Source organism: Diadema antillarum, unplaced genomic scaffold, assembly GCF_040938485.1.
Source record: "Diadema antillarum isolate AM-2024a unplaced genomic scaffold, OU_Dant_1.0 scf00000151, whole genome shotgun sequence".
Taxonomy (NCBI): domain Eukaryota; kingdom Metazoa; phylum Echinodermata; class Echinoidea; order Diadematoida; family Diadematidae; genus Diadema; species Diadema antillarum.
This window is the reverse complement of record NW_027271040.1, coordinates 2,558,750-2,610,562: the sequence shown is the minus strand read 5'-3', so window position 1 is coordinate 2,610,562 and position 51,813 is coordinate 2,558,750. Positions and strand designations below refer to the sequence as shown.

Below are 51,813 nucleotides of genomic sequence, written 5' to 3'. Positions count from 1 at the left end.
AGGCTCGATCATATGATACTTATTCCTTAAAAAAAAACCCTCTTATTTTTGATATGCTAACGCGTTCAGACACGATGTCTCTAACCCATTAGACCCAAACTCATATCCACATTTTTTAGAAGTTTACGTTGTAGAAATCACTACCTTGTTGTATATGAAAATGTCATTGATTGTGTTGTATATTTGTTGTCGGAAATGAAATAAAATGAAATGACATGAATATAAGTCACTGTGCGCAAACATCACACATGAAAGTTTGATTCTTACTTCAACTATTAATCTTTTAAAATGTAGAAAGGCAATGAAGTAACAGACCATTTGTTCCACTTTCGACCGGTCGGCAAGACAGAACTGACGTGTTCCAAACCGGGAAGTACGTCGACCATCTGGGTAGTTCCACACACTGCAACGTACCGTTGCCATTGATAGTGTACCCTTTGGCACAAGTAAGAGTTATCTTCGACCCATACCTCGTGATATTTGAGTCCCACTGACCATTCATCACATGTCCGGGGAGATTACAGAACCCTACCGAAACTATTAAAAGAAGAGGAAAAGATGAATGCCTTGTAAAGTATGTATCAATGTAGATATCAAAAGAAAGCACAAAGAAACGCAACGATTTGGATTTTAAACCCCATTGTGTCGATGAATAATGCTGAATGTACATTTATATCAGAAATTTGCACCGAAGGTCCAGTATACAACGCATTGCCAAATTGCATCATTTTCAGCCGTGTTTGCGTTTCTTTACACAACTGGACAATAGCTGGCATGGAAGCGGGACAAATACTGAATATTTTCATGTACTGAACATTTTCATGGATGGTATCAGTCATTATCAGTGTCAAGAATTGCAAGCATAATTATGTGAAATGATTTAATGATCTTTAGTAAACATGAAACCATGCAGCAAGCACAGCCACACAAATACATTTTATTAAATCGACTGCTTATTTACATTTTTTTTTTAAAATGTTGAAGAACTTACCCTAATTTTGTATAAATTCGAGGTTTGAAAGCACAGTTCAGTGATATCGTGTGATATCAACAGGCCCTACTTTTTTTAGCAAGTGCATTTATGTATTTCATTTCCTGCAGAGAAATGTGAAGACCGGAGATTAAAACATTTTTGCAGTGTCCGTACTAGTATTGTCTTACTGGTTGTCATCGAGTTTTAAAAGTCTTTTTTTTTCCAATACGACATGAAAGGGTAAACCATAGTGCGTTTGAATAAGATCATAACCCGAAAGCATTTATCTTAAAAAAGTCTTAATTCTGCATGTTTGTATCGTTTATTTCTTGTACGTTGCAAACATCCGTGAAGATTAATGGGTTATCATTTCAGAACTGGAAACAGAATCGCTAATGATAGTTTGGAAAAATAATTTTCATGACCATTTGTGAGTTTATATTGGGTCATTTATGTATGGCATTTGTTCACATCGACAACGATTTTTTTTTCTTGATATTGAAACTTACTGTTATATAAATAGTAGACAAAATGGCCGGGTTCAAGCTCTTCCTGGATGGGACATGTCCAGTTGTGTGAGTAACTTCTGTCAGAAAGTACGTCGGTAGTCGCTTCGTACTGGGAACATACACACATTTCTTGGTGCATGATGGCAATCTCGTTATGTCCTGATTCCCTTCTACAGATAGATAAACACTCTTCATCGGAATGAACGTTTAATCCATGTTCAGACAACAGGGGAAATGCTTGTTGGTTGCCTTCGTAGCATCCGAGAAAACCAGGCTCTGCGTGAAAACAGAATTATGGTTATTCTACCCTGCGTACCTTCAACATAATTTATTGCTTTCACATAAAGTTGAGTCTAGCATTGCCCCCATTCCAGGTATATCCGCAGATATTTTTAGCGCCTTTCCGATTAAACTTTTATGACTTTACACCAAATGAGACAAGAAATTTCAGTACCAAACTACTGGTTTATGACGGCAATATTATATACCAACTGTATATCATTTATAGAATCTGCAACTTTTTTTTTTTAGAATGTACATGTCTAAGACATCAGACAAAGCAATAAAATACCAGTAAAACAAAAACTACATAAGAAGGAGATATATCAGGTTTTATCATGGATTATCCATCCCATGGGCATTCATTTCTGGCATTCAACTTTTTTCATTGTTGTTAAATTTGTTTTTTTTTAAGGACGTTTTTCAGTACTTGGACACGAAATTATCATTTATTATTTGTGATAGATTCATCTTTGGTCATTCATTGCGTATGATTGAATACCCTTTGGCTCTTTATACTTGACACTCATTTAAAAAAAAAAAATCTATTCAGAAGAAAATTATAATGTTTCAACACAAATACTGTCCCGTCACACTTTCAGGTGCAACGGAATGCACATAATGGTAGTTGCGATGGGACGGAATTTATAATCCACAATGGGCTGCAAAAAGGGTGTTGACTTTTAAGACTTGGAACAGAATAAAATGATATCAAGTAAGACCGTATGGCACATCTGTAAAAAGATTTATATTGTAAGTGGTCAAGGGGTACTTATGGATCTTTCATCTTCCCTTCAGTTCTTTCATTTGTATCTCTATACCCTAACCTTTAATTCCAATTTGGCAACAATATCAATACTTTACTATGATGTTATGGATCTTGGTTTTGTTACGATAATAGTGTATGAAACTGCTTTGAACAATATTGTCTGCTAATAGAATAATGAGTGCTTGATTAATCTAATTTAGGTTTTAACGGTCAATGTCATACTTTTGTCATTCAAGTTCCTATTCCGAGCATTCAATTTCACACGTTCCGCGCTTGCAGCATTGAATCAGCAATAAAATTCAAAATCCGGTCATTCGAATTCACTATCAGATCATTCAAATTCATTGTCGGAACATTCAAATTCACTATCGGAGCATTTAAATTTAAGAGAGGAGCACGCATTTCGGCAATGAGCATTCAAATTCATGTCAAGCTGGCGACGGAATCTTGTCGGTTATTCTAATTCGTGAATAGGCAACTATGTTCCAACTCAAAGGAGTCCTGAATTTAATTAGTGTGGGGCCTTGTATGTGTGTCTTCTCCATTTAGCTTTGAATATATTGGGATCTAAAGAGGAAGGTTATTTACTTTGCAGTATAGAGGTCCACCTGTTCACTGAAAATTTTTAACTCGGGTTTCACGAAAAGGAATATACAGGTCACAACTCATGCACATAAAAGATCCCACTTCATTTCATTAATCGCAAAGAGCAGGGTGTTTAACCCAGTGGTCCCACCGTACATCCAACTGGACCCCATGGAAGACCAGCTATTGCAGCTGAATATGAACTACCCAGCCATCATTTTAGATGGAAAATGATGAAACAATCAGGCAAGCAAACAAATAACAACCAAACACACATTTTACACTGTTTAGGCCTACAGACGAACATAATACGGAAAGTTGGTTGACACCTTCGGAACCCCCCCCCCCCCCCCCAAAAAAAAAAATACATTGAACCTGATATATAACATTATTCGTCTTCTTTTTTATTATTTTTTGCTATCTTATTGGTTTACTTTTGCGGGACTACGTGAGATCTCGATGTGTCAATTTGTCTTTAAATTGATGCATAATCAGTACGTAACTTGTAGTGTTATCAGCATGCGCAGTATCATCAAGGAATATGGTCATGTTGTCGTTGAGTTGTTTGGATGCACTGCTGATTGAACCTTACAATTTAACATTTATTGAGATGAATAACAAAGAATATATGAACAGAGAACCATGTAGAACCTTTAAACAATCATAATTACACTATATACAAGCCTTTTTTTTGGGGGGGGGGGGGGGATTGTGTATGCCCTTTCTCCTTTCTTTAAGAAAAAAGAAAAGTGTACTCCATTTTCCTCGTTAAAATGATTGCACGAAGTAGGAACTTGATCGTCTGAAAATGGAATTGAACCCTCCAAACAAATTTACCGGGACTACCACATAACTATTGCAGGAATTTCAATGCACGAGTAGGAAATGCAATGCTTGCATTTGGAAATTGAACGCCCAAAACGTGAATTTGATTTGACTGAAACAAAATAGAACTCCGCTTAAAATGAAATTGATCGCTCGGATTCTGAATTTGAATGCCCGAATATTTTTGCGTGCGTGCGCTGTGTGAATTTGAATGCACATTAAATGAATTTGAATGACAAAAGTATGAAATTGAACGGGAAACCTATATTAAAAGGCATTAAATAAAATTTGATACTTTGACATAATTTTTCTTTGAATCTTTTGTTTTTTTCATTCCGTCCTGCAAGGGCGCACGCACCACCCTTTCACATAATTTAGTAGTAGCATAATCATAAGCCATATTTGAGACACCACATCAGAACAGTCTTCCACCTAATGCACGGCGTCTAGACTTCGCGAGAAGACAGTACGCCCTAAAGGGTATCGCGTAGTCGATGCATACACATTTACGTGTAATTTTGGGCGGAGAAAATAACTTTTGACTAGTCGACCAATCACTTCATTTTGCTGTTATTCTTAAAATTCATGGGAAGGGATATAAAACAAACATACCAATCCTTCGGTGACTTCAATGCCACTATTTTCTGAGGAGCGTCCACTATTTCTTCGGGGATGCGCCCCTCAGAAAATAATACTATTAAAGTCACCTAATGCACATAGTTTCGACCAGAAGCTCTCAGGCCTGGTATATTGACATTTTATAAGTTATATCTTATGCAGCTCCAAATATGACACTCCAGTGTTAGCCTCACCTCGACATTTAAGTTGGACAGCGTTGTTTGAGGAACAGTCAGTGGTTGCCAGTGGGCAATCTTTTAAACGTTGAAACCTGAAAGAATCTATGCAGTAAGATCCCGCAATAAAGTTAGAAGTTGAGAAGCCGTTTTACTTCTTTATCAAACCCTTATTATCAAACTCAACGATAGCTTTGTCATAACTTTATGGTAATATACAAGTTTTACACTATAAATCATTGTAGGAGAAAACTATTGAAATCGTGGCAATGTGTTTTTCGGAAATTTGATTTTGAGACAAGTTAACTATCATTGATATAAATAAAGTGCATTAATCTACCAAAGTTGAAAAAATTGTAAATGTAATTAATGTGCATTGACAACCTGGCCTCTAGAAATACTATTTGTCTTTTTCCTTCTATCTTCCCTTTTTTCAGATTATAATTTGTGACCGTGCACCTCAAAACGAACATAAAGTCGCACATACTGATTTTGCGTGAGGACTGAAAATAAGTCAAATGGGTCAACCTAGCCGAACTTGACTTTTTCATATTTTCTGAAAGAGCGGGTCTTCTTTTACATTATGCTAAAATTTGGTATCATAAAACGGGCAGGGAAGTGTGTTTTTTAGCAGTTCATCTCCAACATTTTTAGTAGAATAGTGTGATTAGGTGTGTCTTGAGAATCCCTTTTTCATTTCTGAAAAACCTTGTCCACACTCTTCACTTTCAACTCTAATAGCTTTTGAAAGAATAGCGCTACCGCTTTGAAAGTTGGCATTAATTATGGACAAAATGTGTTTATGTGGCATGCTTAATTTCAGTTTAATTTGATAATCCCTTCATTGTTGTTACTCTGGTGGTTTACTTCCTGTTTTTTGTCCCATTCATCGCACAGCCAGCACGGTTTGGTAAAGATTAAGCGCTTGAATAGACACTGTACACCAGAGCCTCTTTTCTCAGTTCACACTTTTCCTGAGTTTGTGCTTTCTTTCCAATATTTAGATAGGTTAGGAGAGTCCATTTGATTTGAGTTATACATCATTTTAAAGCTTAAAGTCTGGTCTTTCAGAATATGGTCTTAACTAAAAATTCATGTCTGGCGACTTTTTGTTTGTTTTGAGGTGCAGAGTCACATTTGATCATGTAATGTACTTTCACGTTATCGTTTTATGCTACGTTCACAACATCAAAGTTCGAGCCTGGGTATGATAACCGAAAATTCCTTTCCAGCGTTCCTTTACCCGGCCGTACCTTGCAAACTTTTTCGTTGTTTTGCTAGTTTGTGTTTTTTACACGAAATATTAATAGATAACTCCATCTCTAATCTTTTTGTTTCTCTTCGTTTGTTTAAAAAATCGCACACATTGTATTTCATAAATGAACGCAAATTATTCAGTCTTGGTTTCATTTTTTCTTTCGACGTACGTTACAATGCAGCTATACCTTGAGGTGGACATGATAGGTGTTGAAACTTTCTCCTTGTTGCTGTACCGGGCAACTTCTGAGCCGAATACTTCTCTGCCGCTGGGAAGCCAAGCTCCCCGCAGACCAAGTCAGCAACTTTAGCGTTAAACCCACTGTAGCAGACATACCCGTCTGATCCGAGCACAACCAAACCTTCCAGCGGAGAGGGACCGTCAACAAGTCTCACAGAGGGTGTTTCTTGAAAGTGAAAAATAATGTACATATACGTGTCGTGTATGGTGTATCCATTAGGTTTCAAACGCTCCATGTATTTCCACTTATTATATTCATGAATTTTTATGTAGAGCAGAGATTTGGAAGTACAGTGTACATACGTTCCTTTTTGAAAAATGGAATTTTAGGAGTTTCCGTTATTGTTGTTACATCTAGAAAATCACTGAACTATTGAAGTCAGTAAAAAAGTCGAATTCTGAAATAAGATATTGACCGCCTTCAACACTATCATTGCTCTTTTTAGAATTTCACCCTCAATCCAAACCTCATTTTATTTTCTGAAGATCATCTAAAAACGACTTCATGTAAGAAACATTAGAGAACGCACAAAATAAAAATAATGATTCTGACATATATATATATATATATATATATATATAATTATAGTTATATCATTCCGTTATTATTTCATTCTCCAGAGAGCGCAATTGAGAAGCTGAACCTCAATAACTTGGTTCCCTACGTTTTTTCATAGGGGAGAGTTGGATTGGGGCTTTCAGTACGCGTTACTTTTGTACATCGCACGAGATCGCCACAAGTCAGCCCTATCTCATTGCGTACGCGATCTTTTTTATGAGGTTGCTGTGATAACTTTATACCACTATGCAAATAGTAGGGGATAGACCACATAGTCTATCGTTTCATACTGTGACATCTCTGTGGAGGCACTATACCCATAGACTGCAATATGTGACACACTGTGGCTTTTACATGGTAACTGCATGTCACCATGGTTACGATAACTATGATAATTATGATAACCACATAGTCTGAAATTTCATACTATGACATCTCTATGGACATACCATGCCCACATACTGCAACACATGACACTGTGATCATTATGTGGTAACTGTATGACTATGTGACTTGTACGTGGTGAACCACATAGTTTGTAATTTCACAGTGTAACAACAATGTGAACACACTATATTCACACATATATTATAACAGATAGTAAACTATGTGAACACAGTGTGGTAACACTGTATTTGTTCCATAAGTTCTCTGCACATGCAAAATGCAATGTTGTGTAGATGAATCTCTCTATTCTCACTTTTACTTATAGAGAGTTTGATTAGCTTTAGGCATTTATCACCCACAGTATAATTGTTTTCATTGCACAAAGCAAAGAAACAATCATACGGAAAAAAAAAATCATTCATCCTAGTGATGTTAGAGCAATCGTCATTAAACATTATGAAATGAAAAAAAATTGAAGCAAAAATGAATTAGACCGTATGCATTAAGTTTCAAAGTATATTTTCTTCCTTCCAGAGTTCGCGTTATTATTTGCAGCGGTAATCGCTTTAGAAGTCTACGCCGTTTGGAAAACAGGTGGTATAAGGCACAGGTAACTTGCTATTCATCTCTGCGTTTTCCGAAAATAAAGATAAAAAAGATGACGAAGAACAGGAGAGAAGACCAGGGAACAAAATGAAATCAACACTTTGTAACAAAATAGTCTTTATAGCCTGATAAACCACAGACATATTTAATCATAGCAAAGCGTGTGTATGATACTTACCGTCATAACACTTTACGTTCAACTTGAAATTTGCAGGGTATATATACAAACCGTGACAGCTTCGTCTGATGGGTCAATGATAAAAAGGGTGAAGACTGCACGAAATTTAAGATAACGATGTTAGACGTCTTGTTAGCTATTTTATCTGATACTTGGAATCTCATCACCCTGTTATTAAGAGACTCGATCTCAATGAGAATTCTCCGTCCCGTGGGTGCCTGCACGACCCAACCATCATTGCTTGAGACGCAGTTTTCCTTACAGGAGAGGAAGCGTTCTACAGTCCCTTCCGTACAATTCAGAGTTAAATCTGTGAGATATAAATTAGACCAAATAAGGACAGTTGCAGTTATGTGGTCTATATGATTTCAACATGTTTTGACCTACGTTTGGAGTAGGTCTTTAATTTGTTTCAGTAGGCCTAAAGATAACATTTGCTTCGTCACGTCAACCTACTCGTTATGACAGTTAAAAGCTTGACATTTTGTCGTTAATGAGTGCATCAAGGCTCAGGTTAATCGAGTTAATAATTCATAGTCCTTCAGAGCGGATTTTGTCATATACTATCTAATCCTCTTTGTGCTTTACACATAGTAAAAGATATGGCTCTGTTCACGCTGGAGAACCCCTATCTTATAGGAGCTCCCTTTTTTAAAGGGCTGTTTTTTAGTTGTTTATTTTCTTTGAAATAGGAACATCTAATGTCGATAAATGTGTCATTGCATTTATAGTGTAGAAAATTTTCGAATGTTTTCTCGACATAATAATCTTCTTACCTGACAATGTTTTATTGGGTATTGTGGAACATAGTCAAGTGTGACACATTTTGAACTGATTAAGGTACTCAAGTTAGATTGATAATCAAAAAATTATCAGACGCAATGTATTACATAATATGTATACTATATCGTATCATATCATGATCATATCATATCATAATATCCAGTTAACAGTTGAAATAAACTTCTAAACAGTTAATTATAACAGGGAAATGGTTACAGTATCGATAGGAAATTGAAATTACTAGTTCACCTAAGTGTCTAAACGAATTATAAAGGATACAACATGAGAGCAACTGACATCCCTCAACGTTGGTTTTAGTGGTCATCACAGCATAAACGATTTTGAAACGAATTGCTATACCGATAATAATGTTAATGCTACTTACAGGCTGCATCCGTCGAGAACATTTGGAACATGTAACACAGGATCACACCAGCAAATGATAATACTATGGCAGTCATTCTGCTTTCGATATTCAAACTTTACTAGGATCTTAACTTTTTTGAACCCGATTTTGACGTTATAAAATTTATATCCATTGAAGGCATTCACTGCAGAGGCCCCATGGATAAACGCGAAATATTCGAGACTCCAAATTCAGATTTCTAGGGCTGTAGAAGAATGAGCAAACATCACACAAAGTAACGATGAGGGAGAGGAAGGCTCACTATGTCAACCTAACTTTGTCAATCTGAGAAATCGTTAAATCAATGCCATACAGGAGACACTTCAATAATTATCCCAGGGTTCAAATAAGCCACAATAACCACTTCAGAGTGTCACTCATGTGTCCGATATGTATGAAAAACATGGCAATTTCTCTCGCCATGTTTTATCTTTAGTTTCATATCCGTATTGGATAATTGCATTAGAACAATGATATGATATCTCCTTTAGATACGATACAAATAATAAATGATTGTAACACTTATCCTCCCTCTTTCCATAACAGGAAAATGATGTCATTCTCAGACTTTTCGGTTTCGTACACTATAGATGAAAAACGTGAAAAAACAGACGGCGCAAGCAAACACTTCATCGTCATGATTTCATATCAGCAAACGTTAAGCTTGAGTGATGATTTATCAAATTAGAATTTGCAACGAATATCTACCCGCCATGGTGCTACTTGGTAATTCTATGCCTTTTTCCATTATCTATCTTTCACTCGGTTTTAATTTACTCCTTTTTTACCTTCACCAGCAAATTCTTTCTAATGTGAATTGATCTTGGTATATTGTGCCCCATGCCTCATATACTATCTAATGATTAAGTTCATGTCAAACCATCCAAACATTCGTTGCCGAATTCTCCGTCGTAAAATCAGTTAGCTGGACACAGCTTCTGCCATTATTCTAATAACCTTTTAAGAAGGTTTGCACCGGCAGATTAGCACGTGCAAGAGACGTCTGCAAACTGTCATGTCATATCAAAATTACATACACTGTACTTACATTTTTAAGGGGAATAAGCCCCAACTACTTGTGTGAATTTATACAGAAATATTAGTTAAACACTGTAAAGTTCGAGGAAAATCGGACTATCCGTATAAGAGTTGTGATTTTTTACAGTTTCGGTGTCATTATGGTTAGATGGGAAGACCACAGCAGTTCGTGACGTCGCTGCGGGACAACAATGAATTATGGAAATTATGAAGAATTAAGTCCAACGTATTTCCATCGTTTGAGAAATTATGTTTCCTCGTCTTGTCAGTGATATAACTATGTTAAGGGTGAACATTTTTCCATGCTTTAAGAAAGCGGTGAGTCTGGTGCACTTTCGTTATGCTAGCAAAATGAAGGAAAAAAATCCTGTATTGTCTTTATTATGTGACCGTGCATCACAAAACGAACAAAAAGTCGCACACACTGATTTTGCGTGAGGACTGAAAATATGTGAAATGCGTCAACCCAGCCAATCTTGACTTGTTCATATTTTCTGAAATAGCAAGTCTTCTTTTACATTATGCTAAAATTTGGGGTCATAAAACGATACAAAATATGTTTTTTAGCAGTTTATCTCGAACATTTTTGGTAGAATAGTGGGCTTAGGTGTGTCTTTAGAGTCGCCTTTTCATTTCTGAAAAACCCTGTACCCACTCTCCACTTTCAACTCTAATAACTTTTAAAAGGATGATGCTACAGCTTTGAAAGTTGGCATTGATTATAGACAGAATGTGTTAAAGAGGCATATTTAATTTCAGTTTAATCTGATAATCCCTTCATTGTTGTTACTCGGGTGGTTTACTTCCTGTTTTAAGTCCCATTCATCGCACAGCCAGCACGGTTTGGTATAGATTAAGCGCTTGAATAGACATTGTACTTCAGAGCCGCTTTTCTCAGTTCACACTTTTCCTGAGTTTGTGCATTCTTTCCAATATTTAGATTAGGAGAGACCATTTGATTTGAGTTATACATCGTTTTTAAGCTTAAAGTCTGCTATTTCAGAATATGGTCTTTACTAAAAATTCATGTCTGGCGACTTTCTGTTTGTTTTGGGGTACAGGATCATGTTTCTTTACCTTTTTTTGTCATACTGTGACGTCAGGAACTGTTCTAGAAGAAAAAGAAACGTTGAACTCTATGTGTCATACTGTAACAAAAATAAAAACCATGATCAATGCAGCTCCACACGATCTATAAACGTGCATGGTAAACTCTCTGCCCTTATGATAAACCTATGAAACTTGAGCAGAATCCGCTGGCTGATATGAAGAGCACAGAACATGGAACAGGCGAGGGCGCTACCACCAAAAGTTTTTGGGCGGTTAAACGTTCTACATACATGTATAAACACACTTCTGAGTAGGTGTGTCTGCTTTGGATTCACACGTAACCTTCCTGCTTGCATGTCATCATTGGCATTTTATCTTTGTTTTCTCATGTTAACTCGCCAGCATTCATACCCGCTCAGTAACAACTACTGACAAACGGTGTACTAAAGGCGAAGAAACAAATGGGAAAATATACTGGACTATTTGAAAGTGATCAAGATCAACACACATTAGATGATTAATGTCCAACAGACTATCACCTCATCAAGGGCGCCGGAAGCCGGGGGGGGGGGGGAGGGCACTCGCCCCCCCCCCCCAATAATAATCATAATACATTATTGATATACATTATGATATCCATACACTGATATTTACTTGTGAGTAAATTTAGTGTATATAGATGGTAGCCTTGCGTCCTCAAGTGTGCCATCTGAAAAAAAAAAAATGAAATGAGGTTCGTCATTCCGAATGTAATTTGTAAATAACAATGAGAAAGGTTCACTACTCCGAAGGTTCGTTGTTCCGAAGGTTTTTTTTTTTTTTTTTTTTTTTTTTTTAGATCCGAAAATGAAATGAGGTTTCTTATTCCGAAGAAGGTTTGTTCATCACAAAAAAAAAGAAGAGAAATGTTAATTATTTCGAAAGTTCGGTTACCTTATGCCTTAAGACGATTATAAGGTTTGTAATTCCTAAGTTTTGTTCGTGGACTCACCTTTTTCACTTTTGGATTAACTTTTTTTAATGTTTCGATTAACGAACATTTGGAATTCCTATCATTTTCGGACTAACGAACCGTCGTAACAACAACCATATAAATTTCATTGTGGGATTAACAAACCTTATTAAAGGACAAGTTCATCTTCATAAACATAAGGATTGAGATAATGTAGCAATATTAGTAGAACACATCATTGAAAGTTTGAGGAAAATCAGACAATCCGTTCAAAAGTTATGAATTTTTGAAGTTTTTGTGCAGTAACCGCTGGATGAGAAGACTACTGCAGTGTATGAATAACTCAGATGTCACATGCGTACAACAATATAAGGAAAATATAAAGAGAATTTCGCAAAATTCCATCTTTTGAAAAAAGTACTCATTCCCCTGACTCGTTACCGACAAATGTTATAGGAAGTATTATTCCCCCTGCCTTTAGAAAGAGGCAAGTCAAATGCTCTTTTATTATGCGAAAAAAGTGAAAATATGTTGAATTTTCTTTTACATTTTCTTTATACTGTTGTACGCATATGACTCACAAGCTGTAGTAGTCTCCTCATCCAGCGGTTCCAACACAAAAATTTGAAAAATTCATAACTTTTGCATCGATTGTCCAATTTTCCTCAAACTTTCACTGATGTGTTCTACTAACATTGTTGCATTCTCTCAATCCTTATGTTTATGAAGGTGAACTTGTCCTTTAATAACGAACCTGTTGCGACACGGATTGTCACCCCTACACGGATTATCGCCCCCGTCATGGATTGTCGTCTGGCGACAATTCATGACGCTTGTGCAGTTCCTAATTTTTGAACTCGATGGCGACCATCCATGATGGCAAAAAAATTGTTGCGACGGGGATTGTCGCCCCTTCAAGGATTGTCGCCCCGGGCTCGGGGTGGTTCCTCCGGTGTTAAGCGTTGGTGGGATGGGTATGACTGGTAAGTTATGCGTATGTGTGTGTGTGTGTGTGTGTGTGTGTGTGTGTGTGTGTGTGTGTACTTGTGAGCTTGTGTGGTGGTTGTATAGTGGTAGTGGTTTGTTTGTCTGTGTGTATACGTGTGCCTGTATGTGTACATGTGTATGTGGTATATAGTGGCGTATGTGTATATCAAAGGGTACGTGATGGTGCGTGTTTGTAGGCGCAGGTTTGTGCCTGAATGAGTATCTGAGGGGTTGGTGTTCGTGGGCTACGTAGGCCCTACGTATGTGTGTTGTGTGTGAGCGTTCGTGTGTCTACGTAAGGCCCCAGTCACATAATGCTCTGCGTCCGGCGTTACATGCAAATAACTCATTTTTTTTTTCTGCGGACACCCGCGGATCCCTTGCTGTCACCAGAGCATTTTTACAAAACATGCGGGAGAAATATGCGGGCGATACGGAGAGATATACGACCAAATGCGAATAATTGCGTCCACTTGCGGATATTCTTACGAATTGGCACGTAATTTTGTTCTTTCAACTTACATAAACCTCTGAATAGTTCGGAACACTTGCGGAGAGTTGCGACTATTTACGGAGAGTTGCGGATATTTTCGGATAGTTACAGATTGTTATAAATAATAATGTACAATATGACGATCCCTGAAAAGTCAGTGTATTATGACAGCAAATTTATCACACATTCGACTGTCTTACATTGTACACTGGGGAAAACTGAAATTGAATTTACGTACAAGTTGTGAAAAGTTTTCGCATTTCTTTGATTTGCTTTACAGTAATAAAAAGATATATGAAATTTTGAACTTGAAGTTTGAATTTTATTTGTGCAGCTCAAATATGGATAAACATCATAAATGTTAAGACTACATAATATAATTATACCACACATAAAATACAATCTAAGTTTTTGATCGATAAGTTAACAGTGTAAGAAAATCTTACTTACACTCATGGAACAGACAAACCGTGGTTACGCTGTCATTGTGCAGCGATATTCATGACTTTCTGGGTTATGTTAAGGAGATTGTTATAATAAAGCAATGCCTATTACATTTCCAGAAAAAAAAACCAAAACATTAGGACATTCGGATACCCGTCCCACACCCAAATACAATATTTAAAAAATGTAATATCCATGGAGCGTATAGTGGGTAAGACTATAGGGAAATACTAAATTCGTTCTCATTTTATATAGTGTATCGCTGTCCCACACCTTCCCGGCCAGAAAAGTGAAAAAAATGCTGTCACCTCATCCCCAACCCAAAAATTGCCGTCCGAGTTTCGAAAAATATACATTCAAATAGTACAAGGAAAAAATGTTCAGCACCAATGGTCAAGCGATGTCATGAGTATATAGGTGCCACCTAAAATGACCATTTGTGGGAGAAATTTCGTAGCTTGACTTTGCGGTTCTGCCTCTCCACCGCTCCGAGTGTGTTGTAGCATTCCTTCAGGTAAATAGGCTGCAGCTTGGCAACACGAGTTGTGGGGCTTCCCACGCGTCTCTGTGTTCCCATGCGAGTGGAGAACAGAAAACATCGAAGGACGTAATCGTCTACAGCATCCCCTGTACAATTTCCTGTACCTAGAGGTTCGTTGATCCAAAAATGAAATTCCGAATAAAGAACCTTCGAATAAAGAACCTCGGACTAAAGAGCCTTCAGAATAACGAACTTTTGCAATAACGAAATGTAACCCCGTCCCTACATACACACAAACACACCCGAACCGATACCACATTCCTTCCTGATGAAACGACTTCCCAATGTTGATAAATAATATAATAATAATAATAATAATTGTTTTGGATATAAACTCCAAATTTTATTGTCCAAGAATGGAAATTCTTTTTGCCAAATTGATCGTGGGCCCGGCAGCCACTGAGCAGCGCCAGATCGACGTTACTCTAACCTTTTCAACTGTTGAACGGCAAACAAGGTAGCAGCAACTCCCATCTTTTAACGTCTTTTCGTATGACGCGGCCGGGGTTTGAACCCACGACCTCCCGATTGTGAGGGCAGCCGCTCTACTCACTGAGCCAACACATCGGTGTTAAGACAAAATCATGGGCGTACATAATCGAGCAGGATTCGAACCTACGACCTCCTGATCACCGGACAGGCGTCATCTCCACTAGACCACCGAGCTTTCGCCCGAAAGCAAGTGTTGGTTCTAATCCTTATAGCATGCAGCGGGTACTGCTTTGTTATTCAAATTCATGAATTTCCTCCGTCGAGATGTTTTCATTGCAACTGATTGACAAATTGCCCTACATCGACGTAAAATAAGCACTGAATTGATCAGTGTTTTTAGTTGTAGCCATGATAAAAAATCATGGGCGTACATACTCGAGCAGGATTCGAACCTGAAGAACGGAAGAAATTCATGAATTTGAATAACAAAGCAGTACCCGCTGCATGCTATAAGGATTAGAACCAACACTTGCTTTCGGGCGAAAGCTCGGTGGTCTAGTGGAGATGACGCCTGTCCGGTGATTAGGAGGTCGTAGGTTCGAATACTGCACTGCATACTAGTCGATCCACAAAAAACAACAAGTGAAATCAAATTAACATGTTTATTCGCACATGCATGCCAAAGAATTTCAAAACATGCAAGTGTTGTTCTTCTTGTTGTTTTTATTTCCGTCTTCAGATAAAAATGTACACAAGTTGCATATACATTGCATAGGCTATACATAACAGCATTAATAAAATGGGGATTGCCCGTTTAATGTACCATACCTGCAAAATATGATTGCTCTTCATTCAGGGTCTCATGGAGTACCTGAATGTACAATTATACATTTACGGCGTTGTCAACTGTATATTTTCTTTCTTTTTCTCTCTTTTCTTTACTTACATTAAAATTTACAACTGATTGACAAAAAAAAATTGCCCTACATCGACGTAAATAAGCTCTGAATTGATTAGTGTTTCAGTAGTAGTCATGACAAAAGAAATCATACATCAATCGTATATACTCGAGCAGGATTTGAACTAACAATCTTCTGATCTCCATACAGATGTCATTTCCACTATAGTCCACCGACCTTCCGCCAGACAGCACATGTTCGTTCTATGCAGTTGGTACTGCGTAACTCAACTTCAACTTCACGAAATTATTCCGTCGAGATGATTTCATTGCAATTGATTGACAAATTGCCCTCCATCGACGTAAATTTACTTGGAATATATTTCTTCCCGCAACTAGGAATACCAAACAATAATCTTTACGAATTTCGTTGTGTTTCATGTCAACCAAGAACAGTAGTCAATTCGTCACTTCAAGACTAAAAACACTATTGTGTGATGTGAAAGTGGGATCTCTCTGACAATGGCTTTGTAGTGCGATTACAGTATATTTTGTGATATTTTACTAAGGTTGTTGTATCTATTTCTGTAAATGCCTGAAGTTACAATGATTTATGTACAATATCGATATTATAATTCGTACTAACATAAAGAAGAGAAAAAGAAGTGCAATATTTGAAGTACATGCATAGCATATCTTCTATAACTTTATGCATTCGTAACAGCGTATTACACAGTGTACACGTTTGTAGCCAACTCCATTTTTTAGTTATATCAAATCTCACACAACCACAACTCATTTTGGTGATTGAGTACCTGAATATGTGAACGGTTAAGTCCAAAATTTGGCCATCATCTTTGGAAACTCTTTTGGAAGAAATGCCAGTAATAGGGATAAAGTGACCGTTTTGCGATGAGTTAGTACACATAACAATCCGGTACCTGGAAAGTTGAATATATAAATATATATATGTATATATATATATATATATATATATATATATATATATATATATAGGTAAATGTGTTTCCAATTTTTTTTTTCTCCTGGACTTCGGCATTTCGTATATTCAGGTTGTTATAGTGCTACTATTCTACATTACCGCTAAAATCATTTGAAACTAACTTTGTTTTCCGTGCCTATTCGGATTTTTTTTCATTCTTTTCTTATTTATGTGTGCGTTGCATCATTCTAAAATATCACAAGGATATGATTTCCCGTCTTAACACTTATAAAAAGGTGAATAACTCAATTACTGACTAACTACCTAACATATTTCTTACATGTTCATATACATATATACATGTTTAATGCTTTCCCAAATAATCCCGTTTTCACTTACTGACAATGTTATTTTTGAGTCGTCATTGCTTCCACACTGGATGTTTTGTATAGACTACTTTAATCATAAATCATATTTGTGACAATGCACCTCAAAACGAATATAAAGTCGCACACACTGATTTTGCGTGAGGACTGAAAATAAGTGAAATGTGTCAAGCCGAACTTGGCTTTTTCATATTTTCTAAAAAGCGGGTCTTCTTTTACATTATGCTAAAATTTGGTGTCATAAAACTGGCAGGAAAGTGTGTTTTTTAGCAGTTTATCTCGAACATTTTTGGTAGAATAGTGTGATTCGGTGTGTCTTTAGAATCCCTTTTTCATTTCTGAAAAACCTTGTCCATACTATTCACTTTCAACTCTAATAACTTTTGAAAGGATAGTGCTACTGCTTTGAAAGTTGGCATTAATTATAGACAGAATGTGTTAATGAGGCATGCTTAATTTCAATTTGATTTGATAATCTCTTCATTTGCAACTGATTGACAAATTGCCCTACATCGACGTAAATAAGCACTGAATTGATCAGTGTTTTAGTAGTAGCCATGATAAAAAAAATCATGGGCGTACATACTCGAGCAGGATTCGAACCTACGACCTCCTGATCACCGGACAGGCGTCATCTCCACTAGACCACCGAGCTTTCGCCCGACAGCAAGTGTTGGTTCTAATCCTTATAGCATGCAGCGGGTACTGCTTTGTTATTCAAATTCAACAAATTCTTCCGTCGAGATGTTTTCATTGCAACTGATTGACAAATTGCCCTACATCGACGTAAATAAGCACTGAATTGATCAGTGTTTTAGTAGTAGCCATGATAAAAAAATCATGGGCGTACATACTCGAGCAGGATTCGAACCTACGACCTCCTGATCACCGGACAGGCGTCATCTCCACTAGACCACCGAGCTTTCGCCCGACAGCAAGTGTTGGTTCTAATCCTTATAGCATGCAGCGGGTACTGCTTTGTTATTCAAATTCAACAAATTCTTCCGTCGAGATGTTTTCATTGCAACTGATTGACAAATTGCCCTACATCGACGTAAATAAGCACTGAATTGATCAGTGTTTTAGTAGTAGCCATGATAAAAAAATCATGGGCGTACATACGCACATACACGCTCGAGTATGTACGCCCATGATTTTTTTATCATGGCTACTACTAAAACACTGATCAATTCAGTGCTTATTTACGTCGATGTAGGGCAATTTGTCAATCAGTTGCAATGAAAACATCTCGACGGAAGAATTTGTTGAATTTGAACAACAAAGCAGTACCCGCTGCATGCTATAAGGATTAGAACCAACACTTGCTGTCGGGCGAAAGCTCGGTGGTCTAGTGGAGATGACGCCTGTCCGGTGATCAGGAGGTCGTAGGTTCGAATCCTGCTCGAGTATGTACGCCCATGATTTTTTTTTTATCATGGCTACTACTAAAACACTGATCAATTCAGTGCTTATTTACGTCGATGTAGGGCAATTTGTCAATCAGTTGCAATGAAAACATCTCGACGGAAGAATTTGTTGAATTTGAATAACAAAGCAGTACCCGCTGCATGCTATAAGGATTAGAACCAACACTTGCTGTCGGGCGAAAGCTCGGTGGTCTAGTGGAGATGACGCCTGTCCGGTGATCAGGAGGTCGTAGGTTCGAATCCTGCTCGAGTATGTACGCCCATGATTTTTTTATCATGGCTACTACTAAAACACTGATCAATTCAGTGCTTATTTACGTCGATGTAGGGCAATTTGTCAATCAGTTGCAATGAAAACATCTCGACGGAAGAATTTGTTGAATTTGAATAATCTCTTCATTGTTGTTATTCTGGTGGTTTACTTCCTGTTTTTTGTCCCATTCATCGCACAGCCAGCACGGTTTGGTAAAGATTAAGCGCTTGAATAGACACCGTACTTCAGAGCCTCTTTTCTCAGTTTACACTTTTCCTGAGTTTGTGCTTTCTTTCCAATATTTAGATAGGTTAGGAGAGTCCATTTGATTTGAGTTATACATCATTTTAAATCTTAAAATATGTTCTTTTAGAATAATTATGGTCTTACCTGAAAATTCATGTCTGGCGACTTTTTGTTTGTTTTGAGGTGCAGGGTCACATTTTGTAATATCAATATCGATCAAATAGACTCATAGCTACATAGTCATCCATCAAACTTGGAATAAAGAATAGCCTAGCTTTCAGCACGCATGATTCTTGGTAGCTTCTCCTTTTTTTTAAAAAAAAGGATCATACTCTTGACTAAATATCAAATTCAATATTATAGACTTTAAAGGGAGGGTACAGTATTGGTGGAGATGAGAATTGAGCTTTTAACTTTTTGCAAGATACCAAGAAAACACTTATGATACAGTACAGAGCATACCATTTTAAGAGGAATTCAAAGTTTATTTGATGAAAATCGGGTTTGGAATGACTAAAACATCCAAAAACAAAGTAAAACAAAGCGATCGTAATAAAGTGTGGGTCCCACACTTTATTAGAATCGCTCTTTTTTTGGATATCTCAGCCATTTCAAGACTAATTTTCATCAAATAAACGTTGAATTCCTCATAGAATTACACGCTCTTTCATATTTCATAAGAGGTTTCTCATTATCTCACCAAAAAATGTTAGAAACCTAAAATTAGGTCTCAACCAAAACTGTACGATCCCTTTAACCCAATTTGTGTTGCATAATTGAAGCATCGCATCAATAATCCAAGGGCCACGTGCTTGCTGTTTGCTCGGTTTTATAATTATTGAACGATGTGACATTATGACAATGACTGCAACATGTCATTCCAGGGTATCATATCCCCCCCCCCCCGAAAAAAAAAATCAAATAAATAAAGACAAACATTTCAGAAAATTGCAGTGGTACAATATCATACGCAATAAATTCTACGGTGGCAAGAACTGTAACATTTTCGGTAAACATTCGCATCATTAAATAATGACGAATTGACATAATGTCAGAAACATTGACTAACAAAAGTGTTGTTCCCCCTACTACATGTTATTAACATTCATGTACAGTTGCTCTTGCGATGGCTGCGTGACTTCAGCGTGGTTCCCTCTTGTTTTATCCACCTTTGCATACAACTCTTCTATTGAGGAAGGTGTCTTTGCTGCTTTGTCCACAGTTGCATACAACTCCTCGGTTGATGAAGGTGTCTTTGCTGCTTTGTCCACAGTTGCATACAACTCCTCGGTTGATGAAGGTGTCTTTGCTGCTTTGTCCACAGTTGCATACAGTTGTTCACAAGGCTTAGGCTCTGGCTTCAAGGAAACAAGGTTTTCTTCACCGTGGGTTTCATCTTTTCTGATAAGACTACAAATCGAATCGACATCGTGAGATTTCTCACAATCTGCTTTCTTGAAAAGGTCTTCAGAAGGCGCGTTTTTTGCTGAACTCAAACTAGAACAAGACATACTATCAGCTCTTCCAGAAGTCGACCCAGTGGTAGAAGGTAACGGGTCATGAATCTGTTTGTCGTCGCCATGAGTGGCATGCTTGATGCAACCGTATTCACTGTCCATGCATACATTGCTCGCCTGAGCGAAAACGCGGTCAGACCGTTCGCCAAAGTCCAGGGAATTATAACAGCTATCATCAAACAAGCACGCTCTAGCAGTGGACTTGAAGTCATCTTTCGTCATACTGTCCTTTCTATTATCAAGGTCTACATCCTGGTAATCACAATCTTCATACAAGCTCGCCGGTTGATCTAGTGATGTTTCCTGCAAGCACTGGTATCCATGGTAACCCGAGGAATTCACTGCGGTTGTGGCCCTGCCCATGTTACTGCCTACACTTGTAGAAGAGGAGCTGGGATCCACTCCGCCAAATCTTGAAGGACCATTGCGTACCTCGTCAGTGTCCTGGTAGATATGATACGGGTCTTCTTGATGATCTGTGACGTTACCAAATCCGTTTCCAGAACGGCTGGGGATAGGTTGACCCATCGTGTCAGCGTCAATGCTGGAATAGTCCAATAAATCAACATCATTGGTCATGTTTGCATCGTGGGACACAGTGCCTACAGGATATATCTGTAATTGACCGTCTTCCGAGTAGTTATTTGCCTGATTAGGCAGTCGCGATGTCCTGCGTTGTCTGCGGAAATGAAATGAAAGATAACAGACACAAATTTGATAGTTTATTGAGAGTCTTATCCTCGTAGTTTATAGTGAATGACAGACGTACTTCTTGTAAAGGCAAATGCAAAAACAAAACAAAACAAAACAAAAACAAAACAAAAACCAAATGCACCTGCATTGCCGTAGTTTTGGATAACTAAGTCTGTTTTTTTTTTTTAATGTTCATCATTTCTAAAACTATTTTCGAATTGAGGGAGACCTTCTTTTTCCTGAAGTACACAAACATTCAAGGTTTATCTACATACAAACAGACATTATGCCTTAGACATACAAGATAATGTAGAGACCAATAACCATGGCGTGATATATCATGTAGACATTGACTTTACTTTAATGGACAGAAACTAAAGTAGGCCTATCATTGCAACGTAACTGCTCCGCCAACAGGCCGATAAAGGAAATGGCCTAGTCGTTCACCAGCAATCACCAACTACATCACTGCCACTGCAGCCCCTTAGCGAACATGTAGCTATACCTGTGTGCTAAAAGCACAAAGACTCCAATCATGAAATTATTTCTTCCCTTTGATCCTGGAAAAAATGTTACTTCTATCTGAGGATAAATGGGACATTATTGACATATTTCTTCATTAATTATTTTGAACATCATCCGAGTCATATTCTATAAACATTATAAGCATTTCAAAAGCGTCTACATTTCTCCTATAAAACGAAGATGACAAAAAAGTACAATACTGAATAATAGAAGAAGGCACACTATTTTAAAAGAAGACACACCTCTTCTTCCGGCGGTTACGCCAAAGCAAGGACAGTACGGCGAGGACTATGAGAACCACACCCACAAAGAAGCCAAGAGCGTATGCTATCAATTTCATCCCAGGCCCTCCAGAATCTGGAACGTGATTGGATGGACAATTGTTATGTTGACATTTCTGAAAATGATGCAATCACATTTAAGTTGTTTCTTCTTTTCTTATTTAGAATCAAGAAAGAGGTTACAGTGAACGTGCCTACAATAATTAAGCTTCATTTTTACAACTCATTTTTACTATAATCTAGCAATTATTTTCAGTTACCTTAATTCTAACACTTCAAAATAAAAAAAATGCACTTTTCTGTAGGGAAGATGGAATGGATGCCAAGGCAGGACACATTTAGTGTATTTAAATCTGTCATTGAATGTAGATAACGAAATAAGAGAGAGAGAGAAAGAGAGAATGAACACATTTCAAACTTTAAAATGATGGTGATGGTTAATGATTAATACTTAACAAGAAATGTATATAGGTTATGGTATTCATTTATTATGACCTCTTTCTTGGACATATGACTATCAATCTATTATTGAATATTGTATAATCTTTTATTAAATTATTAAGATTTTTAAAGCTCCATTGTAGAGACATTCATTATGAGTTCCCTTGTGAAGACATTTATCATCATAACAATTAATATCTTATAACACTGTTTGATTTGTTTAAGATCTAGTACGGCTGATTTTATACATACATTGTATGTGTTAGTATTGTCTCGGGAAAATTATTTTCTTAATAAATGGTCCCATTTTCTCTTTTTTGTTTTCTCCTAAACAACAGCAACAACAGAGAGGATATTCATGAATGATTCAGTAGATTTAGTAGAGAATGATAACCTCATTATATTAATGAACTCAAATTACTAGCCCAACTTAGCAGTTTGAATCGAAGCGCCTTGAAGCGCCTTGTTTAAAGAATATTCTTTATGGTCCCATTTTTTTGTCTTTTTTCTTTCTAAAAGAACAACAACAATAGAAAGGCTATGTATAAATAATTAAATAGATTTTGTAGAGAATGATAACATCATTAAGTAATGAATTCACATTGCTAACCCAGCTTAGCAGTTTGCCTGTGTCCAAAATTAAATCGAAGCGCCTTGCTCGAAAATACAAGGTACTAATTATGATGAATAAATTGGCTGGAATCTGATTCGATTTTGATGACAGTGAATGAAGCCCAAATGGCATCATAGATGTTTATGTATATGAATAGCTCTCTTTATTCATTTATATTCTGCGCCCACAATCACCAATACTCTGAGTGAGATATATGAAAACCCAGTACCTCACAATGACGAGTGTTTATCAGATACTGCCAGAAATCTGAACCTTGATTCCTAAAAAAAGCCCTGGCGAAATTTCAAAGACTTTGAATATTTTGAAAATAGAAAAATACAATGCTTTGTTCAGCTACTTAGTATCGTATTTTGAATAGATGTGCTATCATAAGTTTTTGCTGATCTTTCGCATCCCTTTCACATTTCAATCTTTAATTTTTGTCAGTGAGAACAAGCGAAGAGGAATATGCACGCAGGTGCTCCAAATGTAGTGTATGTTCTATACACGAGAAAAATCTTGCACATAGTTTATGTATACTGTGTGTAATGTATATATGATATCAATGGCGAGTTTCTTTCCAAAAGGTGTTAACTCTAATTTTGACGGTAAGAAAACAACCTAGATTTTCAATTCACATGCTTCAAAGTCTGTTCATGCAATAACTTTATTTCCCATAAAAGTATCCCATAATAAGATAAAGAAAATGGGCCTTGGAATAATTTCGCGTCCACACTGACTTGAACAAAACATTTAGCGCTGCAATGTAAAACACATAAATGTTTCTCATCTTACGGTTACGGGTCTAGGGCAATTACCCCCTGGGCAATTACCCCTGACCCTTTCCCTGGCCCTAGTCCTAATCCTGATCCTGAACCTAATCCTAACCCTAATCCAAACTCCTAACCCTAAACCTAAACCTAACCCTAACCCTAATCTTAACTCTAACCTTACCACTAACCAATATTTAACCGGAGGTTGCCCTCTGGGGGTAATTGCCCGGATACGTGATGTTACTGCCAGTATTGAACAGCTGAAACGAGTAAATTTCTATTCAAATGACCAGAGTGATGACAATGAATTTAGTGCTTTTGTTTTGTTTTATTTTTGTTTTTGTTGTTGTTGTTGTTTTTTGTTTTTTGTTTTTTGTTTGTTTTTTGTTTTTTTTGTTTTGTTTTTTTTGTTTTGTTTTGTTTTGTTTTGTTTTGTTTTTTTTTTTGGGGGGAGGGGGAGTGGAGGAACTCTTATCCCATTAGTAACTATACAACCCAAAACAGCCCGTCAGATTACTCCTTAAAACGCCCGAAACTTTCCGTCCGCTATTTTATGGTTGTTGTTGGGTTTTTTTTTTTTTTTTGCTTCACTATTTTGTTGTTGTTGTTTTGTTGTTTGTTTTGTTTTTTGCTTCACAATTTTGCTTCACTATTTTGATAGATGGTGAAGGTGCTTCATAACAGCAAATTAATCGCATGTCTCATTGGTACGATATTTCGCTCAAGACAAAAAAGTACTTATGGTTCGATCTTCATTGGCATCAACAGCATAATCACTTGGGGAATTATGCGAGGTTTTTTTTCCCCTCCCTTTTGGCAAGGTACCAAACAGAACCCCTTAAACGAGGGGATTCTTTGGTTTTGCAAATGTAATCTAACGGTCCATTATAAAACACTGATTGATGAAAGGGTTATTTGCAAAACCTTTTCTCCATCTTTTTCTTACATCTTTATTGGTCTGACATCGACCCCCCCCCCCCCTCCCCTCGGTGAGTACGTGGGACAATGTATTTCTTCCCGTCATAGTCCCTTATCGTTTGGGCTTTGGATATGTTTGGTAGGTTTTTTTTTTTGGTTTTTTTTTTTTTGTGGTACGGTACGGGATATACACATCTGTACAGTTTTTCTTTTCTCTGTCTCTGTTTCGACTTTAAGATCATACCATAACCCCACATCGTTTGGGTTTGTTTTATACATAAGGCGTTTCCGAAATGAAGGTGATTTTTTCCTCTTTCATGTTTTGTCTAATAGTGTTTTTAGATATGAGATTGCATCATTTAATGAATAGGAGATAATACAACAACGGATTGTGCAGATACGTCACTGCAAAACGAGAATGATTTCAACAATACCTTTCCTTTCGTGTGTGTCCAAAGGTTGGTCCGCGTTTTTCTCTTAGCGCAATTTCAGTATCAGGCACGAAAGTTATCAAAGATTTGGATCGGGAGTGGCTAACTTTCTTTGTACAGTGAGTGTGCGGGGATGTTAATCAATGCATATCTACGATCTAATCCTCTTTTTAAGTTTACGTATTTGGGTATTACCTTTGTAGGATTATTATATTAAAAAAAATCATGTGTATTATACAATGTCCAGATAAACAAACAGATGAGCAGCCATTGAAAGATAGCTGTATGATCACCCGAGTAACCAGAATTTCCGTCAGAGAGAAATTTTCTCTTCCCCTGTTTTTTTTTTCTTTTCTCCCACGGCTTGTTACGCTACACTGTCATTTGTTGTTGTTGTTGTTGTTGTTTTTTTAAGAACTCGGGTACATAAAATCAAGTTGTGCTAATGCATGCTTGCATGCCAATGAATGAGTCACAAATGCTTCCTACTCTCCCCCTCCCTTGATAGAGACGTCCATTAAGGCCTACCCAGGTGGTATTCAGCTCCAAACATAATATTTGACTTGGACGAATTGATTATCAGCTGAACGCTTAGTTTAGTTTGGGTCAAACGACCATGCATACTATGTAACAATATTTCAATGGACTATACAATGTCCAGGTAGGCATATATACTTGACATCAGCTCAAAAATGATATGTGAATGCTACTTTATCACCGATTTTTCATCTGAGTAACCACAGCTGTCTTTAGAGACACTCCCTCTCCCAACTGCAGCCTTTATACATCACACAATATTTTGCCTCTTTAGGTGATAATTTTGTTCGAAATATTGTTTACTGGAACTCGCTGTATTTTTTGCTGGTTTGTTTTTGTCCTAGTAATGCTACTGTCCTCTTGTTTGATTGCATATTTTGGTTTGTCTGTATGCTAGTGATAAATAAGAGGTTAAAAGATGTAATTTGCTGCTTGGAAGCACGAATACGCAACTGAGCGCTAAGGCCCCCATCTCACTGGGGAGGCGACCATGGCGACCATGGCGATCTGTGACGATTTAACAAATCGTGGCGCGATCGCCGTCCGTCTCCATTTTTGGCCTCCGAGGCGATTACACTACGGTTTCTCCACGCTCAACCTGCGATGCAGGCGATAGCGCCACGATGATAATACGACTCTGCCACGTTGTTGCCGCGTTTCCAGGCCGACAAGATGCGCTGCTTCTGCAATCGAACCGACTGTGTTGCGATATTTGTACGCTTTTTAAGACATCGCTACAACAGTGATACGATCAGAGTGACAGTGATAGGTTTACGCCCGGCTCATGCGACAATCTCAAGCGATCGGGGCATAAATTGTGTTTCCTGATTGAATTTCTTCAGGCAGATGTCAATGTCAAATTAACATGGATATGCAGATTATGGTTCTACCCTTACATCTTAGCATTCTAGAACACACCAGTTAGAACCTGACGTGAAATTGCACTATTAGTTCAGTCATCCATTCAATTAAAAGGGTAAAACGTGCATGATATTAAAGAACCGGCTTACGAGCAAACTACAAATCGTATCCTACAATGAGATAATTTTATGAAGATGATTATATTTGAAAAGATTACAACTTGGATACTTACTTTCATTGTCTTGCAATGGTATATGACAAACAAGCAATTTAATAAAAAAAGAAGATTCGTACCGAGTGTACATGGAAAATGAATTGTATACGTTTTTCTCCATGTCCACCTTCCTGGTCTGTGTATCACTCTCTATCGTTCAGGGTTGGCTCCTGTTACGTAATACTGTACAAGTGGTAATTTTCATGAGCGATGGGAGCCGCTTTTGATGCGCTTGAGTTACGCTTTGCGCAATGCTACCCCGTCAAAGCTACGAATGTGGCGCTTTTAATCCGCTCGTGAGGCGATGGTGATACGCTCTAAAACCACGGCGATCGGTGGCGACCTTGCTACGGAAGTTTTGGACTTCTTCAAGGCCTTCGATACAATTAATCATAACATTTTACTCCACAAGTTATCGCACTATGGAATACGCGGGAAGGCCTTGGAGTGGTTCAAGAGTTATTAAGCTAACAGAAAACAGTTTGTTTCAGTTGAAGATAATAATTCAGTTTGTGAGAGATGTTAAGTGTGGCGTTCCACAGGGAAGTCTTTTAGGGCCGCTGTTATTCATAATATATATCAATGATTTTTCCTCTGTTTCACAGTTACTTTCTTTTATGCACTTTGCTGATGATACCAGTGTTTTTCTTGCCCATAACGATATCGATGTTCTTGTTCAACAAGTTAATACGGAATTGAAAAAAAAGGGACCAACTGGGTCAGAGCCAAAAAGTTATCATTGAATGTTCCAAAAAAAAATATGCTTTTCAGCAATACTGTTGATTCATTGAATTCAGAAATAGTTTTGAATGATTGTAATTTAGAAAGTGTGTCATATTGTACATTTCTTGGTATTTTTGTAGATGATAAACTTTCTTGGAAAATACATATTGATCATATCTGCAAAATTATTTCTCGCAATATAGGTGTTATGAACAGACTGAAATTTTATATTCCTGAAAAGGCCTTACGAGCGTTATACTCCTCTGTGATACTCCCTTACCTTAACTCTTTATGTGCCACGTTCGCACGTCCGACTCAGTCGACGGCGTGCCAAATTCGCATATTCTGCTCAACAAACAAAGCCGCCAAAACCGATCGATAAATCGCTAATCCCACGGTAATCCTCCTCGCACTTTTGTTCCTCTCACATACGGCTTGCATTCTATGTGGTGATTGACTATCAAGAGCGGTGTTCCCAATTAGATTTGCGTGTATATTCTAAGTTTCTGTCACTATTTTATGTGTAAAAGTCATGCCTTTACAGTAATGTAGCAACTGGTAATTCAAAAGAAAAATTGACAATATGATTGTCATACATGGTATATGGAAGCAAAGTTTGGCATTCCTCTTTAACTTTGCTCACTATTATGTCCAGCTTAACATAAATTTGTAAAAGTTATACAAATTGAAAAAAAAAAGATGAATTCTTTCTCAAAACATGACTACCTTCGTGTCTCAGAATAACGTGGCACACAGGGGGTTTCCACCATGGCACATAAAGAGTTAATTATAGAATTTTAGCTTGGGGCAATACTCATCAGACGCTGCTGAATAGAGTGTCATTACTGCAAAAGAAAGCCCTCCGTATCATTTCCAATTTTCCCGCACGTTCACGTACAAATACATTGTTTGACTGTTATAAGCTATTAAAAATCAACGAATTATTTTATTTAACTTGGGTCAATTTATGTATATGTATTTTAACAGTTTACTCCCACCTATCTTTGGTTGTATGTTCAAAAAAAAATCGTTCAATAATTACCCCACCCGACGCTCTAACGAGTTTTCATTTACCACTTCTTCGAACGATTCCAGCAAAGAATACACTTATTTACACTGGACCAAATTATTGGAATTCCCTGAATCATGATTCAAAATCTGCTCCTTCTTTATATACTCATTTAAAAGGAGATTAAAGTGTTTTCTTTTACAATCCTAACAACTCCCAGAATCAGATTAGTTTATAGGCTTACTTTGTTACCAGTCCGCAATATCTGCATTGCCGTTCTCTTTATTATTGTTCCTATTGCCTAAGCCTTGACTATAAGATCTTCTGTAACCTATACTTCGCAGTTGAAGGGTTTGTTCTATATTCTTTTTTCTTCTTCTTTTTCTTCCTAAAACCTCCCAGGATCGTTGTCTTTTTTGTCTTTTTTGCATATTCCTGTCTATTCTGTTACCTCTTTATCACGCTATCGTCTTGTTTCCTCTTGTGTCGTCTAGTCATTTTTTTTCCTGCAAGTAGTCTTGTTGCTGTTCCAGTCCTGATTTATGCTTATTACTCTGCTTGTTGTTTTATGTATAACTGTTTGTCCGTCTGTGTCTTAGTGGGCGGCCAAACTTTTTTTTTGTGACAAAGTTTTTGTGTCGATTTGTTGTTTTCAATTCAATTTTCTGCATCGGTCTTTTAATACAAGAGGAGCCTACACTCTACAAACTCTGTCTTTTTAGTGGGTCCCTCCGTTTTTTCACACAGTGCATATAATGAAAACGATTTCACTTTCGTTACCTCAGCAACTATTGCAATGTATCGGTACTCTTAGTTTTGTTTCTTTTATTGTTGTTTTCTCTGTACAATTGTTTGCATTATTTCTGTCACTCAAGAAAGTGAGGTTTATATTTGTATATTGTGGAAAAAACTAATAAATTTGAACTTGAATTTGAACTTGAACTTCATCGTTGTCATATAGATTTATACTTACGTATCTTGAAAGATGTCAAAGGTCAGCAAAAGTATGTCAAAATTATTTCTGTGACACATACATCTCTTGGTAAAGTCTTAAAATAGGCTTTGAAAAAAAAGGCTTATAATGGACAGAAATAAACATGCAGTGATCTATTTTACATAATGGAGGAACATTGCTGTACCTTCTAGGGAACAATCGGAGATGTTGTACGAAATCTGCAGTTGCTTAACGGTTATAGATAATACATAATTTTTTATGTGCTTCTATGTGCATATACACCTATCTACCATACTATTCCATTCATAAGGAAGATGAAACTCACTCAAAGGAGACGTTGATTCCCTTGTCGTCAAATCTTGAGTCGACCCTCTCTTGCCTGGGTACAGAGAAATGTGAATCAGCCTCAACTAAGACAGGTACTTATATTATATTAAAAAAAAACTACTCATGTAGCTTTTTTTTTTTGATATATGTCCTGTGTCAGGTTATTGTTCATTGGAATCAACATAATACGATTCGTGTGGTGTGTAAAGCAAATGATGGAGACGTTGAGTCTTCCAGTTTTAGTAATTTTATTGTTAAGATCCCCCAAAACTCACTGCCACACGTATATACAACATGTTTACATCCACGTGCAAGTGTCTGTGTGAATGAATATTGCGTTGCTATACGCACGTCTATGCATAGAATAATTGTCAGTACAATCAAACTCACTTAAAGAAGACGTTGGCTCTCCTGTCGTCAAATCTTGTGTGGACTGCCTTCTGCCTGTTTACATACAAATTGTAAATCATCACCATGGAGTTGCATAATATGTTGAAGTCAGATAATAAATATTTGACTCAACATTTAGAATCACGAAGTATATTTTTACCCTTTCCCACATCAAAAAGGTACTCCTACAGTATTTATTTTTCTCAATAGTTGTTAGGTGTCAGAATTTATTTTTTCAAGCTTACAAAAATGATATTTTTCATATTATGTTGTGTCAGGCAATGAGAGAATAACACTACACTTTGGCAAAAAAAAAATAGACACACATGAATGCGAAAAGATACAGAAGAAATAAATCATATGGAACATCTTTTCTCACAGTGGGCACAATTAATCAAATCGTCACATGTACACCAAATTCAAGACTTATCCATCAGAACTTTACCGTAATATCTGTTTATTGCTTGCACACTAAAAAGTAATCACTTACTCTAGAACTACATTTGAATTTTCTAAGGTTTAAAATGAGCAGTGTTTCATTGAGGACACCGATACGTGTGTAGTATACTAAGTCGATTTCAATCCACGGAGAGTATCAGTGTCCGCGTGTATGTTGCTAAATGTTGTTTCCACCCATGAATTTCTATGTGTTTGTATGTGAAATGTTTTAATTTTGTAATTTTTGAACAAACTTCTTGTCTTCACTCTGTTTTCGGCATAACTACTTTAATACCAGTGCGACATGTGCACTTGTATATTAAATCGCAAAATGAACTCCTGAGAACATTGAACATGGAAATAAAGGGATAACACTTCTGTACGTGTACACTGCCGAAAGAAACAACAACTAAATAGTAACTAAAGTGTTGTTAACAAGGCAATATATTTTCTGTTGCGACACGGATTGTCGCCCCTACACGGATTGTCGCCTCCTGCTCGGGGTGACAATCCGTGACGGGCGTTGGCGGCACGGATTGTCGCCCCCTACACGGATTGTCGCCCGCCCTCGAAGCACATTTTGCTGGGTAATATCATTCTGGACATAATCATTGAAATACTAACACATAACTTACATGGCTACATCTATGCAAACATGCCATGTAAAAAGTCATGGTGAGGTTTCAAGAAAGTGTGTGGTGTGCGCGTGCACATGATAATTTAGTGTCCGTTTGTGCGTGTGCGTGTGTGTGTGTGTGTGTGTGTGTGTGTGTGTGATGGAAGAATGTGTTTATTATGTCAGTTTTTTGCGTATGTGTTTTTTAGCTGCGCGTGGGGAGGGATACCTAGTAAGCTGTTGCTGGCATAAACATTGATATTGATTTTATCAGCAGCTTTGAATTTGATGAGTTTGTTTGGCAGATTTGTATATGAATTCGGAGTGGAGCTTGCGTGCGGGCGGATGCTGCTTTTCTGCATACGGTCCATTATGTCTTATTTATCAACATTGGGAAATCGTTTCATCAGGAAGGATGTGGTATCGGTTCGGGTGTGCGTCGGTATGTGGGAAGGGAGTTACATTTCGTTATTGCAAAAGTTTGTTATTCTGAAGGCTCATTCGTCCGAAGGCTCATTCGTCCGAAGGGTCATTATTCCGAAGGTGAATGTGGGTATGGGATGATTTAGGTTTTGTTTAATCAGGGGTTGGTGGGTTGGGGATTGGATTTTAAGAAGGATAGTTATAAATGGTATGACAGATCTTGGTAGGATTTAATATTTAGGATAGATGTAGGCCCTAGATTTATTTCGGTTTGGGAGGGGAGGGGGTGGTGGGGTCTTTTATGACTGATTTCATTCTAGATTTGTGTAATATATTTGTGTGTTTTTTTTATGTATATGCCCTTGTAAGTAAGAAGGTGTTACATGATCCAAACCAATATATTCAAGAAATATAGGTTTGGTTGGGCCCTATACATGTCAAAACTTTCTCGTGAAGAAATTATTAGTAGGGTTGGTCTATAATCGAGTTATCTATGTTGAAGTGAGATTATTTGTGGTATAAATTGACAAATGGATTTGCTTTTGTTTCGAATTGCCATTTGTAACTTTTTTTGTTCATGTTGCACCCAGAATGGGTCGATTTATGAATGATTTGAATGAAATCAATGAATATCAAGGAAAAAAGTGTTGAGTCGGTTTGTTTGCATTATGAGGTTTGTTTGAGTGTTTGTCGGTGTTTGTTTGTATTACGTATGTATTAGCGGTGTGCAATGGCAGTTCGTTTGTGCTAAAATCAAGTAACGATTGACAATTTTTTTACGGCGTGTGGAAATTATTCGCTCATGCATAAAGCATGCCAAACCTATTCTGGGACAAAGAATAGTGGTATGGACGTTCTAGTTTATAAGACTGATGGAAGAAAATGACTGCAGGGAAAAATGAAGAAAGACAAATAACATTTGGGGAGGGTACCTCCCTCGTATGTATTTTCTCTCGGTCTCTCTCTCGCCTAGCCCGCCTCACCGCTGATATTTGGTTGACACACCCATACTATTTTTAGATCAACGCTGGTGTGAATTCTTTAAACACGTGCTCATACACTCTGAAGGCGTTTGTATTGCCACAGTAGCGCCACTATATTCCACATACACACGTAAGCATACAGGCACACGTATACACACACAGACAAACAAACCACTACCACTATGTAACCACCACACATGCACAATTTCTACATATTATTGTATTATTATACTCCAAACACACACACACACACACACAACAAATCATACACATCACATATCATGCAGCTCACAATACACACACACACACACACACACACACACACACATACGCATAACTTACCAGTCATACCCATCCCACCAAAGCTTAACACCGGAGGAACCACCCCGAGCCCGGGGCGACAATCCGTGACGGGGCGATAATCCGTGTCGCAACAAATTTTTTGCCAACACGGATTGTCGCCATCGAGGTCAAAAACTGGGAACTGCACAAGCGTCACGGATTGTCGCCAGGCGACAATCCGTGACGGGGGCGACAATCCGTGCCGCCAGCGCCCGTCACGGATTGTCGCCCCGAGCAGGAGGCGACAATCCGTGTAGGGGCGACAATCCGTGTCGCAACATTTTCCGCTACGCTTGAATAATATGTCTTGCACAATTTGACATCACTATGTGTACCCGATGTCTTTTGAATCTCGAACAACCTGGAGAAACAGTTTCATCCACAACATCTTCAACAGACTGACCGACATGTTGATAGATCCCTTTTGTTTATAAATATTGACAAAAACAGAAACAGTATTTGATGTACATGTAACTCACTTGAAGCAAACATGGTGCTTGTCTCATGGAATGTTGATACCTCTTGCGTAGACAGTCTCTCTCCTGTTTAGGAGTGATAATAAAGATTAGTTACACCGCCAGTGAACATACGTAATAATGACCACTAACATTTCTTTCCTGTTACGTAGTCATGCAAGATCTAAAAAGTGAATGGTATATTATGGAAAATAACAAGTACACTGTAGTTCTTGGGAACATTTTTCAATAGCCTTTTCGATAGCCTTTTTTTTAATTCTTGCAAAATCTGAATAAAATGCTTATATTATGTACGTTTGTGGTACATTTATATAGATACATCCATTCGTGTATACAGTATGTGTGCATGCACATGTGTGTGCGTGTGTGTGTGTTTCTGTGTGTCCCTATTAGTTTCTTTGTGTGTGTCCGGTTACATTTTGGGTTCACATTATTTGTCCCTTCCAGTACATGTAAATTCACTATAGTACCAACAAACGTAAAATCAGTGTCCAGAAATAGTAAAATGGAATTAAAAAAGAAAAAAAAATCGATTAAAAAAAGGGAAATTAGAAACAAACACGCGCACACTCAAGTACAAACAAGGAAAACAATAATTTTTGTTCGAAAGAAAATGTTGACGCTAGAAATACTCACTAAAGGTATTTACTGCAGTCTGCGCTGTCGATGAGCTTGTACTAACTGTGTACACCCCAGTGTCTAAAAAAAATAGCAAATACAAAGGAAGACATGCAAATCTGTAGCAAGGTATGATAGGCAGCTAACCAGTTTGATACTCACACTGGCTCATTAATCTCGACGACTAAGAATAAAAAAGTTTATTCAGCATCTGCTTAGCTACAATACTTCTGGTTTACAGTTTAGGAGTAAAAAATGAAGTATAAGTACTCGCCATTCACGCAAAGCGGCTCAAAACCGAATACAAATATGTAGATTATTAAAATGATGATAAGCAATATAGATCAATATCATATTACTAGAGTATTCAGGTACACGATGTCATCTGATTGTCAGAGAAATCGTAGCATCATTGGCTAGCATGCATGAAAAAAATTAGAACATTGAGTCGCAAGATAAAGATTTTCATTCCTTGTTATATTCTGCTTTGATTTCAAAGTTTGCGAGTTGATAACTAAAAAGAGCATTCTCATGCGATTACTCCTCAAGAGTCTAGATTCTACTCACACCCAACTTTATATTTCTGAAGAATCGCTTTTGAAAAATAATGAAATTTGAAATTTAGAATGTAGTCCTACCGATGTCAACTATCTTTTATTTTAAATACGCTTTGCCAAATAAAAAAAAAACAACTAGAAATAGAAAATCTTTATAACAAGGAACCATGAAACCATCCTCATCCTGACCATTTTCATATTTATTGAGCACATAACACCAATGATATCGCAAAGTATCAATGCTAACACCGATCATGTTGATATTGATCCATGCTATAGTTCCTGTCTCTTGCTGTTTATGGTTTCCATGAACATTTTTTTTTAATAATTATTGATTGGGCTCATTATTCCTGTCATTAGATCAGTAGTACAAATACTCCATTTGCATTCAATTTTGTAAAAACTTTACACTAAAAAACAAACAAACAAACAAAACACACACACGCATAGGGCAGAGGTTACTCTTTTATCTACTACCGACCGTTTGTTTCATTTGCCACAGCTTGGCAAGACGGGAATGGTGGATTCCATTGTGGGAAGTAAGTCGACCAACTGGGCAGTTCCTTACACTGCAACGTTGCGGAGTCATTGATGACGTAACCTTCACCGCAGGTGAGAGTTATGTTGGACCCATATTTCGTGCTATTTGTGATCCATTGACCATTTGTCACAGGACTAGGGTAATTACAATACCCGACAGATACTTGAAATCATAGAGAAAAGAAGAAAAACCAGTCAAAGTAATTATATAAATAGGACCTACAATAATAAAAAAAAAGGTTGTGCACATTATGAAAGAACTAATATCGTCTATTAAAGACCTGTTTACATTGCCTAAAGACTAACAAAACTCCAGGTTTTGTTGCCACTTTGGGGGTATTGTAGATTTTTTTTCCCATACTTCTGCGAGGCGCACGTTGAAAATGAGCTTATAACAATATCGGCAGTCATCTTTAAAGCTGTAAGGCGAAGCGGATAACATTTTAATACAGTGAGTAAACTTGTATTTTGATACATTAAGCATAATCCGACAATCCCAGTGTTTATCATCGAGTTTGTTGTATTTCCATTCAACACGGGATAGGTAATCTTGTGCCTTTTCTGTATGTTTTCATTACTTTGTTGGTGGGAACCTTCCATTCTATATCGAGGGTTATTTTATAGTTTAAAATATGATCAGCTTTTAGATTGCGATTATGATAATTCATCCGGGGATATTTTCTTGCGATTTTGCAGGCTCACTTTGGTCTATTATGCTTTCTGTTCTTATCATTGCATGAATTGATATTGCGGGTTTCTTTATCCTTTATTCTCATACTCACTGTTGAATGAATAATGAACGCGTTCTTCGGATATAGGTTGTGCCTGGCTGGGACATGTCCAGTTGTTCGAAAAACTTCCATCAGAAATCAAATCGGCATATGATTCTGATTGCACACAAACACAAGACCCACGATGTATAACAGCAACACCATTGTTTCTCGGTTCTCTTCTGCAGGTAGATATACATTCCTCATCGGATTTAGATTCAGACGCATAGTTGAGCAGAATCGAAAGGGCTTTATGGTCACCTTGATAGCATCCGAGAAATCCAGGCTCTAAGAACAGACAAAATGTGAAAACGGAGACGGTTACCTGGATAACATATTTGTACTTGTTTGTTTGTTTCTTTGTCTTTCTGCTATCAGAATTTGTATTAGACAGATCACAAGTACATGTATATTGTCTTATATTCTGAAGATTCGTTTTACCGAGGAATCCTTATTCCGGTGCATCGTTAATGATAATAATTAAAAAAAAAAACATTGCAAAAGTTCACGGATCCGAAAGAAAAATAAATCTCATAATAACGAAGGTTCTTTAGTAGGCACCTTTTTCTTCTTCTTTTTTTCATTTCGGATGAAATACAAGGCTTCGGAATAATGAGCATCACCCTTCATCCAGGTCACCCCCTGTTCCGTAAATTGCACCCAACAAAAAAGAGAGATCCTTTAATAGCAAATAATACAAAATAAGATGAGTCGGTCTTTAGACATTAGTTTCGTAGAAAACATGAAATAGCCTATACCTGGCAATATGCCTGGTTATGCTGCTACTACGATGTGCTTTTTTCAAACTCCTAAAATTATTCAATTATATTGTGTAAACAATTTCCTGCATATCATCTACAATATTTCAATGCGGGGGTTGTTACTGGTTAATGAACACCGTAAATATCATGTAAATACGTATAAGACATGCACTATATGCTTGGCCATTGACAAAAAAAAAGCGTGATGGTTTCACTGGGAGATCAATATAGATGGAACGTGTTGAATTTGATAATTTTGCACAAGACGCTTGAGGTACCCTTTATACCCTGTTTTCTCCTTTTTCCATGAAAATGCACCTCCTCTGTTTATCAAATCATCATTTTTCTAAATAGGTTAAGATGGTTCAATTCGCACGATATAATATATTATAACTGTCTCATTTTAAAGCTTAGATTTTTCATTTTTATACTACAATGTAGAAAAGCGAAAATTCATCCGGGCCTCTTTTTTGTGCGTTATGCATACTATCTATATTAAAATGTAATAGCAAATTCCTCCCTCATCACGAACCACCCTATGTTGCAACCCCTTTTGTTTTTCACTTTCTTTTTCATCGTCAATTTTGGTTTCGAGTTATCACTGATCGGAACAGCGAATTGGATTCATCGTTGTTGCTGCTAAACTTCCTATAGCGTTGATTGAAGGCTCACCTCGGCATTTCACTCTTACAGCCAGGTTGGAGGAACACTCAGCCGTTGGGCAATCCCGTAAACGCTGAAACCTGTATGAATCTGTGCATTGATGACGTAGATTTTTTTTTTCAACTGATCAACTATCCGCTCGAGTCAGAAATCATGAAGCAAAAACTTCGACACAATGATATGTGAAAAAAAAAAACATTTTGTAGAAATGATAAATATTATTTCAAGATTCTTAAAACCGACAAAAAAAAGTTATTGAAACATCATTCATACAAGATACAATGATTTATCTGTCCATTGCCAATATTTATGAAATCTATACATGTGCAAAATGATTACCTTTACATGGGCGTCACCAGGGGGGGTGCGTTGGGTGCGAACGCACCCCCCTTCAGATCCTTAAAAAAAAAAAAAAAAAAAAAAAAACAGTCTGCGAGCGACCTCAACGCCGGACGCTAAATAATTGTTCTTTTCTATTTTTTTTTCTTCATATTTTGCATTAGGGACACACACACACACACACACACACACACACAAGAAAATCGTCGGCAAAAACAATTCGCACCCCTGGTTCTGGCAGCACTGATTTTATACATATCTATTAGTATTCTACAGTGTTTACTATTTATCGATGTACTGTACATCCGTACGATACGGACCACTTATACACGTTTGCATGTACGTGTGCTACTTACAAGTATGTAGGGTCTGTACGTTACTTCTGACCAATCCATATTGCCAGCCCAAGAGTGAGCCTTAGCCTCATTAAAAAAAAAAGAAAAAAATGGAGGGGCAAGCATATTTTAGTTTTGCCCCCCCCCCCCACAATTAATAATTCCCGAAATGAGAAGATTTTCTTGCTTTTGAAAGAAAACAAAAATGTTGCCCCCATAAAAATATTGGAAGGCAAGCGCACCATTTGCCCCACCCCACATAATCATAATTCCCGCGATGAAAAGATTTTCTTGCTTTTTTGTTAGAATCAAGAAATCTGTCCAATTATTTCACCCAAAAGCAGTGGCGTAACTACGGAGGGGGGGGGGGGGTGCGCCCCCTCCCAATCCGCTGGTAAAAAAAAAAAAAATAAAAAAAATTACCGAAATAGTAGTTCAAGTGTTAGTAAACTGCTTTTGAATGAAAGGGTGATCCAGAAATAAGATATTTTTCTAGGATTTCTTTTAACCATAATTAAATAGGTATATAGTGTGATACATTGTTCAAAAAGCCCGGACCCGACAAAAGATTACGATTCCTGGTTGGCATTCTGCATATAAGCAGGATGTGCGCAGTGTACTCAGTACATCCGAACGAAGAGTCGCTACAATGTTGCGCAATGTGATGTAGAATGTACACCTTTGTACCTTACGCTTCGTTTTATCAAAGCTAGATCATTGCATTTTGCAGTGTTGCTTTACATACTAGTCTATATAAAAATGTCTTGCATTGCCAATAAAAAGACTTGACCTGGGCTAATTCCTAACTTTTCCATGTATATAATACACACACACAAACAAACACGCACAATTAGTTAAGGGGATGCTCTAAAGTCCAGATTTTGGACATCCTTTCCCCGCTTGGTCACTTCGACGCCACCTCGCTGGTCATACCTCCCCCAGTCATGAACATAAACCCACACCCTGCTATGGACTACCAGTGGCGGATCCAGGGGGAGGGGCGCACCGGGCGTCCCCCCCCCCCCTTTAATTTCCAAAGCGAAAAAAAAAGATAAAATAGTTGCAAACGGCAGTTTTTGGACAGTAAAATGTCAAAATGTTCAAGCTCCCTCGCTCCTCTCGCTCGCATTTAGTCGTAATGCCATTCTCCGAAGTTGCTGCCAGTAATTGCCGGCAGTTGCGCCTGGTGCGCCCCCCCCCCCTTAATTTCCAAAGCGAACAAATATAGCTATACAAACGGCAGTTTGGGGACTGTAAAAGATGATGTCAAAATTTTCAAGCTCGCTCGCTCCGTTCGCTCGCATTTAATCTTTATGCCATTCTTCTGATGTTGCTGCCAGTAATTGCCTGCAGTTGCGCCCGGTGCGCCCCCGCGAAAAAATATGGCTAAGAACGGCAGTTTTTGGACTGTAAAATGTAAAATTTTCAAGCTCGCTCTCTTCGCTCGCTCGCATTAGTTGTTATGCAATACACCTGATGTTGCTGCCAGTAATTGCAGCAGTTCCGCCAGGTGCCCCTCCCCCTTAATTTCCAGAGCGAAAAAATATGGCTAAGAACGGCAGTTTTTGGACTGTAAAATGTAAAATTTTCAAGCTCGCTCGTTCCGCTCGCTCGAATGTAATCATTATGCTCTCCTGATATTGCTGCCAGCAGTTGCGCCCGATGCGCCCCCTTAGATTCTAAAGCGTAGAAATATAGCTATACAAACGGCAGTTTGTTTGTTTTTTACTGTAAAATGTCAAAATTTTCAAGCTCGCTCGCTCGCTCGATCGCATTTAATTGTTGTGCAATTCTCCTGATGTTGCTGCCAGTAATTGCCGGCAGTTGCGCCCGGTGCGCCCCCCCCCCCCCCCCTCCTTTACTTCCAAAGCGAAAAATATGGCTCCAAATGGCAGTTTTTGGACTGTTATAATGTCAAAATTTTCAAGCTCGCTCTCTTCGCTCGCTCGCATTTAATTGTTATGCCATTCACCTGATATTGCTGCCAGTGACTGCCGGCAGTTGCGCCCGGTGTGCCCGGTGCGCCCCCCCCCCCCCCTCCTTTACTTCCAAAGCGAAAAAATGTGGCTCCAAATGGCAGTTTTTGGACTGTAAAATGTCAAAATTTTTCAAGCTCGCTCTCTTCGCTCGCTCGCATTTAATTGTTATGCCATTCACCTGATGTTGCTGCTAGTAATTGCCGGCAGTTGCGCCCGGTGCGCCCCCCTTCCTTTATTTCCAAAGCGAAAAAATATGGCTCCAAATGGCAGTTTTTGGACTGTAAAATGTCACAGTTTTCAAGCTCGCTCTCTTCGCTCGATCGCATTTAATTGTTATGCCATTCACCTGATGTTGCTGCCAGTAATTGCCAGCAGTTGCGCCCGGTGTGCCCCCCTTAATTTCCAAAGCAAAAAGATATGGCTACAAATGGCAGTTTTGGGACTGTAAAATGTCAAAATTTTCAAGCTCGCTCGCTCGTTCGCTCGCATTTAATTGTTATGCAATTCTCCTGATGTTTCTGCTAGTAATTACCGGCAGTTGCGCCCGTTGCGCCCCCCACCCCTCCTTTATTTCCAAAGCGAAAAAATATGGCTCCAAATGGCAGTTTTTGGACTGTAAAATGTCAAAGTTTTCAAGCTCGCTCTCTTCGCTCGCTCGCATTTAATTGCTATGCCATTCACCTGATGTTGCTGCCAGTAATTGCAAGCAGTTGCGCCCGGTGTGCCCCCCTTAATTTCCAAAGCAAATAAATATGGCTACAAATGGCAGTTTTTGGACTGTAAAATGTCAAAAATTTCAAGCTCGCTCGCTCGCTCGCTCGCATTTAATTGTTATGCAATTCTCCTGATGTTACTACCAGTAATTACCGGCAGTTGCGCCCGTTGCGCCCCCACCCCTCCTTTATTTCCGAAGCGAAAAAGTATGGCTCCAAATGGCAGTTTTTGGACTGTAAAATGTCAAATTTTTCAAGCTCGCTCTCTTCGCTCGCTCGCATTTAATTATTATGCCATTCACCTGATGTTGCTGCCAGTAATTGCCAGCAGTTGCGCCCGGTGCGCCCCCCCTTTATTTACAAAGCAATAAAATATGGCTATAAAACGGCAGTTTTGGGACTGTAAAATGTCAAAATTTTCAAGCTCGCTCGCTCCCCTCGCTCGCATGTAGTCGTTATGCCATTCTCCTGATATCGCTGCCAGTAATTTGTCGTTTCACACCGTCATTCCATAATCCATTTATAGGGGGTACAACCCCCTCCGGCACTTCCACACCCTCCCCCCACCCTTGCTCGCTCCCTCGCATACTACCCCCCCCCCCCCCCCCCCCAAGATGAAATCCTAGCTACGCCGGTGCCCCTTCCCCGCTTGGTTTCCCTCAAAAAAACAGTAAAAGTCTAGGGATTGAGAGCTTCCTATATTCCAAATGTCTGTCCAAAAAATCTCGTAAACATTGAGTCTCAAAACGCACCCCCCTTGAAAAAAAGCTGGTGACGCCCCTGCCTTTAGGACCTTAACTTCCTTCTATTCCCTTCATCATTTCGGAATCTTAGATTTAGAAAATTACGTAAATCATGCAGGCCTAATCATATCTCTTCGGTTTTGTTTTGTTTTTCCTCCATTTGATACGAAATAAAACATCCCACATAATTAACATGTCCTTGCCCTTGGGTAAATGTAACTGTAAAATCGATGTTCTATGCTGCTGTACTAGCAAGATCTGAAGGATTTTCTTCATTTGGGGGCTTTTGTCACACCAGGTCTCGAATGGTCATTTGAAACTGTCAGTTTATTTGTATTGACCTTGTTCTACAATTTATGTCGTCAATCATTGATTCGGCTATTCTGTTGTTGTTTTTTATTAGGCTTGTTGGTTTCTGGTTTCTTTTAAATTGACCTGATTGATAATACGTAATGATGGTATATTATGTTAATTCAAATAGACACATAACAGAGCACTTACCTTGAGATGAACATGACACGCGTTTAGTTGTGGTTCGTGTTGCCAAACTTGGCGTAGGCTCAGGCGAATACTCCTCTGCCGCGGGGAAGCCTAGTTCTCCACAGACCAATTCGGCAGCTTTTGCGGTAAATCCGTCATCACAGACATAGTTGCCTGACTCCAGGATCACTAAGCCCTCGAGAGGAGAGGCCCCGTTAACCAGTTGGACAGAGGGCATTTCTTGGAAGTGAATATTACATAAATGTTTATATGCATTGATGTGGAACACTCATCGTACTTTCATATGCAGTAAATTTTTAGCATTTGTTCCTAAATGGTGTTGAAAAGAGAATCGGAACTTATGCATTTTTTCTTAACAACGAAATCAGTTTCCTCGCATTGCTATGCTAAACGCGATAATCCACCTAGTTTTCAGATGCACTCTAAGAAATAAGACAAAAGTAAATATGTGACCCTGCACCTCAAAACAAACAAAAAGTCGCCAGACATGAATTTTTAGTTAAGGCCATATTCTGAAAGAGCAGACTTGAAGCTTTAAAATGATGTATAACTCAAATCAAATGGACTCTCCTAACCTATCTAAATATTGGAAAGAAAACACAAACTCAGGAAAAGTGTGAACTGAGAAAAGAGGCTCTGAAGTACAGTGTCTATTCAAGCGCTTAATCTTTACCAAACCGTGCTGGCTGTGCGATGAATGGGACAAAAAAACAGGAAGTAAACCACCAGAGTAACAACAATGAAGGGATTATCAGATTAAACTGAAATTAAGCATGCCTCATAAACACATTCTGTCCATAAGTAATGCCAACTTTCAAAGCAGTAGCACTATTCCTTCAAAAGTTATTAGAGTTGAAAGTGAAGAGTGTGGACAAGGTTTTTCAGAAATGAAAAAGGGATTCTAAAGACACACCTAAACGCACTATTCTACCAAACATGTTCGAGATAAACTGCTAAAAAAACACACTTTCCTGCCCGTTTTATGATAACAAATTTCAGCATAATGTAAAAGAAGACCCGCTCTTTCAGAAAATACGAAAAAGTCAAGTTCGGCTATAGGTTGACCCATTTCACTTATTTTCAGTCCTCACGCAAACTCAGTGTGTGCGACTTTATGTTCGTTTTGAGGTGCACGGTCACATAATATACTTCAGTCGATTTCCAACTGAACAAATAACTTTGTCAACCTCCCATCAAAATTAACAATTTCATATAGCCAAAATAACACCAAAGCATCACACCAAAATTATTGCGTCATATTGACATTTGACGTATTTAATGATCAATGATGCCCCTGACATATACCCGTCACCGTCACCCTTTGAAATACATCATCATTCTCCAGTAATTTTGGTAATTATATCGCCTTGGATTTCCCAGTGGACGAGGATGTCATAATTCAGGAACATATCTCATGATGGTGGTGGAAGTGTGAAAAGTGGTATTTTCCTTATAAAAACCATCGAGAGGAAAGTGAATTTATCTAACCAATCTTTATCTCTTTGTCTCTTATTTCTCCTTTTTTAAGAAAAGGAATAATGTTCGCATTCCAAATTTTCCAATATTATGTCTCGGGTGATTTCGCTTTGATTTAATTTGAGGAAAGAAAAGCAAATATAGCAAAGGCATTCTGAAGGTCAAAATGATAGCACCACCGTCATCGCGATGTCATAAGATTCACAAAAAACAAAACAAAACAAAACAAAAGGTTAACCCTACTGGACTCACTCAGAACAGGCTGAACAGTGTAAATGTATTGTATTACTGAGTTCGGTGATGCTGTTTGTAAGTATACTCATATACATGAAATGTAAGGAAGCATGATAATTGATAAGAATCATCTTAACTACAAGATCACAATCAACATATTTTACATATTATGCCGAAGAAGCTTGACTGCTTTCACGTTGGTCTTTATAAGTGCTACGCGATAAAGAAAAAGATGGTAGTCACTTTGTCGCATTGTCACTTTTAATGTACCGACTCTCATTTCTGTCCAATGACTGGTGTTCTTTGCCCGAAGTGGGGAAAAAAAACTCCAAAATTCTAATTTCCCAAGTATGAAGGCATATGATTAAAAAAAAACATTAAAAAAACAGTCACCTCATAAAATGTACCTGCGAAATAGGAAGACAACATGTCTGAAAGCATGTTGTATAGAAAGCGATCAAATACTTACCATCGTAACACTTCACGGTCATCTTGAAATTCACAGGGTATATATATATACCGTATAGTTAGCTTCGTCTTATGGCTCAGCGATAAAACGGACGAAGACGAGGAACCGCTTAAAACAAGAGTGCTGAACGTTTTGTTTGCTACTTCATCCAATATTTGGAATCCCAACACTCTGTTATTGAGAGACTCAATTTCAGTGAGAATTCGCCTTCCGGTAGGTGCATGTACAACCCAACCATCGCCGTTGGTGACGCAGTCTTTATCACACCACAAATCACGCTCTTCAGGTCGTTCCATACAGGTCAGAGATAGATCTGTAAGATAACACGAGGACGGAGTGCGCCTTATGTTACATTGCATTAAAACAATAGTCTCATAAATTCATTTTACAGTCGGTTGGAGAGTGGAATAACTTCATTCAGTAATTTGTGTGTTCCCTGACAGTTCTGGATGAACATATTTTCCTGTATTCTTTGCTTTTGCGTTTTCCTTTTCCATTCTAGAGGGTTGTGAAGGTAAACTTTTCATAAAGGTATAGACAGCCAGTCAATTAACCGGCCAGATTTTAGGTGAATCACATAAACATTCATTATCAAAACCACTTTGAGGTTTGATTTTACACAAAGTAAATGAAGACGCAATGCACATTGATGAACGCGTGAATTATTTGGAGTTCCTTTTCGGAAAGCAAACGTTTTATGTTGCTTTGCCTCTATAATCATGATATACTTTTGTCAGTTTTGAGATATACAGTCATATATTATGACGCATATTCTACTAAGTAAGCTACAGTAAACGGGGCGACAATTTAAGTCTTAGAAATCCCTGCTTTTTTTTTCGAAAATCAACACTTCAAAAAGTCCGGTGTTAAATATGAAACACCGAGCTGATGTTGAATTTTCGGTGCTCATTTATGGTGCTAGATTAACACCTCCGGGTGTCATTTCAAAATACAAAATTGGTTTTTTTTGAAGAGTTTCTTAGCAACTGCACTTCTTGTTGATTTTTGAACTTCAACAAGACGATCAAGAATTTTCCGATAAAGTACTTAATTTTTGAAGAAAATGTATAAACACATTTACACCACAGTAACATCAGGTGGTGTGGTCTTGTATTGAAGTTGGACGGGTGTTATACCATTGACATTAACACCAGCAATATCAAATCAACACCATGCGGTGTCATTATTGAATCAACACCAGCACAGTGTCAAAAATATCACCAGATATTAACACCACGAATTGCCAGGTGAACACTTTTCAACACCATCACAATACATTTTCTACACCTGTGGGTGTGGTCCTCTATCAACACTTGATAGGTGTTAGATGTAACACCCATGGTGTTAGATCTAACACCGATTTTTTACAGTGAAGAAGTTATGTCAGAAATGGGTGTGCAGATTTCGTATCACGAAAGCATTAGGTAACCATTGTTATCATAATCAATATCAAGAAATCTTCCTAACAGGTGTAAGTAGAGTTTACAAATATAACACTTATTGCCACTAAGGACGTGCAACGATTTATGCACATCAGAACATGATAATGATAGTACTTGTAACGACCGTAATAATGATGTTGAGAAGTAAAGTATACTGGGTGGATAATGATAAGAAAGAAAAAAAAAAACAATACGTACAATTTTCAGTTGCCAAAGCGAGAGATGGATAGCTATAGATGAAACCAGCAAATAGCAATGCTAGGGCCGCCATTTTCCATTCGGCTTTCGAAACTGCACCAGTCATCAACCAACTGTTTAGAAACCAAGTCCCAGCAATATGCAAGATATCTCTGAAAGCAAGAAGCCAGACACAAGTTCTTCCAATAAAAAGCATACGCCGAGTCCTGTCTTTTGTACGGATTGATAAAAGCTGTATGAACCACCTCTTGAGCTGTTAAAGAATGGACGATCACATGGATCATATGGGGGGGGGGGGGGGGAGGGGGAGGAGGGGATGTGTGACTCATTGCTTGTGCTTTCGTATATACTATACAGAAATTTCTTCGAAGCAGTTTTGCATAAAGGCCCACTTAGGGCTGTCAGTCATTCCTTGAATGCGTGTGAAAGACATCGCAATTTCTCAACAAACATTCGACTATTTCAATTCTAGTTTCATATCCGTGTACAAAAATTGGCTTTAGGAACAATGGCAGGGTCGTTCTTAAGGTGCCCCTAGAGTAGCCACTTATCCTCCATATTTTCATTACAGTAAACTGATATCGTTTTCGGTTTGCCGTAGTAGTTGGATGAGAATCACTTCATTGCTGCGATATTGATGAAAATCAGTACATCTTTTTCTTTTGAGTAGTGATTAATGATGATCCAAACTCTGCCTTACCAGGCTGATGCTTACACTTTGCCTTTGATAATTGAGGTTGGCATTAGGCATTACATCTACGACTAATTGTTATGTCAACGCAGCACAATTATTGATATAATGTTCAAGTATGAAAGTCTGTAAAAATGTTTTGTTCGGACATCTTATGTTATTTTCCTGTCCAGTTTTCGGTAACTGTTACCTTCTGTTGTAAATGTATTATTGATCAACTTTACAAAAGTCAACACCCCTTTAATGTATTTTGCCATTTTAGTGAATGAGGCTGTGTATTACACTTATATGTTACACTTTCCCTTTCTTTAGGACACATTGACATTGCATACTTCTGAGAAAGCTACTGATGTCATAGAGTGTGTGTTTATTTGTAATTGCAGAATTGTATAACTAATTCTAAACTTGTTAGATAAACACTCACTTGAATATCACCACTTTTTTGAAGAGTTTCCTAGTAACTAAACTTCTTGTTGATTTTTGAACTTCAACAAGACGATCAAGAATTTTCTGATGAAGTACTTGATTTTTGAAAAAATGTGTAAACACATTTACACCACAGTAACACTAGCTGGTGTGGTCTCGTATTGAAGTTGGACGGGTGTTATACCATTGACATTAACACCAGCAATATCAAGTCAACACCATGCGGTGTCATTATTGAATTAACACCAGCACAGTGTCAAAAATATCACCAGATACAGTGTCAAATTAACACCACGAATTGGCAGGTGAGTGTGTGTTTATTTGTAATTGTAGAATTGCATAACTAAGTCTAAACTTGTTAGATAAACACTCACTTGAATGTCACCACTTTGGTCTCTGGATAACTAAAGTATGATGAAACTGATCAACTGTCATTTATGTTGATAAAATCTATAGTCAGGTGGTAGTTTTTTGTTTGTTTTTTTTTTTACTTTGTCTCCCACTACAAATTAGATTTGTTACGATCGCCACTGCTGATTTTAGATTAACAAACATTTCGGAAAAAAGGAACAGGTGGGACTTGAACCTGTCATACACTGCTTTCCGGGCAGCGGCACTACCACCAGACTGTCCCTGGTTGCCGGCAGTGACACGATGAACATGGACAAAACACAAAAGCTCCGAAATTCCGACATTATTATGTTAAGTAGTCCAAGGTGGACAAGGCATATCAAATGAAAACACACACACACACACATACACACACACACACACACACACACGATATTATTCAGAATGTTGAAGATTCAGGTGAGAGTTTCTTCACTTGAATCTTCATCTGTGTCACGATGAAGCGGTTGTCGTTTTGAAACTATCATAGACATCACAGCTTACTGCGGCACAGTATCGAAGGGGATATGGATGAATCCTATTGTTTAAACCTTTTAACCTGTTTATCTAACATGTTTCTTGATCTCTTCTCGTCGTATATACATACATTGTATATGAAATATATATATATATATATACATATATATATATATATATATATATATATGTACATCTTGGAACTTTCCACGTGTTGGACTTCGAATGTTGTAATTATTAGAAGAAAGAGTCTCAAGTACGCCATGGATCCAACGAGAAGTTTTTTTTTATTACAAAATTTTCGGTCTGCCTCAGACCTTCTATCATTGTCCATCATTGTCTTTGCACTGACGAAGGTCTGAGGCAGACCGAAAATTTTGTAATAAAAAAACTTCTCGTTGGATCCATGGCGTACTTGAGACTCTTTCTTCTAATAATTATACAATTATATGAATATATATGTATATATATATATATATATATATATGAAGAGTTTGTTTGCACAAACCGATAAGTCCATATTTGTCAAATGGAGATATTTGCGATTAAAGGTCAAGAAAAATAATGAGAATAATAAGAACATTTTTGCTTCTTTTGACCATAACTTCAAAAATATACCTCTATATGTAGTGACCAATATATCATTTGAAAGGTATTATTTTGTACTTTATGACAGAGACCGTATTTCAAAATCTTCAAAAATGGACTTATCGGTTTTTGCAAAAAAAAACCTCTTCATATATATATATAACGAAGAATAAACCGGTAATGCAATATTTCGCCACTATATACGAAAGAATGAGCTTATTGAGCAACTCAAATTTTCGGTGGCTTCCATCCACCTTCTTCAGGAGTCTCGACGCGGAATGTCAATGCCAAAACAATAAACTCATTCTTTCTTACATATTTGCGAAATATTGCATTACCGGTTTATTCTTCGTTACATTGGAGCCAATACGTGAATTCGCAACATGTTTGGACCTAGACTATATATATACACACACACACACACATATATATATATATATATATATATATATATATATATATATATATATATATACATATATATACGCAGATGATGTAAACAGTTAGTAAAGTACATTTCCCTCTCTGGGATCATTTTATAATCATCTCATGATTTTTTACCAGCTTTGCCTCTGTCAAGAGGCTTGCCGTACAGAAACAAAATGGCGAACATTGACATCTCCCTCAGCTACGTGCAAGATATTCTGTTGCATATCAGTCACGACTAAAAAAATGACTCAACAAAATCTGCAATTTATTATAAGTTTATTAGCACGTCATGATGGATACACAAAATTTGTTGTCCATCAGTGATCTTGATAGAGTCCTCCGAAAGAGGGGTTGAAGGCATATTTTCATTTGCAGGTGAAACAAAAACCCAGCAACCAGTGCTTCAAAGTAGTTTTAAAATGTTTGTTTGTTTATTTGTTTGTTTGTTTGGTGTATTTCTGCATTTTCTTTCCTCGAATACAATTGCAAATGAAAACAGAATTGTACAGATAACATACAAATCAATTAAAAAAAATCATTTGCGTAACAACATCAGTCTTAAGTGACATATGAATCAAAATAACATATTAAGGGATACTGTATCTATTAACAAAGGAGAAATCAATACAGGGGACCGTCATCATAAGCAGAGCTTGACGTGGATGAGGCCCTATCTGAATATGTGATACCAATATAATACAACACCAATTATATATGTACTCATAAAACCTTTAATCTTAATACACGAAACACATTTTGCTAGAGAGAGAAAAAAAAACAGAAAAAAATAGTGACTTGGGGCTTTAAATCAAGAAAAAAAAACAGCACGCAGCACCATTGACTACTGCATGGTATAGTACACAATAAATGTGTAGGTGTGTGTGAGTGACAGTGCGTCGTGTGTGCAGGTGACAGTGCAAGAGAGAGTAAAGGCTGTAGCATGCCTATTTTGGGGGTAAGGTATGCGCTTTACTGAACGTATGCAATATCATTATCAAAGAAAGGAACGGGAGGGAATGGAACAAATCGAAAAGAAAAAAAACACTTTGCAGTGGTCAGGGCTGACTCAGACTTAAGAAAAGAGAAAGAAAGAGAAAATACATTGATCAAAGACTACTAACTGGAAACATATTTCAATAATAAGTACTTTTTAAATGAGCTTTAAAGGAAAGAAGTGAAGTACACTGCTTTAATTGATCAGGTAGGTTATTCCAGACATCGGGACCGTAATGTCTAATTGATTTCTGAGCTAAAACAGTTTTGGGGTTTACAAGGTGAAAGTCTGTCGAACGGCGAGTTGGATATGTATGTATATTCGAATTTAAGTGAAAAATATTATGAAATAAAGAGGGAAGTTGATTTGTTGCGTACTTGTACATAAATATACCTGTTTGTAAAATGTGGATGTCCAGAAGCTTCAAAGTATGCAAACGATGAAATAAAGGATCTGTATGAGATAAATATGTGGAATTAGTAACAATGCGAATAGCACGCTTTTGGTGTAAATACAATAAATTCAGTTTAGTAATACTACAATTTCCCCATACAATATTTGAATACAATATATGAGGCAAAATTAAAGAATTATATAAAATAATTAGGGATCGTTCTGATAAGAGATCTTTCAACTTCCAGAGTACGCCAATATTTCTTGATAGGGTCCTTTGTAGACAGGATATATGTTCGTTCCATGTCAAATGAGAATCGATTGTAATGCCTAAAAATCTAATAACCTGTTTCTCGCAAAGAGAAAACCCATCAATTGATATATTGACATTAAGATCCTGTGAGTAGGGTTTTCTAAAATGAACAAAATTTGTCTTGTTAACATTCAAAGATAATTTGTTTGATCTAAACCAATTCAATATATTCAATAATTCAGTGTTCAACCGATTAACAAGGGTCCCTATATCATAATTTGATGTAATAATGGATGTATCATCAGCAAAAAGTATAAAATTCAAAGATGGAGAAGAACTTATAATATCATTTATATAAATGTTAAAGGGATAGTACAGTATTGGTGGAGATTAGAATTGGGCTTTTAGATTTTTGCGAGATACCAAGAAAACACTTATGATATAGTACAGAGCATACCATTTTGAGAGGAATTCAAAGTTTGTTTGATGAAAATCAGGTTTGGAATAACTGAAACATCCAAAAACAAAGTAAAACAAAGCAATCGTTACAAAGTGTGGGTCCCACACTTTATTAGAATCGCTCTTTTTGGATATCTCAGCCATTTCAAAACCAATTTTCTTATCAAATAAACGTTGAATTCTTCAGAAAATTACATGCTCTTTCATATTTCATACGATATTTCTCATTATCTCACCTAAAAATGTTAGAAACCTGAAATTAGGTCTCAACCAGAACTGTATGACCCCTTTAAACAACAGAGGCCCTAAAATGGAGCCTTGAGGTACCCCACATTTAATATCAAGTTTCTGTGATTCATAAGACTGAAAACTAACATACTGTTGACGGTTTTGCAAATAATCTATAAACCAGAGCAAAGCGTGATATCGTACTCCATACGTATTAAGTTTATGTATCAATACTTCATGGTCGATGGTGTCGAATGCTTTCGACAAATCCATGTATATACCTATAACATGCTTCTTATCAGCAAAAGCTTTAATTATTTTATCACACATGTGAGCGATTGCATAATCAGTAGGATATCCGCTTCTAAATCCAAATTGATTGGGTATCAATAAATTATTGGTTTGTAAAAACTGATGTAA

General features: G+C 37.5%; 1 protein-coding gene and 1 long non-coding RNA gene across 2 annotated transcripts; both read right to left on the bottom strand.

Moving 5' to 3' along the window:
- Positions 1-290: 290 nt before the first annotated feature.
- LOC139721887 (uncharacterized) lies at positions 291-4,862 on the bottom strand. The gene is made up of 3 exons (XR_011710246.1): positions 4,753-4,862; positions 1,483-1,758; positions 291-537 (listed from the first exon to the last, which is right to left on the bottom strand). It is a non-coding gene; the product is annotated as an uncharacterized lncRNA (long non-coding RNA).
- A 15,338-nt stretch (positions 4,863-20,200) lies between these two features.
- Positions 20,201-46,205, bottom strand: LOC139721886 (uncharacterized). Its single transcript, XM_071633207.1, has 12 exons — positions 46,066-46,205; positions 44,426-44,738; positions 42,247-42,465; positions 37,646-37,726; positions 36,225-36,500; positions 35,384-35,605; positions 34,364-34,426; positions 33,731-33,793; positions 30,450-30,503; positions 30,058-30,111; positions 22,219-22,333; positions 20,201-21,437 (listed from the first exon to the last, which is right to left on the bottom strand). The coding sequence occupies exons 2-12, from the start codon at positions 44,445-44,447 to the stop codon at positions 20,330-20,332; spliced, it is 2,277 nt and encodes a 758-aa protein (XP_071489308.1). The 5' UTR covers positions 44,448-44,738; positions 46,066-46,205; the 3' UTR covers positions 20,201-20,329.
- Positions 46,206-51,813: the final 5,608 nt, after the last annotated feature.

Bases quoted from the DNA above. Each gene is read 5' to 3' on its own strand.
- LOC139721886 (XM_071633207.1), bottom strand. From the start codon at position 44,447: ATGACCGTGAAGTGTTACGATG. The intron at 37,727-42,246 runs GTAAGTGCTCTG...ATCAATGCACAG, and splicing joins CGTGTCATGTTCATCTCAAG to ATTCATACAGGTTTCAGCGT. The intron at 35,606-36,224 runs GTGAGTATGAGA...TATGATTTCAAG, and splicing joins CGTTCATTATTCATTCAACA to TATCTGTCGGGTATTGTAAT.